At 45.7% G+C, this 61,316-nt stretch overlaps 5 protein-coding genes across 14 annotated transcripts; 3 read left to right on the top strand and 2 right to left on the bottom strand.

Moving 5' to 3' along the window:
• Nucleotides 1–13,643: 13,643 nt before the first annotated feature.
• Nucleotides 13,644–18,533, bottom strand: LOC120707153 (chaperone protein dnaJ 49-like). 2 transcript variants are annotated; one of them, XM_039991962.1, is made up of 3 exons: nt 18,378–18,533; nt 17,005–18,279; nt 13,644–14,025 (listed from the first exon to the last, which is right to left on the bottom strand). In XM_039991962.1, the coding sequence occupies exon 2, from the start codon at nt 18,145–18,147 to the stop codon at nt 17,023–17,025; it is 1,125 nt and encodes a 374-aa protein (XP_039847896.1). In that variant the 5' UTR covers nt 18,148–18,279; nt 18,378–18,533; the 3' UTR covers nt 13,644–14,025; nt 17,005–17,022. The 2 variants fall into 2 exon arrangements, with proteins under 2 accessions (XP_039847896.1, XP_039847897.1); XM_039991963.1 differs by having other exon boundaries at nt 13,644–14,042.
• Nucleotides 18,534–23,340: 4,807 nt separating this feature from the next.
• On the bottom strand, nt 23,341–36,800 carry LOC120707154 (3-oxoacyl-[acyl-carrier-protein] synthase I, chloroplastic-like). 8 transcript variants are annotated; one of them, XR_005688838.1, is made up of 6 exons: nt 36,224–36,793; nt 25,317–25,450; nt 24,906–25,087; nt 24,483–24,592; nt 24,272–24,368; nt 23,341–23,745 (listed from the first exon to the last, which is right to left on the bottom strand). XR_005688838.1 is itself a non-coding variant. In XM_039991966.1 (5 exons), exons 2-5 carry the CDS (start codon nt 36,513–36,515, stop codon nt 24,589–24,591), a joined length of 612 nt encoding a protein of 203 aa, XP_039847900.1. In that variant the 5' UTR covers nt 36,516–36,691; nt 36,753–36,769; the 3' UTR covers nt 23,494–24,588. The 8 variants fall into 8 exon arrangements, 3 of the variants coding, with proteins under 3 accessions (XP_039847900.1, XP_039847898.1, XP_039847901.1); XR_005688839.1 differs by having other exon boundaries at nt 24,292–24,368; nt 36,224–36,792; XR_005688836.1 differs by having other exon boundaries at nt 23,494–23,745; nt 24,292–24,592; nt 36,224–36,800.
• A 9,697-nt stretch (nt 36,801–46,497) lies between these two features.
• On the top strand, nt 46,498–52,446 carry LOC120707155 (peptide deformylase 1A, chloroplastic-like). Of its 2 annotated transcripts, XR_005688840.1 has the most exons (6): nt 46,498–46,953; nt 47,084–47,173; nt 48,485–48,552; nt 48,697–48,973; nt 49,969–51,720; nt 52,061–52,446. XR_005688840.1 is itself a non-coding variant. In XM_039991969.1 (5 exons), the coding sequence occupies exons 1-4, from the start codon at nt 46,504–46,506 to the stop codon at nt 48,935–48,937; spliced, it is 849 nt and encodes a 282-aa protein (XP_039847903.1). In that variant the 5' UTR covers nt 46,498–46,503; the 3' UTR covers nt 48,938–48,973; nt 52,061–52,446. The 2 variants fall into 2 exon arrangements, 1 of the variants encoding a protein (XP_039847903.1); XM_039991969.1 differs by lacking the exon at nt 49,969–51,720.
• On the top strand, nt 51,322–52,219 carry LOC120709861. Its single transcript, XM_039995496.1, has 2 exons — nt 51,322–51,720; nt 52,061–52,219. Exons 1-2 carry the CDS (start codon nt 51,322–51,324, stop codon nt 52,217–52,219), a joined length of 558 nt encoding a protein of 185 aa, XP_039851430.1.
• Nucleotides 52,447–58,170: 5,724 nt separating the features above from the next.
• On the top strand, nt 58,171–58,710 carry LOC120709863 (transcription initiation factor TFIID subunit 4-like). The gene has a single exon (XM_039995498.1). The coding sequence runs from the start codon at nt 58,171–58,173 to the stop codon at nt 58,708–58,710; it is 540 nt and encodes a 179-aa protein (XP_039851432.1).
• The last annotated feature ends 2,606 nt before the right edge of the window (nt 58,711–61,316 follow it).

Raw genomic sequence — 61,316 nt, forward strand, 5'->3', positions numbered from 1 at the left:
AAATGCTAAGTCTAATATGGTTGTGTATATATCTGCAGTTATCATTGGGTTTTGCTCATAATTTGCATGGAGAGTGGCAATCTTACAGTGTTCGACTCCATGAGGCGACCACAGGCTGCAATCCAACACTTCATAGACCCATTGAACAGGTAAGTACAATGTGCACATATCGAATTCTTTTCAATTTTACATCAATTATTCAACATCCAAGTAAATTTCCGGCACAGGGTGTGTAAACAATTTGTAAAGAAGAACAAAGGAGTCGGTGGAGGGAAGTCGCAATTAGATGTTAGAATGGATTCTCCGGTATGTTGGGTCGCGACCAATTCTCTAAGTAATCTCAATTGTTCTGCGTACACAAATATAGAATAAATAATTTATTTCTTTTACAATGTACGAGACAACAAAAAGGATCTGATTGGTGTGGGTACTATGTATGCGACTACATACATAGTCTAGTAGAATGCGGGAAAGGAACTTCGGAGGAAGCCAGAGTATGTCCATACCATTCTCAACTACATTCAATTAATTATACTAACATGGTGAATTAATATATATCCATCTTTTCAAAAATGATAGATATCGCAAATCTACATGGCTTCTTTCGATGTTGATAGGATTAACGCCGTGTGTGAGCAGCTCGCAGGATTCATTGTGAAGGAGATCCTGGATCCTAGAGGCGAGTTCTACCATGACGGACACATCAATAGAGTGTCCTCTTCAAACTCTTGAGGGATTAGTAACTGCAGTATAAACATGACTTGTATATTTGTAAATATTTTTAAACGTGATGTCGTGTTGTTTGTATATTTGTATATATATTGTAATTGCTAGCTAACTTAATTAAATGCTTGACTTTGACTTTTAGTTAATTTCAAATATTCTTTGAACTCTAACACGACCGATGGACGTATACGTATAGTACTGTATAGCTCGATCGGGTGCGCATAGCAATTCTCAAAGAATAAACAAAACAAATAAAAAAGAAATTTGGGATAAACGAGGAAAACTCTTTGGTACCGGTTGGAAATACCAACCGATACCAAAGAGGCTGCACGCTTGCGTCAGCGTGGCAGCCGCACCGGTTGGTTTTTCCAATCGGTACCAATGGCTGCCAAAGGCACCGGCTGAATTACCCGGTATCCTAGACCCGAGCCAATGGTCTCGGTTTGCGGGTACCGGTTGGAAAACCGGTACCTATGGGCTTCTTCAACCGGTGCTGAAGGCCCGTTCTCCGGTAGTGGTTTATTCGTAATGAAATCAACTATCATAAAATATATTTAAAAATAATTATTTCTAAGATATTATTGGTCAAAGATAAAAATGTTTGACTTTTAATAGTCAAAAGTTGTTATATTTTGGAACGGAGATAGTATTCATTAAAATTACTCCCCTCTATAGGTACCACATAAATATCTTAATTTTAAAAGAGGTTTTTAATTTCCAAAGGCCCATGTTTAAGTTGGGGACATCACTATGGATCATTGACATGTAATGAGATTTCACCGAGAACTGACCGCTTGTACTGGACAAAACATCAGTGAAAAATATGTTGTATGCGACTCAAATTCTACTTAAATTAGTACTAAATAAGGGTGTTTTTGGACTTATAACTACTCTATTAGGACTTGTACGCTGATGAATCCTACACACTAGATATAGGACTTACTGCGGCTTTGCATGTATGGGGATCTTGAAGGGAACTATATAAATAAGGTGGTGAAGGCTCTAGGTATCAAGCAATCCAAGAGCAAAGACAACATCATATCCAAAACTTATAAGGACAATAAGAAATGCTCAAGAGTAAGGCTAGACATTTCCTGTAATAGGCTAGACAGTTCTATAGCACTAGATCCCTGTAAATTTGATTTTTAGGGGCGGGTGATGCCATCACCCGCCCCAACAAATAGGGTTCATTTGTAGGGGCGGGTTACTTTTTGGCCCGTCCCTGCAAAAACGGGACGTTGCTACAAATCATTTTTGTTGTAGTGATAATCATGTCTACTTTTTTGGAGTTGTGCTAAAAGAATTTATGCTTCCCAAAATCCTATTTTCTTGTCGTGGTTACTTCAATGCCATCATCTAGAGTTTTCTACAAGATTTCATCTACATCATTTTTTTATACAATGCAAGCTCATGTTGTACTTGCAATATTGTTTCAAGATCTTGGGCTATACTGAATATAACGAGCAGTATCAGATTCAAACAAAATGATCGGCAGCATGGAAGGATTACTTGTATTATTGAATTAGTTGAAGGAAAGTCATTTCATGGGCGACTTACGTACGTGATGTTTGCTGGGTATCTTAATACCCAAGTCATCAGAGAAACACTACTCTTCCATTAAATGAAGTGTATAATGTGATACCTGGTAGAATGTATGTAAGATAACGCCATGCCAACAATGTTCTATTTAAAGAAGTTGACTCTGAGCTCTTCAACTCACCGTCACCTTCTTGCTTCCAACTTCTCTTTGATCTCCTCTAATTCCACTTTTGAACTACGCACGTTGACCTCCTACTAAATATGTATATACTAACTTTGAACTGTAAAAGAATCGGAAATGTAATCTCAAAAGCCAAACTGTGAATCCAAAAGATGAAAAACTAAACTTGAGAAAGTCAACTTTCTGTTTATGGGGACAAAAACTTTCAGGATCTGATCTTTTTAACTATACATATTTATCGTTTTGAAAAAAGAGCTCGGTTGCCAACGTACTCTTTTCTCATAGACCTGATAATATCCGTCCTCCATGCGCAACTTTCAACTTGGAAACATGATGATGTCATAAATCCAGTACCAGCAATGCAATAGAGTGGCATGGAAAGATGGTTATGATCAACTAGGTCAACAGTCAACATCAATAGTGCACACCTGTAAATCAAAGATAGAATGTGTGAGGGTAGACAAGGTTATTTTTTCACACTCCCCATCACAGCCGGGGTGGTAAAGGGTCCTAGATTTTGGCCTAAACAAATCTAAGGGCCGGACCATAAAAGGGCTGGGTTCTAATCTTATATAATTTTGAGTTAAAAAAATTTAAAGGCCATGTTAGGCTGTGAAGAGGCCACTAGGGCTATGGCCCATTACCACCCCTAACCACAGGTGACTTTATTGAGAGAAGATTCTGTGGTTTTCTCGAAAGTTTGTTTGCCCTGCAGACTCACTAGGGTATACTACTCCTTCAATATATTTTTCAGAAACTCTGGACTCTTTTTATATATCAATGCCAGCAATTATTACCAAGCTGCACCTGGCCGTGTTTACTTCTGCTTCTAGGAGACAACTCAAAACTCGGAGTGGCCAGGAAAAGGAGAATGTGGATAGATGGCACCACCAAGTCCTGATCCAGTTGATGGTGGTCTATTGAAAGGTACATAAAAATTCATGTATGTGTATACATTTGCATTGACATGTATGTATACTTGTGTTTGACTCTTTCTTATTAAATATTCCACTGGGCCCAGTATCTTTTCCTCCTCATCTGGAGTGTCTATGTCTATGTGCTTGCTAAATGGTGGGGCCAGGCAAGGGTTATCAGTTATCTGTACCACACTGAACTTGATAAGCGTGTGCTACATCTGACCCAGCTGAGCATTAAGCTGCAGCTGGTAGCTGGAGAAAGGGGAATAATGGGGATAAGGCAAAGATCGCATAATGGTGCTCCCTCCTTTTTCAGCTGGAATAATTGCTCTCTCATCAGATGTACACACCATGTGAGCGAGCCAGCCTTGGTCAGTCACTGGAAGGGATCATGAGGATCCATTCGATGTACCAAACCATGTTTCCCCGTGGCTCCATATGGCCATACAAAGATACATTCCCTGTTGCTATTTTTGTTTGTTGATGTGTCAGTGCGCAGATCCTGCTCGTCTTACGCAGAATATATTCCTCAGCTGATTTTATTTCCATCTTCATTTATTTACAATTCATCTTCACTTGTCCACCAAAATAAGTAGATTTGGATTCAGAAACAATTTTCTGAAAAAATCTAGTTACTCTGGCTTCTGGGAAAGATTTTTGGCTTAAAACCAAACACCTCCAGCATAGGTAGCATGGGAAAAAGTATGGTCAATGGTGAAGAAACTAAGAAGTATATGCTGCAGCATCCGTTGCAAGTTCATCTGCAGAGATGGGCTCAATGCAAGGTTCAATAATTGAGCTGAGCACCAGGAACTGAAACCGTTGCTCTCGCTATCCATCAGCTCCATCTCCTTCATCCTAATGGTCAATGCAGCTCGGACGGTGGCAGAAACTTTCGTTGATTCTGGCTGAGCCACTTGATCCTCACATGCCTGCATCCAAGTCAAACCAGGTGACCAGCAGATAGCTACGAGTAGGTCGCTAATGGGGTTAGCTCCCTCGCTTTTGCTGGTTGCAGTCCAATCCCGTCCGGGCCACCTGGCGATTGGGATTATTGGCCATCCTTTCATTTGTCTACCGATCGACGATCTGCCTTTCTTACACCGTGCACACCCTCCATTATCTCCTGTCTGATCACTTTTTGAGCTTTAAGCACATCACAATTACATTTCTAAGGGGAGACGTACTGTCGATATCGCGGCGATATGTTAATCATTTTCTCAATTATTGGCAAGGAGTTTACAGTTTGATCGTGGCAATAAAAGTGAAAGAATGCAGACTTTTATCTTCTGGACATGTTGCCCTCTTGCCCGGTCCTCATTTTGATCTGGATTGATTGTAAAGTTCACGGGTGAGACTGGTTGACTTTATAGGTCATGGACCAAAGTGCCCCTTTTGTGGAAGCTTAGGGACCAAACTGGTCGTTCATCTATGGAGAAGGACAATTCCTTGTGGTCACATTGCCATCTTGTTTCAAGATTGACAACGGCAAATCAAGGGTTAGGACCAACTGTTTCTATATAAGCTTTTCCACTTCAGCAGAACACTCAGATAAAATCCACGCCCAAGTTACGCCTTTTTCAAAATCTAGACAGACAGAATTAGGAGTTCTAGAATGGAAGTCTCTGAACCTATCTACAGAATTACAGATTAATGGCGATTTCATCGAGTTAGGCACACCGCCGCATACAGGAGCAATGACTCATGAATGGGGAGGACATGTGGCAGCGTCAACCTTTTGCTATCGCCACCGTTCTTTTAACCTTACGATAGCAAAAGATATTTTGGTGATTCTGATAGGACAGACAAAAGTTCAGAGTGTTGGTGATATGCCCAAGAGCCCATCATCACAATACGGTTTAAAGGCCCAAAAGGATATTGATCCAAGAGGAATTAGGGTTACTAATGGGCCTATGAGATAGAAGCCCATTAGTACGCCCTATATATACGAGGGAGGGGCTAGGGGGGCGATACCCATGTGAGCCGCGCCACCTCCTAGCCGCCGCCCCTCCCTCTCTCTCGGCCGCCGCCCTTGCCGTGCGTGCGGTGCTAGCACACCGACGCCCGACGTTTCATCCCCGTACGTGTGGACTCCGTGGAGGCGCTGCTGCGACTGCTGCGCTGATCGGCTGCTGGGATAAAGTACGAGGAGCTCGGTTCGTGGGACGTGATCGACTACTTCCTCTACATCGACGCGCGACTTCTTCCGCTGCGCTGCGCGTCTAGTGGTAACGATCTATGATCTTCTACTCGCAAGTATCTTGGGTATATGCGGTAGTGATGCTAGCGTAGCCTATCCGTTTCCCAACAGTGGTACCAGAGCCATCTTGCGTAGTTTTTGGTCTGGATCTTTTGCATATAGGTGATATATTGTTGTAGTAGATTGGATCTATTACTTTTGCACGGTTTGATTAGATCAATTGGTCATAAGGGGTTAAAACTGGAGCGAGTTGATTGCGCGGCATGTGACAAAAGATTAGTTTGTGTTCTTTCTCTGTTATGCATACGACATGTCCCTACCGGCTGGAATCACCATCGGGACTAACTGTGTGCATAGTCAGCAGATTGAACCAACAGATCGAGGTCATGTGTAGATGCAGTCTTCTCAAGTGCAAAGTTTGCACGGTCAATGTGATTGACCTAGTGAAAATTGAGGCATTATGAATGGCTCAGATTTGAGGTGATGCGATCACTCTGATGAGATTTTCATAGGGATTCCATAGATGCGATCTGTGTAATTCCATTGACCGCCGTTGCTTTCTCGCTGTATCGGCTTCCCAAGCGCTACTTTGGTAGAAACACGTCGTACGCCTAACTTGTTTTTGCAGGGTGTGATGTGAATGGTATGGCCTCAATGTCATGTGATGATGTATGTGATGATTTGTGCGGCCTGCGTGTCGCAAGTTAACACAACCGGGTTGAGGTTGCACCATTATTGTATAACGACCTGCGTGTCGACTTGTGATGTTTGAATCCTCATGTAATTATTTCACAAGCTATTAGATGTAGTAGCTTAGTATTTTTTCATTGAGGCTTCAATCATGATGGCGATGATGATCACCACAAGACAGGACGGATGGCAATGGAGGTCACCTTGGAGCCATGGCGATGGAGCCCATTGTGATGCAAGAGGCCATACTATTCACAATATAATATGATTATATGCTTGTGATGTTTATTTTCCTGTCATTACTATTCTTTCATGCTTTTACATATGGTGGATGCTTTAATCATGATAGAATAGCTTTCCTCAGAAAAGGTTGAGTTTTTGATGCCTTTTACCAATAGCTGCACCTATAAATTTTGATCGTTGTGTGGTAGGTTTACCAAAGTAGAGTACCCTCAGCTATCACTTTTGTATAGGGTGGATGTCGGACATTCACAAGCATAGTATTGGTTTACTCAGCAAAGCTATCAAAACAGTTTTGGGCTTTAAGGCATAGGGTTGGGGCCGGGGCATTGGATGCCACCCAACAAACAAGAGTCACATAGAGATACGATTAGTAATTTGTTGCTTACCTGTATCACTACTTTTCTAGCCGTGATGCTAAAGCTCACTAGGATTTTAGTGATTATGGATCTTGAACCACTATATGTCATTAGAGGGAAGATGACTTTGATATAGTAGGTTGTCTTTTGTTAAATCAGTTAATGAAAGTCTTTTACATAAACTTAGTGCTGAAATCTTGCTTTACTTTAATGTTGTAGATCATGTCTGCCAGTAACAATTCCGCTTTCAATTTGCGTTCTATTCTTGAGAAAGAAAAGTTGAATGGAACAAACTTTATTGATTGGTACCGCAACCTGAGAATTGTTCTCAGGCAAGAGAAAAGGGAGTATGTTCTTGAGCAGCCATATCCTGATGATCTCCCTGACAATGCAACTGCTGCTGATCGTAGAGCTTATGAGAAGCACTGCAATGACTCACTTGATATCAGCTGTCTGATGCTCGCCACCATGTCCCCTGATCTGCAGAAGCAGTATGAGCATGCGGATGCTCATACCATGATCGAGGGGCTGCGTGGGATGTTTCAGAACCAAGCCAGGACTGAGAGGTTCAATATCTCAAAGTCCTTGTTTGCGTGCAAGCTGGCAGAAGGTAGCCCGGTCAGACCTCACGTGATCAAAATGATTGGTTACATTGAGACTTTGGACAGACTTGGTTCTGAACTTCACCAAGACTTGGCTACTGATGTTATTCTCCAGTCGCTCCCGGCGAGCTATGAGCCTTTTATCATGAACTTTCAGATGAATGGCTTGGATAAAACATTGAGTGAGTTGCATGGGATGCTAAAGACAGCAGAGGAGAGCATTAAGAAGAATCCCAATCATGTAATGATGATTCAGAAGGGGAACAAAAAGAGGAAGCGTTGGACGCCACCTAATCCCAAAGGTAAAGGCAAGGAAAAGAGTTACAGTGGTGAGTCCTCGGGCTCTAAGCTAAAGCCAGAACCTAAGGCCAAATCTGGCCCTACTTCTGAGGATGAATGCTTCCACTGTCATGAAAAGAGACATTGGTCTAGGAACTGCAAGAAGTACTTGGAAGAAAAGAAGAAGAAGAAGGGAAGTGAGACTTTCACTTCAGGTATAAATGTTATAGAAATAAATATTGCATTATCTTCTAGTGAATCATGGGTATTTGATACTGGATCGATGATTCACACTTGCAAATCGTTGCAGGGTCTAAGTGAGACTAGAAGATTTGCAAGAGGCGAGTTGGACGTTCGTGTCGGCAATGGCGCAAAGGTTGCGGTGTTGGCGGTCGGCACCTACCACTTGTCTCTACCCTCCGGATTAGTTTTGGAATTAAATAATTGTTATTGCATTCCTGCTTTGAGCAAGAACATTATTTCTTCTTCATGTTTGGAAGAAGTTGGTGATTTTAAAATTGTAATAGAGAACAAACGTTGTTTTATTTTTTGCAATGGTATTTTTTATGCTCATTGTCCATTGGTGAATGGATTATATGTTCTTGATCTTGAGGATAAATCTGTCTGTAACATTAATACTAAGAGGCTTAGACCAAATGATTTGAATCCCACTTTTATTTGACATTATCGCTTAGGTCATATAAATGAGAAGCGCATTGAACAACTCCATAAAGATGGATTGTTAAGCTCATTTGATTTTGAATCATTTGACACATGTGAGTCTTGTTTACTTGGAAAGATGACCAAAGCGCTTTTCACTGGTCAGAGTGAGAGGGCGAGTGACTTGTTGGGACTTGTACATACCGATGTATGTGGACCAATGAGCTCAATAGCCAGAGGTGGTTTTCAGTACTTTATTACTTTCACTGATGACTTTAGTAGATATGGCTATATCTACTTAATGAGGCACAAGTCTGAATCGTTTGAAAAGTTCAAAGAATTTCAAAATGAAGTACAAAATCAATTAGGCAAGACAATTAAATTTCTGCGATCTGATCGTGGAGGAGAATATTTGAGCCTTGAATTTGGTGATCATTTGAAGCAATGTGGAATTATTCCGCAGCTAACTCCGCCCGGAACACCTCAATGGAATGGGGTATCCGAACGGAGGAACCGAACCTTGTTGGACATGGTTAGGTCCATGATGAGCCAAGCTGATCTTCCATTGTCATTTTGGGGTTATGCTCTTGAAACTGTTGCGTTCACACTGAATAGGATTCCAAGTAAGTCTGTTGAGAAAACACCATATGAGATATGGACTGGGAAGCGTCCCGGATTATCTTTTCTCAAAGTTTGGGAGTGTGAGGCTTATGTCAAACATTTGATGTCAGATAAGCTCACTCCAAAGTCAGACAAATGATTCTTTGTGGGGTATCCTAGGAAAACCAAAGAATATTATTTTTACAATAAGGCGGAAGACAAAGTGTTTGTCGCTCGCAATGGTGTTTTCTTAGAAAATGAGTTTCTCTCAAAAGGATTTAGTGGGAGCAAGGTGCAACTTGAAGAAATTCAGGAAACACCCGAAACTGTTTCAGCACCCACTGAAGATCCACGGGATGTGCAAGATGTTGCACAACCCGTAGTTGAGGCACCAGCCCCACGAAGGTCTATAAGGGCACGTCGCGCTACTGACAAGCTCAATCTCCTGATTACGGAGGAGCGCCACGTATTATTGATGGAAAATGATGAGCCCTTGACCTACAAAGAAGCAATGATGGGACCCGACTCCGACAAATGGCTTGAAGCCATGGAATCCGAGTTAAAATCCATGCATGATAATCAAGTTTGGAACTTGGTCGATCAAATTGACAGTGTGAGACCTGTCGACTGTAAGTGGATTTTTAATAAAAAATTAGACATGGATGGAAATGTTCACATCTATAAGGCACGATTGGTGGCGAAAGGTTTCCGACAAATTCAAGGTGTTGACTATGAGGAAACCTTTTCACCCGTCGCAATGCTAAAGCCTATTCGGATTCTCCTAGCAATTGCCGCATATTATGACTATGAGATATGGCAAATGGATGTCAAAACCGCTTTCCTTAATGGACATCTAAGTGAGGATGTGTATATGACACAGCCTGAAGGTTTTGTCGATCCTAAAAATGCTGGGAAAATATGTAAACTTCAGAGGTCCATCTATGGATTGAAGCAAGCATCTCGAAGTTGGAATATTCGTTTTGATGAAGTAGTCAATGGGTTTGGCTTCATCAAGAATGAAGATGAGCCTTGTGTTTACAAAAAGGCTAGTGGGAGCGCACTTGTGTTTCTGGTCCTATATGTGGATGACATATTACTGATCGGAAATAATATTCCAATGCTTGAAGCCGTTAAAACCTCATTAAAAAAGAGTTTTTCGATGAAGGATTTAGGAGAGGCGGCTTATATTCTGGGTATTAGGATCTATAGAGATAGATCAAAAAGGCTAATTGGATTAAGCCAAGACACGTACATTGACAAGATATTGAATCGGTTCAACATGCAAGATTCCAAGAAAGGTTTCTTGCCAATGTCACATGGCATTACTCTAAGTGAGAGTCAGTGTGCTACGACACCTGATGAGCAAAAGAGGATGAGTACGATTCCTTATGCTTCAGCCATAGGGTCGATCATGTATGCTATGCTTTGCACGCGCCCAGATATTTCTTTTGCTCTAAATGTTACGAGCAGGTATCAGTCAGATTTCGGTGAAGCTCACTGGACAATTGTAAAGAGTATCCTTAAGTACTTGAGAAGAACTAAGGATATGTTCCTAATATTTGGAGGCGAAGATGAGCTCCTTTTAAAGGGTTACACCGATGCTAGTTTTCAAACAGATAAAGATGACTCCAAATCGCAATCCGGTTTTGTTTTCTGCCTCAATGGTGGGGCAGTGAGCTGGAAAAGTTCCAAGCAAGATACGGTGGCTGATTCGACGACAGAGGCCGAGTATATTGCAGCTTCCGAAGCTGCAAAAGAAGCTATTTGGATCAGAAAGTTTGTTTCTGACTTGGGTGTTGTTCCTAGTGCGTCCAGTCCAGTGGACCTCTATTGTGATAATAGTGGTGCCGTTGCACTAGCAAAGGATCCTAGAACAACTAAAAAGTTCAGACATATACTGCGGAAGTATCACCTCATCCGTAATTTTGTTGGGAGAGGTGATGTGAAGGTTTGCAAGGTGCACACGGATTCAAACGTTGCTGATCCGTTGACAAAGCCTCTCCCACAACCAAAGCATGAGGCACACATGAGATCTATGGGTATTAGATACTTACATCAGTGATTCTAGTGTGCGTGGGAGATTTTGTGTCATGAGTATGTTTATGTAATGATAAATAATTGTTATTTGTTCCATGGATGATTATTTTTTACATTGATTATCAAGTATGTGACTTGTTCGTGAAACTCTTTGTTGACAATGATATGATTCTAAATTATCCCTAATTTATGTCGTTGTGTGGGACAACAACGACGTTGAGACTAGCACATGCATTAATTGATGATCATGTTTCACGGATCATGGATATGGAGATATCGGATTAATGATGTGGACACATGTTGGTGAACATGGTGTTGGATTGACCCACTCCAAGACAATGTTGGGATTGTTATTTTGTATGTGCCATCAGTTGTTCTTGAGTGCTATACCTACTGGATCCTTAGACCTGAGATCGCCATTGTTTCTCACTGTGTGTAGTGGTGCATCTTGGGGCTACTAAACGCTACTCCGTGACTGGGTAGTTACAAAAGTAGCTTACAGGTGTGTCATGAAACATGGAATGGGATGTGAGCGGATCAAGATGGAATTTGCCCCTCCTAGATAACGGGAGAGATATCTCTGGGCCCCTCGAGATAGTTGGATTTGAAAGTGCATGGCCATGCCAAAGTGATTAAAGAGTTAATCATGATGACTAAAGGTTAGTTATGAATAGAATCCACTATTAGATCGAGAGAATGGTCGAGCTATCACAAAGGTGGCACGCATCTCGCTTTGAGCTTGACTGGTATCGTGTGGCAAAGGGATCGGTGTATGAGTATATCTAAGGTTCGGCCGATATGATCTTTATGTGTATTTGTGAGTCACTATGCCCTGCTAGGTGCCGCTATTGACTTGTGATTCGGAAATGATTTCCGATCACGACCACCTACACATGAACCTAACAGGTCACACACTTAAGGGGTTTGGAATGTTGGAAAGCTTGCATGTATGATTGTCTCTAGTGCAAGTGGGAGATTGTTGGTGATATGCCCAAGAGCCCATCATCACAATACGGTTTAAAGGCCCAAAAGGATATTGATCCAAGAGGAATTAGGGTTACTAATGGGCCTATGAGATAGAAGCCCATTAGTACGCCCTATATATACGAGGGAGGGGCTAGGGGGCGATACCCATGTGAGCCGCGCCACCTCCTAGCCGCCGCCCCTCCCTCTCTCTCGGCCGCCGCCCTTGCCGTGCGTGCGGTGCTAGCATACCGACGCCCGACGTTTCATCCCCGTACGTGTGGACTCCGTGGAGGCGCTGCTGCGACTGCTGCGCTGATCGGCTGCTGGGATCAAGTACGAGGAGCTCGGTTCGTGGGACGTGATCGACTACTTCCTCTACATCGACGCGCGACTTCTTCCGCTGTGCTGCGCGTCTAGTAGTAACGATCTATGATCTTCTACTCGCAAGTATCTTGGGTATATGCGGTAGTGATGCTAGCGTAGCCTATCCGTTTCCCAACACAGAGATCATGGATGTCCATCTCTAGGAAGCCCTAGCGTGGCCTGTTCGGGGATCATGGTCCCGAAAGCAATTCGTTTTTGTCCTTATGAGCTGCCTATGTCGCCAAACTTTGGCCAGTTGTCGTCTGATCATGCAGTTCTTCACCGTTTATTTGGTTCCTTTCTTTCGGTTTTGCAAGGCCACTGATGTAGTTGTGGAAGGTAGGAAAGGAGAGATATGGTGCTCTAGACATGCGCAGAAGCAACTACCTGCACTCACCATTTTGCATTGTCCGGGCTACTTGATGGCAGCAAGAAGCGAGTACGGTGGTATCCTCCAGTACCAACTCAAATCTTGCAAAGATTGCTTTGTGCAGTGATTCTTCTTAGGAAATGAGAACTGATTGATTCAAGTGAAATGCATCGTATTCTCATTTGGGTCTATGAATTCTCAAAGTGATCATACGGGTCCTTCAACTTTTTAAGTGGTTCACCTAGTGTGAGAGTTTATGGACTGAATCACTGAACAACTTGAAAAGCACTTTGAGAGTTTATGGAGCCAGATGAGAATACACAGATAGTTTACTTACCTACAATGCATTTTCACTCTCAATTCAAAATGTTCCAACTTTTGTGGTCGATTTGACTATCACCATGCACCTTATACTGGTTCTTATCCATGTGATGTAACCGGAAACCCATCCACAATGTGAACGAGGCCCAAAAGTTGCAAAACAAGCAGATGGCAAAAGCCCAAATAATTTGCCGCCACAGCACAAAAAGCCCTCAACTATACATTATTTATACTACGACTCGTGTCACAATCTTAATGCTAGAATAATAATATATATTTCAAATCTGGTGCTATTGCGACAGGCTATCACGAAAAGAGGCCAAATTAAGACAAATATCAGGCAGGCCAGCCGTCATATACCCATATGCACACAAACAAAAGTGAAAAGATCACAATGACACCGCATTTTATATGCCTTTATACTAACAAAAAGGAAAAAGATCACGACAACGCCACGGGATTATAAGTGGCTCCATATAGATAAATAACTCAGATCACTTTCCGATGCCACCTGCGTGATGCACGATGATATACACGATCCTCAAAAGGAAAGGAGAAGCATTGTTTTAGGATGCTCAGTGTTCCTTGCATCGTTGTAGACAATTGGACATCTCAGCATTTGAGCAACTTCAAAAATGAAGAAGCTATTTCTGTTATAGTAGCTGTTAAGTCAGGTATTCTCTCAAAACAGTAAGAAAAAAATGAGATCGATATACTTCATATACATACACAGGTCTGCATGTGATCAACCCCTATGAAGCTCAACCATACATATCCTTTCGAAGTAGCTCTGTGATGCACTCAGCACTACTAAGATAGCATCTGGGGAGGTTGGTGTATAGTCATCAAAGGCACTTATTCCACAAAATTTACTACTAGTCCAAACTAGATGTCCCCTCCGATCTGAAGCTGACAGCCAAGGGCACAGGTATTGGAAACTTTTACACACAGCCAGCTTCTCTTCTCCCTGTCAACCTGCAATGAAATTATCTCTGAACTGCCATCACTAACAAAATCATTAACAGTGAACAGTTACTACTAACAAAATCACTTAAACGGGACACTTCAAACAAACAAGGTCATTCATAATGATATGGAGTTATTGAAGACATAGCAGTCTGCAGAATAAAGCACGGGAGCTGAATTTTGCACAAATCCCCAACACTTAAAAAGGATCTGATATTCAAAGTTCAAATTGTGTTAATGTCAATTAATGGTATTGACCAAATGAACACAATTGTAACAACTTCATGAATCTGCCACCAATTATTACTGATTACCAGTAGTATAAACTGTAAATGCACACTGCACGTCAAATTAATGAGAGTCCACATGAAATAGTAATCATGTACTACTATTATGGTATCAGGCAGTCCTATGTTTTACGCACTTGGATCCATGGCTATAAAATATTTTCACAAGGAAAAAATTAAACAAGACAAAAGAAAAGATAAATAAGGTTGGATTATCTGATTTTGCAAATCTAATAACTGATAGGAAGACCATGGGCTAAAGAATATGACAGTACAAGATTCAGCGAGTGTAGTTCCAAAGTGGCATGCGCACACTGAATATTATATTCTAAAACTCTCTAGATTATAACCAAGTACTCGAATAGACAGGTTAATTATCGATAAACATATTAGAAATCAAAAGCTTGAATAGTTACATGGAGAAACAACTGCACTCTTTTCTAAGAACATACTGCATTAGTACGACGTGCTCTGAAATTAAAACACTTGCAAGCCACTAAGCTCCTTAACGCTCATTTAACTAAGAACTCAGTTCTCTATCCTCATCTACACATGCATATAGTTAATGAATTGTGCAATGTTCATTATTTTTGTATGATCATTGCTTACTTATTACCGTGCAGGTTCATGGAAAATACAAGATGTTACAACCCAATCCAGATCTAAGAGTGTGTATAGGACACAGATTTCAAAATGATCAAAGTTGGAAAGCACAGGCACGAATTATCACTTTATCAGTTCCATGAGTCAGCTTAATGGATAAATTACAGGGCTGCTTAGGATTTGCAAACCCTTCTGTTTTGTGATTATAACAACAGTTTATTAGTATATTACAGAATAGAGATATCAAGTTCTACTCATAAAATAAGCATGGATTTGAGTTGAACAGAGCTGGATGTCAATGACCAAATCACATCATACAGAATTCATGTGATACAAAATCTGCACAATTAACACCAAATTTAGCGAACACACTTCAAGTCACAAAGTTAATTCCGACCTAACACAATTATGCACAGTTCAAATCATTTGCCCAACAACCCCATTTTACAAATACATTCCCTAACAATTGTAGCATGAATTATCAATATTTTGGGCAATGTCACTAAACAATCATTGCTAGATGCCTAGATGTGAAGCACATAGGGTCTGTTAAACTTTCAAGAAAATACAGAATTACAGTACCTTGTACCTATTGTTTCCAACATGGCTAATTGAGGTGTTGAACTTTTTGAAAGGAAAAATACAGTTCCTCAGTTCAGACTGATTTGGTTTTCAACATTTGAGCTAAGATGATTTAAAGCCTAGAAGCTTGTAGGAGGCAAATATGTGAGTGATCATACAGATCTTCATCCAGATATAAGCTGGCCCTTCACAAATTTGAAATATGTGACACAACATAACTGGGACATACAGAGCACTGTTACATATTTATTGCAGCAGGCCTATGTGTTTACATGCTATATAATTACATCAGTATCATTGAAGTTTTTATGCAATCTATTTAACTGCTCACAGAAACCACAAATAATTTATAGGTTGAATTTATAAGGTCATCAATGATGTGTGATCCAATAACAGTTGAATGGACTGGTTAGTGTGTTAAACTCCAAAACCGGGTTCGAAGCAAGGCACCTTATTAGAACAAAGCCCGGGAGGGAGTCTCCCCCCATGGTTGAGTTTTTTTTTATAATAGTTGAGTAGTGGGAGATAGCTTGTTTGGAAAATTAGAAAACTGCTGATGCAATAAACTTCTCAACATGCCTTGAACATCCTACAGCGCTTCAATAAATTAGGTGTGGTATGTGAGATTGTTAGTCACATACAAAATCATCCAGCAAAGGTGTGAGAATAAGGTAAAAACAACCAGAATAAGCGGTTGAACCAACCACCAGCACTTTAGCTCTAATTCAGAAGGGTAACAGTGTAACACGGCCCCAACTCTCTATGACCATTCTATTAATTACATGAAACAAGCAAACAACTGATGGAGCATCAGAGTCCACTGAAGTTAGTATCTGCAGAACTGCACCAGCTTGTCAAAATGAGATAAATCAACCCCCAGAGGAGGAATTGGCAATTGTGACATGAAATCACATAAGATCAAAGGATGAGTTTTGGTTCATTGTATACCAACATGGGCTGATAGCTGTAGTGGAAAGTTATTAATTTACTATTGATATCGGTGTAGCTAACTAGTAATTCTAACCCCATCATGTGCTGCATCTCCACATGCCTACTAGAAAGGAAATGCAAAGTAATCCTATTCAGTGTGCCAGACATGCATTTCCATCAACTAGCTCCAAGGAAATGGCATGTCTTGAACTACGGTTAGTTTCAGATGATCTCCAGACTCTAGTCAAATGACAGATGAGAAAGGGAAAAAAACACTGAGCAGATGCACCATTCTCTAGCTACCAGATGCTCTACTGAAACTCAAATATAAAATATGACAGCCTTTCACAATCAAAGTAATATGAAAAGCACGAACAACTTGCAATGATATACAACTAAGCACACCAACGACAGAGTAAGCAATATGTCAAAAAGAAAAACATGTGTTAATCACATATGGTTACATTACAAAAGCAAAGTAATTTATGGTACAAAGCAGATAAGGTTGTAGCACACCACAGAAATCTTCATCACGGCGTAAATATATTATTATTGCAATTTGTGTGCAGAGAAAGTTGAACCGCACCTTGGACCATTGAATGAATTACTGAGCTGCCGCCTCAAATTTTTTAAGCATATCACAGTGTGGTGTCTGGTATGCTAACCCCCATTGGCGGCGCTGCAGTTCAACCCTGCAATTCTGCGTGATTATTGAATAATAATCCCTCTCAACATGCCGCTCCAGTGTTGACCGCTCAGTGCTTTGGTGTGGATACTGCTCCTCAAAATTAGGCATCTTGACATAGTACGCAACTCCACGTGGTGTTTGGAACTTGTGCTCATATGGATAGGAGCGGGAGAGGGAGTAAACAGGCTCAGAGGATGGCAGGAAGTTGAGCAACAGCAGCAGTAGAACTGGCAAAAGCTGAATAAGCATCCTGACAGTTGAGCCACCAGAGTTTTGCTGCCCATGAGCATGCATTCCACCAGTTCTGAAATGGAACGTCCCAAACTGTCCAAACTGCCTGGTGGTGGCAGGTGCCATACCACCAAAGAAGTTTCTGAATATCTCATCTGGGTCAAAGTCATCCTCATAGAAACCATTGTACGCACGGGCAGTGGAGGCCCTCCTGTGGTGTGTTACTGGCTCATCCAAGCCAACAAGGTCATAGCGCTTACGACTCTCGGCATCACTAAGGCACTGGAAAGCTTTGGAAACGGCCTTGAAGGCATCCTCTGCGCCAGGGGCCTTGTTCTTGTCAGGGTGCACCTTGAGCGAGAGCTTGCGGTAGGCCTTGCGCACGTCCTCGACGGTGCAGTCCTTCTCGAGGCCGAGGATCTGGTAGTAGTCCCTGGAGTGCTTCTTGACCTGGCGCACAACCTCGAGCTGCTCCGCCGTGTACTCCCTCGCAGCGCCAGTAACCTCTTCCTCCTCCCTCTTCTTGCCCTTCTGCTTCCTCTCTCTCAGCCCGTCAGCCTCAGCTGCTCCGGCTGGCCCAGCTGCTGAAGGTTGTGGCGGTGGCGGTGGCGGCGGCGGCGGCGACGACGAGGAAGCGGGGGAGTCGTCCTGGGGGTTGAGGAGCGGAGCGAGGAGGTCGTCGATGGGGAGGGACGGGTCGAGGCGCTTGGCCTTGGAGAGGAACTTGACGGCGCGCGCGCGGTCGCCGGCTTCGAGCGCGCCCCTGCCGATGCGCAGGCACTTGGCCGCGTCGTCCTTGTTGCCCTCCATCGCAGATCTGGCCGCCGCCGTCCCCGGCCGATCGAGCCGAGCAGGCGAGCGACCGGGAGGAGGTCACGCAGCGGCGGCGCAGGAACCCGCCCCGATCCGATCGGATCGGCTCGACTCGGCCCCCAACCCAACCTAAGACGACACGATACAATCCGCGAGGCGTGCGTACGGGGTCAGAAAGAGGAATTCGAACTCGCGGCACGGGTGAGTGGGAGAAGTAGGTCGCTTACCGGCGAGGCGACTTGGAGTAGGGTTCAGGCGGGGCGGATCGCCGGAGTCGGGCTCGGAGAGGGAGGTGGGAGGGGGAGGAAAGGGGATATGGCGAGCGACACCGACGCGGTGACGACCCCCAAAACTGATTTTTTTTTATTTTAATCTTTTTGCTGGTAGAGTTTCTCTGGATTTTTGTTGCCCTTTCCACGCGTGAAGAAAAAGTAAGAGTGCACACAGGCGGCCCAACACTGTTCCAGCCTAGCCCAATTCAATTTTTTCCTTCTAGGCCCTCGAGCTAGGCCACCGGCTTACAGCCTGTTCGGCCAGCCAATCAACGGCCCACCACCAGCCGAACAGACGGTTAGCCTATCCACGTCCGTGAAAACATAGGGTTTTTTTTATTCATACCATTACAATTTTCGAAGTTCTGAGATATACCATTACAATTCACCTATTTCGAAACTTGTCATTACAATTCTCCCATTCTTTGAACCGTGTCATTTTATACGTCTTTGATGCTCTTAGACCCACTCGCAGACCCGTGTATTTTCGTATGGTCCAAAATACCCCCTGGTGCTTCTCTCCTACACTCACTGACGTGTGGGGCCCACACGTCAGCTTCTCCTTCAACCTCCGATGCTTCTTCTTCCTTCTGCCTCCAACACCGGGGCTGGTGGCCCGCCCGCCCTCTCCGGTGGCCGCCCGCCCAGGAATCCTTCCCGGCGACCTGCTGCTCATGGTGGAGGTGAAGGCGCCGCACGGGTCCGCGTTTTGCGCAAAGATGGCGTGGCGGCCGGGGTCATGCGGCGGCGGCCCGCGAGGCGGAGCGCCCGCGGCCTGCAGGGCTCGCGGCGACAGCAGTGTAGCGGCCCGCGCCCCCGAGCGCCCGCGGCCTGCAGGGCTCGCGGCGACGGTGGCGGCGGAGCAGAGGATGCCGAGGAGGAGGACGACGAGGTTGTAGGACACGCGGCAGGAGAAGACCCGCGCCGAGGCATGGAGAGGGGAAGGCGGCGGTAGCCGCAGGTCCCGTAGATCAGCCCGCAGGTGCAGGACGTAGTCCCAGCCTCGTGCAGCATCTTGACTGGCTAGTTGGGGACGAGACGAAATCCGGCGAGGGGAAGGGTCGGCCGGCGGCGAGGTCAGGTTGGGGAGCACCAGGGCGGCGAGCGCTACCTTTCGGTGGCTTCGGTGGATGCTGTGGTGTCCGGGAAGGGGGTCGCTGGCAGTGGCCGAGGCTCGGCGGCGGTGTTGTGCGGCGGCGACGGCACTCCGGCGAGGGGAAGCGGCGGTGATTGGGTGGACGAGCTTCAGGAGGTCGTGTGCGAACTAGCTATGGGTTGATGTGGGCATAGGGAAGCCGAAGGGTCGTCGTCGGCATGCACAGGGCTCGGCGGCGGCAATGGTGGCCGGGGGGCGAGCTTGGCGCTCGCGCAGGGGCTTGAGCTAGCCTTTAATAGGCGCATGAGGGGAAGGGAGGAAGGAGTGGCGCGGCCAGGCGCTCGGCATTAGGCGCCGGGGCGCCGGCGAGGCGTGCGGCCGCGGCGGCGTTGTGGAGCGGTTGGCGTGGGAGGAAGGGAGGAAGAAGATGGCGTGGGGCCCAAACGTCAGCCAGTGGAGAGAAGAGAGGCAGCAGGGGTATTGTGGACTATACGAAAATACGGAGGTCTGCGAGTGGGTCCAAGAGCATCAAAGACGTATAAAATGGCACGGTTCAAAGAATGGAAGAATTGTAATGGCAAATTTCGAAATAGATGAATTGTAGTGTATAGCGAAAATGGCCTCTCATGCCATATTTCAATATAATGTTTTGGCGATTGATGACACACACAACACTTGGACTAATATGATTGTTAAGATGAACATTCCCAGGCTTTTAGGTTCAAGTGATGACAAAGAGAAGATAGGCGTAGCTAGGCCCGAAGGGCCGCCCCTACGCGGGTCTCAGGGCAGCGCCCTGAAAGCTCTTCAGTCCAAAGGACAAGAATCGAAAAGACTGTGAAGAAATTCAATACACCGGTTGAACCGATATTAAGGAAAAGACACACGCCGGTGTAATTGTCCAGAAGCTGGAAACTGAAGATACACTCACCGGATTAACCGACGTTGAAGAAAATGCATACGTCGGTGCATTGCCAAACGAAGACCGATGAAAATACATACACCGGTTGAACCGACGATGCATCGGTCAATTGCATCAGTTCAGTTGTCTAGAGAGGTGGTTTTTGGAGGAACATGAAGAAGTTACAATCACCGGTTAAACCGACGCTAATTTTACATACACCGGTTGATTGCATCGGTTAAACCGGCGATACACCGGTTAATTGCTAACGGCTAGTTTTTCAAGTAGCAGTTTACATACACCGGTTGAACCGATGATGGCTTTTGGGGTACGTCGGATTAACCGGCGTTAAGCACATTTCTGGCAGCTTTTCTCCAACGGCTATATTTGCTTGTGCTGCCTATATATACCCCCAAGGCCGGGTCATTTGAGAGTGCTGGAGTTCAAGGAAGTATACAAGAGCTAAAGATCATCTCCAACCACCATAGAGCTTCATTGTACATCATATAGGCTTAAGCACACTTGTGAGAGTGCTTAGTGCTTGTTTAGGCTTAGTTCTTGAGAGAACTAGCTTGAGAGAAAGCCATGCTGCGGCAAGCACCTTGTGTACACGTCGTGTGACCCTCCGACTTGGTGTGGAGTGGCAACGACACTTTGTGCAGGGAAGAAGGCCCCTACTTGGTGTTAAAGCTCCAAGATAGTGAAGACGGTGCCGTGGTGACGCTTCGAGATAGACGGTGGCGGTGACCTCGTCTTTGTGACTTGGCGTCACTTAGCCTTTGCTTGTCGGGAGCCTTGGAGGCGTGGCAAGACGGTGATCAAGCGAAGAGACTCGGCATCATACTTGTTCTTTGTGAGCAAGTGGCCGTGGACGTAGGGAGGGACTTTGGTGTCCTAACCGAACCACGTTAAATCGTGTGTCTTGGTGTCTTCACGGGAGTTTGCATATCCTCTCCCTTACCGCTTTACTTACCGCATTACGTTTCCGCATTTACTCTCTCTTACTTACCTTTACTTTCCTAGTTAGTTTGATTAGGATTGGCTATAGGTTGCAAGTCTTTTGGGGTAAGTAGATGGTAGCATAGATAAACCTTAGTCATAACTAGCATGTGTAGGACGTGTTAGGTTTATCTTATGCAATTAGATTGAGCCCTAGGTTAAAAAGCGATTAGCGACCCTATTCACCCCCTCCCCCTCTAGGGTCGAACACCCCGGTGATCCTTACAATTGGTATCAGAGTCTGGTCTCACACCTCTTACGAGAATTAGCCAATTCTATTGGTAAATTTGTGAGAAAGCTCGTAGGAGAACCGTCGACTTAACCGTCGAGTGAGTATATGTCCGGGGAAGGGATGAGTACCGATAGGGCTCCGTTTTTCGATGGCACGGATTTTCCACATTGGAAAGTGCTTATGCAAGCACATCTTCAAGCCCGGGGGCTTGATGTTTGGCGTGTCACCGAAGAGGTCAAGAAAAATGAGAATAAGGCCGAGAGACAATATGATGCCATTGCAAAATCAATTCTATTGTCTTCTCTATGTGATAGTATGTTTAATCGTGTATTTGCTAATGAAAATGCTCATAAGCTATGGAAGCAAACTGTCGAGAATCATGAGGGCACAAAGGATGTTGCCAATCAAAAATACCATATTCTCGGCGAGGAGCTAAGTAGCTTTAAACAACTTCCAAATGAAAATGCTCATGACATGTACTCACGATTAAATACTCTTGTCAATGAAATTAATGCCTTAGGTCTCAATCAAGTTGATGATGGGGAAATTAACCGCAAGATTCTCCGAAGCCTTCGCAAACCCGACTACAACATCATCAACACGATCTTGCAAAAGGAAGACTTGGTCAAGCTTACACCAAACCAAGTCATCAATCAAATCATCGCCCATGAGTAGCGGGAATCCTCTAAAAAGACTATAGCGGAGCTATAGCCGGCTATTTAAAACCATGCCTAATAGCTATATCAAAATTTTAGCTATTCATAAATATAAGGCTCTTGGAGATGCTCTAATAAACCTAAGAAACGGTTGGGACACTAGCAGAGAGATTCCAGTAGTGAGTGTTATGAGTGGATTTTGCAATGTAATGAACACAATGTGTAGTCGGAATGAGCAGCTTTATTCATTGATCATTGGAGCCTATTTATAGATTACAAGCAGAGTTTGAACTCTTTCTATTTCCCGCTCTAGCACTCCATGATGCACGATCAGTAGGAGTCTAGGAGATCGTGGGCTCATTGCCCACGTTCCAGTGTTTGGACGTGGTGCTTGACCAAGCAAGAGGCGGGAACAGTCATATGTTCTATCGTTTGAATATCGGATGAGATCATCCTCATTTCAAACTTAACAGTGAGGACGCGGCGGCCGTCTCGGTGGGTAGCAAGGAGCCAAGGACGAGGGACGAGAGGCTGCCGAGGTATCCGCTGGTCAAAATTTTTCCTGCCCATCGCAGGTGGTCGACGGCTGTTGTCGCCCTTTCAGCTGTCGGTCAAAAAAATTCCCCGCCCGCCGCACTAAGATTTACCCCTCCTGTCGCACAGAGTTGATGGAGGGGTAATCCTGCCCAAGTTCACCGGTTCGACATTCAGATTTCAGAATCATAACCACGTCACGACAGATGACAAATCCCACCCCAAGTTTAGTTCTGCAGGCTCCCACCGCAAAAGGAATTGCCTTTCACATTTCATGATCGTATTGCCGCTGAGCTACTGCTGCAAGCTTGACAGCCTAATGTCATGGCTACTGTCACATGCGGCAAGTTGAGACCTTGTCCAACAGTACCACCCCTCTTTCTCTCTCCCCATTCAGTTACCCCACCTGCACAACAAAACACGGACGCGATATATGTTTACTCTTTATTTATACATAGTGGGGATGCACGTGCCTGGGCACGTGTTTAAAAAGTAGTATCAATAATAAAATGATTTGTTTATCAACAATTATAAGGATTTCAAACTAATGTCATATATTACTGTACATAGAACCCATTGTAGTCCATGTTACAAGAATTTCATCAAGAATAGCCAATGGACTGATCATCAAGAATATGGACCACATGTGTTCATGAGCATCAATGGACAGATCAACAAAAAATAATATTAATTAATAATATATTAACCAACCCAGATAGCAGATCGAGAAGAACTTGTCATGATTCATTATTTATTGTGATAATGTGATAAAATGAAACCAACATCTAGATTTTTTGTGGTATGATTTATTGTGATAAAATGAAACCACCACCACCGAAGATGAGCATTCATTCATGCGTATATCTCCGTCCTCCCTGAGCTTGTTCTCCACCCACGGCCCAGCCCTATTGGCAAAGCAAAATGCATCAAAATTTTGAGTACAATCATATTAATATTACTGCATTTCCTCTATTATAAAATGTTAACCAAACCCGGGAGTGGAAAACCAACTCACATTCTTAATTACACTTGATATAACCAAGTAGTATATGCACACTTTGTCATTTTTTCCAGTCCCCAAGGAAAAGATGTTATGTATGTCACAAATTTTCTTCTTTTCTTTCTCAGAAAAATAGGAACTTGCTTATGAGAAATCGAGTAAATATTCTGACCTTCATCAATAAAGCCAGAGAAAAACAACGACAATGGGCCGTCTTATCTCACATGCTATTCTTCATGCAAGGTGAATGCTAGTTAGCTAAAAGAAAGCCTATAAATTTTTTATTTGACCAGTAAATCCCTCCAAGCACAAGCTTGATTCTTATTCATCGCAAATCAAATTTTACTCTATGGAACTCGCCGACCCTACCCTAACAAATACCACTGCAAACAAAAACACAAGAATCGGCTAGACCAGGCAATCCACCTCACCTCTTCAGTTCAGTCTGTACCTGAAACTTCACTGTTGTTTTGTGTATGACCTAGCTAGTTCAGTGATGCAATACACCAGCTGCACCTAGACAAAGGCCTATCATTGACGGGCAAGGATGGAGGCAAACACTATTAGTAGGGAATAAAGATAAAACAAAATGTATCCTTCCAAGTAAAAAAATATACAAATTCCAGATGGAGGTGAGTAAACCTTCGTTGAATTAATTTTTCGGATGTATTATAGAAGACTTGCTTAATGGCTCTTACTTCAGCCAAGTCACCAGCAAGCGTTGAAGTTGCATGCGCATTACTGTAGTTCACCTAAAAGGCATATACTCAAATTAAAAAGACATTGTTGATCTGTGTCAATGATAATAATATCAAATTAAAGAAATTTAAACTACAGCTTGGTATTACAACGAAACGTTTAAAAATAATAAAGTGATGTGATAATTGAAATAGCAATATGTTTCCAATTAAGCCCATTTCTGATCGCACATTGTACGGACCTTTCAATCTCCAATCAGTCCCGGATGAAAGAATTGATTTATTTTTAAACCAGACCAATGTTTTGGATTTCTGATGTCTAGGATTAAAAGTTGCTAAGACTTATTTTCTAGACAGATATAGATACCTCCTCAGGTGCAACACCTGCATCTTCAAGGCTCTTTTTGATACAGGATGATACACCCAGACACCCAGTCCATCTGATCTAGGATCAGTCATATGGTAAGCGTCACAGTTCACTGCCCCTCCCAAGTATTCTGCAATTATTGGTGCATCACGCTTCATTGCATGCTCCAGGCTCTCCATAACCTATTGTCGATGAAATTATCATTGATTAAGTACCTATAGCAATTCATGTTACACAATCGAAACTCTTAGTAGTCTGCTCAAAGCAATGATCGCATTCATGGTGAGGAGCAACATGAAAAGAAACACTTAACAAGCAGCAAACATTGATGGAAATGACGAAAATCATGCAAATACTCAAAACATTTAGTGAATATTTAAGGAGTAAAAACTTGGTAGTAACAACACATACCAGTACACAGGCCACAAAACCTCCAAGGCCAATGGGAATAATTGCAGCTGCAGTACCACCAGCTATGATTATATCAGCCTCACCACGTCGTATGTGGTTTGCAGCAGCATAAAAGCAATAGTTGGAGGTAGCACCTGCATTTGAAATTGAGTAATTAGGACCCATAAAACCAACATCCATTGCATAGGGAATGAAGAAGGGTGAAATCTTTCTGTATCCCTTCTCGATGAGATTCTGAACGCAATCAGAAAACACTACCGGAAAACCGATAGTTGCCGAGTGTCTGGGTCTTTGCCGAGTGCCAGACCACAGGCACTCGGCAAAGATGTGGTTTGCCGAGTGCCAGGCCGCGGACACTCGGCAAAAATCTGGCACACGGCATGCCCGGGCGTTGCCGAATGCAGGCCCTCGGCAAATCAAGGCCCTCGGCAATGTGGCTCCTTTGCCGAGTGCTGGTCGGGCGGCACTCGGCAAAGCCCGAGCACGTGCCCAGCACGCGCGCCCGCCGTGCGCCGCCCGTCAGGGGGGCTGACGGCATCAACTTTTTGCCGAGTGCCTCCAGCTGGCACTCGGCAAAGGTGAAATATTGCCGAGTGTCTCCAGCTGGCACTCGGCAAAGTAGAAACATTGCGAGTGCGCTTGTGTGGCTCTCGGCAAAGCTTCTTTTGCCGAGTGCTAGTGCCTAGGCACTCGGCAAACTTGGTTTAACAAAAAAATTTGGGCCTTCAAATTTTTTTGGTCTCCACTTAAATTTGATAATGTAATTCCTAGTAACATAAAATAATTTTATTGATTGGTTTACTATTTTCCTTTAATTTTTTTTGTTTGCGGGGAATAATCCGTCGAAGTAAATTTAAAATTAGAAGTGGGTGCAAATTTCGAAATCAATGAATGGAAATTTGATATTTATGTACCTGAATCAAAACTGATGCCGTATGCGCAAAAGAATTTAAAAGTTGAAGCATCTTTATCAAGAAACTTGATCACAAGCGTGTGCACAGACGTTCGGAAAAAACCAAAAATAGCATGCAATGTCTGAAAAATCATGGGAATTGTGCAAATCTCTTGGTTTCATGCGAGGATAGAGTGGAAAAAAAATTGACAGCATTTCGGATACGTGACAATGTACGCCACTTATAAGCCGGAGAATCTCCGAAGAAGTTTCGGAGAGATGTGTAACATCCGGTTGGATTTGTGGTTGAAATGAAAGTCGCATATGATTTTCAATGTGAAACTTTTTATATAGAGAAATAACTACAAAACATGTGTCTTGTGAAAATTTGGTTAATTTTTGAATTTGTTATCTATATATTAAATTATTTTTGGCACACATTGAAAATCATTATATTTAGTTTTAAGCTGGTCTTTAAACGCATGAAATAATAGGTTTTTTCGCATGAAATCATGAACCATAATTTGTTGCTTTATTTTGGCAAATTATTTACTTGGTAGTCACTAAATTTTTTATACATACCTCGTCAAAACGAATTTGTTGATATAAATTCAATTCGACTTTAGAAACACATGAAATAATATGTTTTCTTGCATAAAATCTTGAAACTTGAAATACAAATTATTTTAGTTTGAGTTTGAAATAATTATGCATGAAATAATGTTTTTTGAATTCATATCTTATTTATTTTGGTTTTGCAAATAGTGGAAAAAAATATATTCGCCGAGTGCCAGGCACTCGGCGAACCCAGACTTTGCCGAGTGCCTGCCGATCTGGCACTCAGCAAAGAGCTGAGTAAAATTTTTTTAATTCTTTGCCGAGTGCTGGATCGTGTGGCACTCGGCAAAGCCGATCCGGCACTCGGCAAAGAACGCATCCGCAGACTTATGCACGCGGCCCCGCAGTCGACTCTCTCTCACTCGCATTTCTTCCCCGCGCGCGCCACCGCCGCCCTCCTCCACGCCGCCGGCGCACGCCGCCGCCTCACGTGCCGCCGCCTCACGTTCCGCCTCCCCGCGCGCCTCCCCACGCGTCCCGTCGCCGCCTCGTCTCGCCGCCTCCCCGCGCCCCCCGTCGCCGCCTCGTCTCGCCGCCTCCCCGCGCCCCCCGTCGCCGCCGGCAGTCCTCCTCGCCGCCTCCCCGCCACCTCCCGCTGCCCGCGCCGAGTGCGGCTGCTCCGCGCCGCCCGGCGGCCGAGGCCCGCGGCCGAGGGGCGCGGCCTCCGCGCCTCCACGTGGCCTCCGCGCCTCCACGCCGCCCGGCACCTCCACGCCGCCCGCGGCCTCCGGGCCTGCCGCTCCTCGGCGCCCGAGGGCGCGCCATTGAGCGCCGGCGGCTCCCTCCCCGCAGCCGTTGAGCCTCTCCGTCGCCGTTAAGGTATTTTTTTTATTTTTTAAGTAAATTATTAAGTTGAATTTGTTCTTGTATATTAGAATAGGATTATATTCTTTAGGTAGATTTTTAGGTAGATACAGTTTTTAGATAGATATAGATATTGTTTCTTTAGTTTATTTAGAATGATTTAGTTTATTTAATTTAGGTAGATATAGATTTTTAGGTAGATATGTATATTGTTTATTTAGTTTATTTAGAATGATTTAGTTTATTTAATATAGGTAGATATAAATTTAGAGATTAATTGTTTATTTAGTTTATTTAGACTTGTTTAGTTTAGGTGCATATTAATTGTAAATTGTTTATTTCATTTATTTTGTAAGACCGGTTTAGTTTTTTTATAACAAAATACAAATCAACGTACACCAGTTAGGCGTCTCCCGTTCGAAAAAGATACGGTTGCAAATATGCAGATATTTGCATATTGATGGCCGTATCTGTTTCGAATTGTCCACGTTTTTGGACAGCCCGAGGATGCGTAGATGGGGTTAGTTTATATGGTCCACTCCGATCCGAGGTAGAGTTTTGGCATCATCTCACTGTTGTTCTTCGGATACACAATCTCCCTTTCGGGACGTGTATCTGGAGAACAGCGGGGAGGTGCTACCGAAATTCTGTCTTGGATAGGAGTGGATCATATAAACTGACCTCATCTACGCATGGTCGGGTGGGATTCGGACATATCTTTAACTACTAGAGTCTAAGCCGAACGTCTACATGTATTTAAATTTGATAATAGTCGCTGACATCTTAGAAGATGGATGACCGTGAGTGGATGTACACCGGCCGGGTAACTCGAGCTAGCATGACCAATGAATGGATTGAGAAGACTAACGAGTTCTTGGAAGGAGCATGGACGCAAGCTGAAGGGTCGAGGTTCATGTGGTGTCCCTGCAAGAGTTGTGAAAACTAGAAACGAAAGACAAAGAAGGTCATGGGCGAACATCTTGTCAATTATGGATTTACGCCAGACTATACCCGGTGGATCATTCATGGTGAAGCCCATCGTACGAGGGACGAGGTCGTGAGGCAACGCATCGATGAATGTGATGCTGCTGGTGGGATTGGAGACATGTTAAACGACTATGAGGAGGCACATTTCGGTGAAGGACCGCAGGAGGAGCCAGAGGCAAGCGCAAAGGCGTTTTACGAGATGTTGGAGGCGGCACAGAAACCTCTTCACGGCCAAACAAAGGTTTCTCAGCTGGACGGCATTGGACGCCTTATGGCCTTAAAGTCCCAGTTTGGCATGAGCCGAGACGCCTTTGATAGTATGTTGACCGTTTTTTGGAGCATGCTTCCGGAAGATCACATTCTGCCCAAGACAATGTATCAGGTGATGAAAATCCTTACTGCACTGAAGATGCCATATGAGCAGATACATTCTTGTCCTAATGGGTGCATCTTATTTAGGAAAGAGCACGAGGCTGAAACTTACTGTCCAAAATGCAAAGCCTCAAGATTCCTGGAGGTGGATGCTGGTGACGGTCAACCTAAGAGGCAGCTCACGATTCCTGTGAAAATCGTACGTTACCTTCCGTTTATTCAGAGGATCCAAAGACTCTATATGACCGAGGAAACCGCGAAACAGATGATATGGCACAAAAAAGGTGTTCGATACAACCCAGATAAGATGGTGCATCCCTCCGACGGTGAGTCATGGACTCATTTTGATGAGATTCATCATGAGAAAGCTAAAGAAGATCGTAATGTACGTGTTGCGCTGGCAACCGATGGGTTCAATCCTTATGGTATGATGGCCACATCGTACTCATGTTGGCCCGTGTTTGTTATTCCCTTGAATCCCCCCCCCCCCCGGCGTTCTCTTTCAACGACAAACCATATTTGTGTCGTTGATTATTCCTGAGCACCCAGGGAATAAAATGAGTGTTTACATGGAGCCTCTAATTGATGAGTTGATCAAAGCATGGGAGGAGGGGGTGTGGACGTACGACCGAGCGACAAAGACAAACTTCAGAATGCATGTGTGGTACCACTACTCTCTGCATGACCTCCCAGCGTATGGTATTTTTTGCGGGTGGTGTACTCATGGAAAGTTCCCATGCCCAACATGCAAGGCAACTCTGCAGTTCATTTGGTTGAGAAAGGGGGGCAAGTATTCGTCGTTTGACAAACATCGACAATTCCTTCCTGCTGACCATCCATTTAGAAGAGACATTAAGAACTTCACGAAAGGTGTCGTAGTTACACAATCTGCACAGCAGATGTTGGCGGGTGCCGTGCTTCATGCTCAGATAGATGCTCTCCAGGTCAATGATGCAGGTGGTTTTGTGGGATATGACGAAGAACATTCCTGGACTCAGGTCTCTGGCTTGTGGAGGCTTCCCTATATTAATGATCTCCTCCTTCCACACAATATTGATGTCATGCACAGTGAAAAGAATTGGGGCGAGGCTCTTTTTGGAACTGTCATGGACATTCCTGATAAGACGAAGGACAACGTCAAGGCTCGAGTGGATCTGGCAACGTTGTGCGATAGACCAAGATACGAAATGAAGACTCCGAGACCATGGAGACAATGGAGGAAGACTCCGGCAGATTTCGTCCTAACGAGGCCCCAAAAAAAGGAGGCACTAGAGTGGATCCAAAAGTTACAATTTCCAGATGGGTATGCAGCGAATCTGAGGAGGGGAGTTAATTTGACTACGATGCGAATCAACGGGCTGAAGAGTCATAACTACCACATATGGATTGAGCGGATTCTTCCTGTGATGGTTCGAGGCTATCTCCCTGATAATATATGGCGAGTGTTGGCAGAGTTGAGCAATTTCTTCCGCCAGTTGTGTGCTAAGGAGTTATCTCGGGTCGTCATTTCGGACATGGAAAAAATGGCCCCTGTGTTGCTATGTAAGCTGGAGAAGATCTTTCCACCCGTCTTCTTCAATCCGATGCAACATTTGCTTCTACATCTTCCGTACGAGGCATGGATGGGGGGCCTGTGCAGTACCGTTGGTGCTATCCAATTGAGAGATGTCAGAAGGTCCTTCGAACAAAATGCAAAAATAAATGTAAAATTGAAACTTCTATTACAGAGTCATATATTCTGGAGGTGTCAAACTTCACAACTAAATACTATGATGACAATCTTCCCAGCGTGCATAATCCACCCCCTCGTTACAATGCTAGCGATAATGAATCGAGTCTCAGCATCTTCCGAGAACAACTTGGAAGTGCAAGTGATGCGAGGTACAAGACCTTGAACCATGAAGAGTGGCGCCGTATCATGCTATACGTGTTGACCAACCTTTCAGAGGTGGAGCCGTATATTGCGTAAGTACTCAACATTGTGCCCAATTCACGAGTTTCCGTTTCACAAGTTTCCACTACTTAGCATCCAACCCCCTTTGTCATTTTTGATACAGGGAATTTCAACAACTATTTTGGCGTCGCTCAAGGGCTCCAACCCCGATGGAAATGGAGAGTCTTCTTAAAAATGGCGCGGGAAATTCACAACCCGATTTCATTTATTGGTTTCAACATAAGGTAGTCTTGAATTCATAGTTCTATTCCATTTCGTTGTCCTCGAACTATATGACAAACTATCCTGCATACGCTTGTAGGGCCAAACTGATTCGTCCATGAGTGCCGAGTTGAGACAGGTTGCCGATGGTTTTAGCTACAGGGTCAAGTCGTTTAATGTTTATGACGTGAACGGATATCGCTTCCACACAATGACATACGAGCAGAGTCGTCCCAATCGAAGAACCACTAATACCGGCGTTTTTACGCCAGATCAAGACGGAGTCGAGTATTACGGAAGAGTTGAAAAAATATACGAACTCAAGTTTCATGGTTCTGTACCGCTCACTCCAGTCATTTTCAAATGCCATTGGTTTGATCCAACATTAACAAGACATACCCCTAGTGTTAGCCTAGTCGAAATTCGACAGGATTCAACGTTACAAGGCGAAGATGTGTACATTGTGGCTCAACAAGCCATACAAATTTATTATCTCTCTTACCAGTGCCAAACCGACCACCGTCTTCGGGGTTGGGATGTTGTGTATAAAGTATCGCCACATGGCAAACTACCTCTCCCAAACAACAAAGATTACAACAATGATAGAGAGTTTTTTCAAGAAGAGGAGCTACAAGGGAGTTTTGAGATAGACTTATCCGACGAGATTGGAATGGAAGTCGACAATGAAAGGGAAGTTGACGAGGAAGGTGGAGATGAGGTTCAAAATATTCAGAACTTACAATTACTAGAGCGACTACGTTTAGGCAGAGACAGTGAAGACGACATTCCTCCTTCGGATTCTGCTGGTTATGTTGACATATCTGATAGTGATGATGAGGATTACGATCCAGCTAATCCCGATTATGATGACTACTTCTAAAACATGTAGGACTCACAATATTTAATATATATTATGTTAATTTGTAGTTATATTTTCTTTATTTTCATTTATTTGCAAGTATTGTTTATCCTGACTAATTCGTTCACTCCTTTTGATTTGAGATAACTAAACAAAGATGCCAGGCGGTCACAAGATGACTTGGCTGAGCTCCTTATACAGAGGCAGTGGTGGAGGAGGCGGTAGTGGGTCCGACGCACCCGAGGGGTCTGGGAGCCGTAGTGTTCGCAAAGGTGGTGGAGGAGGGGGAGGGAAAGGGAGACGGAGAGGGAGGGGTGGAGGAGGAGGTAGTGGGAGTGGTGGAGGAGGTAAGGTGAGGAAGGGGAGGAGGGAGAGGACCCCTTCTCCTGTAGAGGACGAGGAGGAGGAGGAGGAGAGGGTGGAGGACCAGGGGAGCGAGGAGGAGGAGGAGCACGTGGAGGGGGGCGAGGAGGAGGCCGAGGAGGGGGCGGCAGGAGATGAGCGGGTGGTGTTGTTGCGTGGACCGTCGCAACTCCCGCGACGTCCGATACCTCTAGCGAGACGCCTGATGATTCGGCCACTAGAGCCTAAGTAAGTTTGTTAGTACTTATTTATTATGCATTATATATATTTAAAATTGCAATACTAACTAAAATTTTACCTTAAACACTCTTGCAGGGGGTGGTTTTTTGTGCAACCTGGTGAGCACAAACGGAAGCCCAATGGTATCTTGGGTCTTTTGTGCCGGCTGCACTTCCTCGGGCTCGTGATGCATGCCGGGGTGCTGGAGCCGGCATACACGTGGGACCACTACATGGCCAGCCCGGACGCTACTGATCGCGAAGGAAGTAACTTCACCACCAAAGCGAGGCGGGTGGTCGGGGAGTTGTGGGTAAGTCATCCTCGCACTAAAATGGTTGAAATATCGCATTCTGTTTCAATTTTTGGAATAATGATTGCAATTATCTTGTGGGTATATATGCAGGATTTCTACAGGTGCGAGGAAGGCTATGAGGCCCGGGCGAACGAGCTGGCTCAACAGGCTTGCTACAAGCTAGTGAAGGACATGCACGACGAGGCGCGTGTCCAGGCCGTCGTTGTGTACTGCGCCGAGTTCGAGAAGAGGAGTGTCAAGAAATCAGCCGCAATGGACATCTTCCTCACGTGAGACCAGTACTTAAGGGTAAATAAATGCCATCTCTACTCATTTATCTTGTATTTGATATTACAATATGTCATGCACTTCATTACGTTTAAGTGCCTCCGAACTGGTGCGCAAACAAGGCCGAGTGCTGGTCTATGATGGTGGACAAGTGGATCAGCAAGGATTGGGCCCGCCAGCACGCCTTATGCCGGGAGCGCCGCTTGATGATGCCGGGTCCGGCACATCATCAAGGGAGCCTTAGGCTCAGCGAGTACAAGAATACTTGGGTAAGTTCACTAATTTCTTCATTCTTTCTAAAGCTATATTTTTAATTCTTACTAATCATCTTGTTAACTTCTTGGCAGTCGGAGTCTGATCCAGGCCAGTCTTGCAACGACTTCACGGCGTACGCCATGTCTCACATGGGCAGGGCGACGTCGGACGTGGCCTACAACCCGGCGGCTCCACCAGAGGCCTACACAAACCCAAGCATCCACGCGCGCATCAATGCGTACACGGAGGTGGGAAGGGCGCTCCACTGGGAGACTTGGGATCCGACCACCGCGCCACTCTCCGGAGATGCCATCATGAGGGCGGGACAAGGGAAGAAGCACGTGCGGTACTTGATCGCCAACAGCTTGGTCGACACGGCGAGTACGCCCAGTCTCTCGCAATTAGGGCAAGTACCACCGACTCGACCCCGCCCATACGCCCACGGCCTGAGACTTCAGTGGCCAGCGTGCACCAGAGACAGGTTAGTTTAGATTTAGTTGCCGTTCTATGATTAAAATGAAACTTCGCTTCGTATTGTAACATGGAGGTTTAAATCTTGTAGGCCGAGATGGAGGCAAAGTTTGACGAGGAGAGGAGGTGCCGAATGGAGATCGAGGCCAAGCTGGAGCAGGAGCGGAAGCTGAGGGAGGAGCAGTCGGTTATGTTGCACAGCATGGTCACCTGGATGCAAGGACTTGGCGCGTCGATGAACTATGCGACGCCGCCTCCTCCCTTCGCCTTACCAGCTCAGCCTTAATTTCCTGCAGGACCTTCTGACACTCCCGTGGGTATGCTTTGTTTGTAGATATTAATTATTATATCTTTATTATTCTTACTCAATTTATGTGTTTCTATTTGCAGAATCAGTCGTGGAACGCATCGAACGACCCTCCTCCGGACCAGAACTCGCCGGCGGCCCCGTGGCAATCTTGGCCACCCCCCTACTGGACTTGTGATGTGATGGACTTGTAGTGCTCTTGTGGACTTGTGATGTGATGTGATGGACTTGTATTCGGACTCTATCTATGTGATGGACTTTCAGACTCGTTTTATGTGATGTGATGGACATTATCTTGTGTTATTTGTATCGATGCTATTGTCGCAATTGACAATTATATATTTGTCGTTATAACTGTCTGTAATGACCCCTGCATTTATATATATATATTTGTTGTATTTGTATCGAAAAACAGAGAAAAAAGAAGAAAAAAAAGAAAAATAGGCCACTTTGCCGAGTGCTTAAGCCAATACACTCGGCAAAGTGGCCTTCCACAGGATAGCACAACAGTACTTTGCCAAGTGCTAAAACCCTGGCACTCGGTAAAGTTTCAAACGTTTGCTGAGTGCCAAGATCCAGCACTCGGCAAAGCGGCCTATTAGTAGTACCCTACTGGACTTGTGATGTGATGGACTTGCAGTGATCTTGTGGACTTGTATTCGGACTCTATCTATGTGATGGACTTTCAGACTCGTTTTATGTGATGTGGTGGACATTATCTTGTGTTATTTGTATCGATGCTATTGTCGCAATTGACAATTATATATTTGTCGTTATAACTGCCTATAATGACCCCTGCATTTATATATATATTTGTTGTATTTGTATCGAAAAACAGAGAAAAAAGAAGAAGAAAAAGAAAAATAGGCCACTTTGCCGAGTGCTTAATCCAATACACTCGGCAAAGTGGCCTTCCACAGGACAGCACGATAGTACTTTGCCGAGTGCTAAAACCCTGGCACTCGGCAAAGTTTCAAACGTTTGCCGAGTGGCAGGATCCAGCACTCTGCAAAGCGGCCACGTGGCGCCACCCTGGGCCGGCACTTTGCCGAGTGCTAGACGCCGACACTCGGCAAAGTGCCGGCCTAGGGTGGCGCCACGTGGCTGCTTTGCCGAGTGCCAAGTCTCTCGGCAAAGTCTTTGCCGAGTGCCCGAAATCCGCCACTCGGCAAAGATCCCTTTGCCATGGGAGGCTTTGCCGAGTGGCGTTTGCCGAGTGTAACACTTGGCAAAGAGTTTGCCGAGTGCAAACTGGCCTTTGCCGAGTGTAACCGGCACTCGGCAAAGCCAGTGAATCCGGTAGTGAAACACTGTAAGGCCACCCATACAAGTCCCCACGAGAACTCCAGCACGCACTTTGTCAAGCTGTTAACCATAACGTAATCAGGAAAAAAAATCAAAAAGGAAAACAATTATAAAAATATGAAACACATGACAGGTATGAATATGTTGTTACGTGCTCATTAGCAGGCAATAGAATAGAAAAATTGCTTAACACATCTTGCTTTGTCAACGATGTCAAACAACTTATATGCTATATATGAAGCATTGAAGCCCACAATACTACCAAAATCCAGAGGAGATAATTGGGTTTTGATTTAAGCATACAAATGTTTTCAAGACTCCTGTGGTTGTTTATCCGGAACAATCTAGCAACTTCTATGCAAATTATGTTGACATTGGACTTTCAACCATCCCTACACAAGTTACATTCTGAACAAATTGTACCTGAAGCAAATCAAAGTTTTGGCGCATTGTGCAGGAATGCTTCAATTGAAATCATAATGTTTTATGACATCAAATATTTGCTCCTCGGAACAAAGCTCCACTAATTAAATACAATTAAAATCTCTAAAATCATAGAAAAATTGTTCGTTAGCATGAGTTAAACTCAGTGTATGCAGTGAATTGTTCTCGAGCAGGAGTTACAAAAGCACAACTCTAGTCCACAAACAACCTATCGTTTTTCGTTTCCTGCATAAGCGTGTTGCGAAAAAAGGGTCTAGTTCATCGGCGCCCACTCACCTTGGCGTGCGCGTCGAATAGAGCCTTGGCTAGCCCGGCGTTCTCCCGTGCCTTCTTGCCGCTGACGATGCAGTATCGGAGGCAGCCGTCGAGCCTGCAGCTGTTTTTGCCGTCGATGTATCCCTCCGACGAGAACCTCCTGATCTGGGCCGCGAACCGGGTGGGGAAGCTGCCGGCGTCGAAGCGGTCGATGGGTAGGCGGAGCCCGAGGGTGTGCGCGGGCGCTTGCATGGCGGAGACGGAGCTCTCCACCCCTCTGCCGGTGCACGGCTCCCTGCGCCGGCCCTAGCATCCGCCCCTCCACACCGGCCGCACGAGCGCGGCCCCGCCCTTCGCCCCTCACTGGCGTCCCTGCTCCGCCCCATCATCCCACCCCTCCTCCCCTCGTCCTCGCAGCGCAGATGGGGAGGTGTAGGCGCGGGATGGCGTCGCGGATCCGGAGGAGAATGGGAGCGGTGGATTGCTCACCTACAAATTGATTGACTGATTTCACGGAGGGATGGGAGACGGATTAGTCGCGACGGATTACAGCGGGGGAGGCGGCGTCGCCGAGCCAATCCAGACCCGGGTACAGGCGGGCGGGTAGGAGGCGCCGTGGTGAAAAAAAATACAGGTGATTATGGCAGAAACAATCTCACATGTTGTTTTTGCCTCCCACCAAAATCATGTCAAGCACCTGGCCCTTCCACATGGGCCTTCAAGAGGGGACATGTGAGAGGGATGGTTAGGTTAATGTAGGTGAGAAAGATTTTCAATTCTTTCATCCTTTATAGTATAGACTAATAAATATATGAAAAAGAAGCATCTTGATTATATTGTATATATGGACCTTATTTACCTAAATCCATTTCGCTTAAATCTCGACATCAATGTATTTATAGGTCACTTGAAATATTTTTTTCATACAGAAATAGAAAAATTAGCAATATGTACATCCATATCACTCGAAGAAAAGGAGACCATCCGACACTCGGTGCGTCCTTGCTGGCCACGTGGCTTCCACGCCTCGCTAGCGCCCATCGGTAGGTGAGCATCCATATTTTTAGAGCTTCTTCAGAACCAAATGGTGATCAAAGGAATACCCCTTATGCCCTTACACATGTAACTTACACAACTTTTTCTCCTTTTGCTATGGCTTATTCGGATATCTGGAATTCAAGGTAGACCATATTTTATTGTGGACTGATAGACGCAACTTACAGAAATATATAGAAGACAGAGATTGATGTTTAGTATTCAATAAAGTTATGTTCAGTATTGAATATAGCACCCGCACCACATTATATTCATTGTTTCCGACAAGCATTCAACCAATCGTTACAAATTAAGATCGTGGAATAAATGACTTACGAGCCCACATTGTTGCCCATTGAATAAATGACTTACAAGCCCACATTGTTTCCCATTGAGCCGATTACGGGGAGCTTTACGACTCCAGTGGTACCATGTCCTCAACTGACAGCCTTCTTCCGACATGTTGTGCCATGTCCAATTGCATCAAGAACTAGGGACGGATTTAGCAGTGAGTCTAGGGGGGCTCCAGCCCCCCTAGACCCCCACAAACAATGGAGCCCCCCTTGAGCCCATCCTCCATTTTTTAGGAGAAAGGAGGAAGAGGAAAGGAAGAGGAAAGAAAGGGAGAGGAAGAAGAAAACCAGTTCCCCCTTAATCTATTCCTAGATCCGCCAAGGAGCGACGTTGCGTCTCCACCGGTGAAGAGTGCAATCTGTGGCACAAACATTAGAAGTAGCAGCATCCATCTCATCACATGCATACCCATACCTGCAATGCGTATACTCACTCACTCACACACACACCAGTTATTGCTATAGAACATTGGAATTTAGATTTGTATGAAACATTGGAATTTTGTAAACAGAATAAGCATATACAAATCATAAAGCTACTCATCAGTTAAAGACAAAAAAAGTGAAACTATTTTCTATGTTTTCAGCAAGGCAGAGACATCATTTTTTTGGGTCTTCCATTGTGCTATCTTTCTCTAATCAATTTAAAACATGGCAACAAACAGTAATAAAACCTCAGTTGTATTACCGGTACCTCTATCGATCTAGAATATTACAAACATACACCATTTAGTTTAGAAGCATAAATGATAAAGAAAGAAAAGGTAATTATATAAAAATGGAAATACCTATAACTGAAATAATCTGACTAAAAGTCATCACTAACATCACGGCTTCATGCCCCCAATTGGTGTAATCCAGTTTGTTTTGATTGACTCCATACTACTCCTAGCTGGCTATAGCAAGGATTGCCATTTTGGTAAAGTTAGCTTAGTTGAAAATGGAGGCGACCGACATGTAAATTGGTTTCTTTCTCATGTGTGGCCAGTGACCTACCAAAACGTGAAACATGCATGCTAATCAAAGCCATCAGTATTCACATATACTCTGGAAGTCCTTAGCCCCTACTGCATCTACTGGGTTAAGCATACATCATTGGCAGTTAAGCCTTGAATAGTTCGGAAAACATGAATAATTAAAATATGGTGTAACAACTTGGTGTTCAATACTACTATTTCATTAGGTGGGAATGGATCTCTAGCTGATTTGGTTAGATGGTCTTAGTAGCGCTCTCCAACTTCTGAGTTTGACTATCTGTGTGAACGAATTTCAGCTTGAGATTAAAAAAACCCTTTCCTATAGCCCTTTTCTTCTTCCCATGTAGTTTCTGGTGGTAGGGGGGCTTGAGCCCCCTGCCCCCACGCTGGATCCGCTCCTAAACAAAACCTTGCTCAGAAGCCCCCTCGCTTTCGTGCTTTGTCAGGTGATTATGAAGGATCGAACAACATGGCTAGGTGTCAGTGGCCGGAAGTTGGTGGACAGAGATCTCTCTCCTGACCCGTCCTCCTGCATTTTCTGTTGGCCTTCTTCTTCGTACGCAGAGCAGCGATCAACTGGCCTACTCTTCCGACCTCCTTCCTCCTCCCAATCCGAAGACTACGGCTCGAGTAGCTTACAAAGACACGTAGTACTAGTGGTGGTAGTGGTGGCTCCAATCGCCTAGCCTTCCGAGAATGACCAATGCGAGTTTCGAGCCAGCAAACCGTGTAAAGAAAAGATAAAACTTCCAATGCGAGTTACTTATACCTTTTCATCCATAACTGATCAGACAGGGAAGGAGGATATGTAAAGAGACAATGCCACTACTTTTACTTATTGGTGACGATCATTCCATTGCACCAACCGCTTCCATAGTCCCAGATTTAAGTGCTTCTGCACTTGGCTAAGACCGTGTCTTGCGCACAACCAAGCAAGTCGGGTACTCGGATGGCTGACCTAGCATAACCTAATTTAAGTGGTGCATGTGACGCATTCTCGGTCTGTCCTATCAGTAGTGGACAACAAGATCCTCATGTAGCCAACGCAGAAGCAACAAAGGCCATGGTGTGGTTGCCCATTTGCCCATCATCTAGCGAAAGAACCTCTTTCTGCTAAGCATGCTGTGTTTGGTGAATCTATCTAGCAAGCTTGCTTTACTAATAGTTCTAGCAAACTCTTTTATTTGCTATTATCACATTGTTCGGCTACTCCATTAATTGGCGGCTGGGCTGTAGCTGTCTGAACGGCAGCCGCAACCGAACAGTGTGAATGACTCTCAATGGTTATGGTAACCAAACCGAAAAGTAGCAAATACCATTATGTTTACTTTTGAAAAGATATATGCAACAATACATTACTCCAGCGCCCTCTATCACTGCCGGTTCAAATGAGCCATCACCGCTTGTTTTAGGGGGCGTTGGATTTAACTCGATGGGGATGGGGAGGGCCATCACCGCCGGTTCTAGACCCAGCGGTGTTGCTCCATCACAAAAAAAAATGAATTAGGTGGTCGCTGCTCCGTGCGTTGCCTTGCCGCTGCTCGGGCGCCACTCCACCACTCCACCACGCTTGCCCGCCGAGCGCCCGCCGCATGAATTGGAGAAGAGGTCGCGACGCAGCGAGCTGAATTAGGAAGTGGGCAAGGTTGATCCAGCTGCCCGTGCGGTGGCTACTAAAGCCCAGTGCACTGGCTACCCGCGCGCCGCCACCCCTCGCTACAGGAGAGGGTGAGGGGAGCAGCGGCCACTTCCACCGCCGCCGCGCCGCCAAGTATCCGCACCACCGCTCCCGTGCAGCCCGCGCTGCTGCTGCTGCAGAGCACCCCACGTCGTCGCTACTGCGCTGTCCGCACCTCGCTGTAGAGCCGCTCGCGCCGCCACTGCAGCGCCTCAGGAGAGGAGCTCGGAGGGGAGAGGGTGTAAGGATCGATGGACCAAGAGGGGGTGAATTGGGCTTTTTTCAAATTTCTAAATCAAAATAAAGCAACATTAATCTATGCAATACTAGTAAGGCTCAATTCACCAACCGGCTAACTAAGCAACATACACAAGTTATAAAGGATACAACAAGATATAAAGCTAAGTAAGGTAGAGCTAAGTTATGATCTCTAGGGTCAAGCACATAAATAAATTGCATGAAAGTAAGTGCTTGAATGTAAAAAGTTGGCAAGAGACGACCGGATTTTTTCCCGTGGTGTCGATGTGTTGGCACACACCCCTAATCCACGTTGTGACACTCACTAAGAGTCTTGTCATCTCCCAAGTCACCAAGACGAGGGTGCTCACTAAGAGTCTTCGTTCACCATCCCGGCGTGGTGGACCTCAAACCACGTACAATCTTCTTCGGGATCCCACAATCAATTTGGCAAGCTCCGCAAGAAGCATCTCAATCACCAAGATCGCCTAGCTGATGCCAATCACCAAGAGTAACAAGCTAGGGCCTTCACTTGAGCAAGAACTGATCACCAAGAATGGATGCACACAAGCTTCTCCCTATATGCTTTCAGAGGGGAAGGGAGGGAGGGAGGTTGGGGAGGAGCTACGGAGAAGGGGATCGAAGGGAGGTAGGAGAGAGAGAGGATACGATCGAGGAAGAGGATGAGGGAGTTCAAAATATCTGTGATGGACATCACCACCGGGTCATAATACCCATAAATCTGTTATGACTCGGCAGTGATGCCCGTAAATCTATCACCACCAATTCGTAACTCAAACCGGCGGTGATGAGTGAGCATCATCACCGCCGGTTTGGTAGGTCATTTGCGATGACCATATATGTAGTAGTGTACGTGAAGCTACCTTAGCTATGATGGATGTGGCCTTCCCCAAGTTAGCTAACAAATTTCTATTATCCAAAGTCACAGATAGTTTCTTCATAATTTCATAAAACAGAGATGATTTATTTCCTTTTAGAAATATACTTGCAAGTATTATATATATTTGTGGGCACTCTTAAGTGTAACACTTTTTATTTTATATCTATTTGTAATTCGCCCAAGTCACCGGTCAAAATAGAGAAACAAATACTTTACTTGTACCATATTGGCAGTAATTATATGTATTACTAGCGTCAGTCTACTAGATTTTGTGTCCTTTTTATACAGTTAGTAATTAGTAAGATAAGATAGAGTTTCTTTCAGGTACCAGACGGAGAGAACCACAGTTATCTACATCTAGATGTAGGGGCAGATCTATGTTGGCGCCTACCAATGTCACCACCGGAAAAGCAGCAATGACGCCCGCAGACGCCAATTTTGGGGTGGCAGTATTTCATGAACCACGAATAAATCCGCAAGCGCACGGAATACCGCTGTAGCATTTTACCCGGGAGTATACCGGGGTGTCATTTATATTTCCGCAGGGAAGGCGGTGAGTGAAGGGATATAGACTAGTTGATGAACTTTATCTAGATGGGATATTCTCATGCATAAACAGGGGGTAAGATATAGAATATAGTAGGAGGTAGTGTGACACACACACAAACTATCCTCTTGATAAATAAATGAAAGAAAAGATAAAAGATGCTCTAGGCCGGGAGCAAGGAAGAAGTTAGAGCTCGAGTCAACTATGCTAGGCTAGCTATATCTATGCCATCTTATGGTTATATCATCAGAGATTAAAATACACAATAGGGATACCGCTATCGAAGCAACGGGAGGAGCCCGTACACCCCTGCGGCTTTATGTACCTCCTACCCTCCATACCGAACGTGGAGGATTACTAGGGCTCGAACAGGGCTGTAACCACCTGCCGGCTACCTCTACAAACCGTGGGTATAGTTGACATCCAGCAACTCTTAGCTAATCTAGACACCATGTCTACACTAGTAAGGGATACTCTAGTGTCCCGCGGGGAGCCCCCACCCTCCGGATGGACAGACATCACACTAGAGCAAACATACGAATACTGGAGCAGTTGATAGAGTTCTAAGGCCGATATGTTAACCATCACAAGCACAAGACGATCATGCAATGCAAGTATTGAACAATAATGCAACCATGTCAAGGAGCATATATCCAATAACTCAGAACATACTTCAAGTAGATATCGCTAACCATAGTCTAATTCTATTACAAACAACCGAATATTACAAGAGAGAGCTAGAGATGAACCCATACCAGAACTCTCGAACAGATCCGGCGACTCAAAGACTCCTAGACTTCTCCTAAACTCCACTAAGCCTAAAGACTAAGCAATATGTGAGTGAGGTGTGGTGTGTGTGTCCTATTCTCTACCCCCCTTATATTTATAGCAGGGAGCCACGGGGTGAAACCTGCAGAATCGACCTAGAGGACCTATGAGGAGGCGACACCTGGCTTGGTTGAGGCGGTGGGGCCCACGGGCTAGGTCGGCCGACCAGGTAGGTCAGTCAGCTTGCCCGAGGCGCCAACCGCCCCCAGCTTCGTCCAGCAGGCTGTCCTGGATCTCCTTGTCCTAACCCTGTTAGTCTTGGACTATCTTGAGTGGTCTGAACTGGGTTCTTGGGCTACACTTGATCCATTTGAGTCTGAATCGGTGCTCTGATAATTTCTGTGATTTTATGTCGGGCCAAAGTGTGCTTGCAACCTGCATATTAGCTCAAAAGCACAACTTGCATTTTCTAGAAGGTAAAAGTGTGGTTTAGAGACTTTATTGGATAAAGATGCGTGTAAGAAATGCAAACTCTCATGATTTTCTGATCAAGTTGACGTCTGAAAATGGTCGTTAGTGAGCATCAACAAGATCCCCCAAGCTATCCTTTGCTCGTCCCGAGCAAAGTAGGACAAATCAGGTTGTTGATCAAAAAATCACTTTGACTCGTACCTTACCTATCATGTCATAGTCTGGAGCAAAGAGATTTATCTATAAGCTTAAATAAGTTGGCTATCATACGTTTGCACAATTACCTTACTCCTTCATGGGGCTTCTTAGCTGTCTCCTTGTCTTGGGCTGTTGAGAGTCAGAACGGTGCATAGAGTAGTACTTCCTTTGTCGGTACCCTATAGCAAGGATACCCACTTCTACTGCAGCAAGACAGGACCCGCGTAGTCATCTGTACTACGCGGTAAAGGGCGGAGCAACCGGGGGCCACAGGTCAGGCTCTTACCTCACCGGGCCAACGGCCCCGGATCCGCTCCCCGCTCTGGGACGTGTCCGGAGACGCCACGTGTCCCCGAGGAAGGGAAGCTCCGAGCCAGCCACCGAGATCCCGGACCTCTCATAGGGGTCCGGAACCTCCTCACGCCCGTCCGGACCTCCCACGCGCGTAGAGCTAACATACCACCGGGGGGGTCCGGAGCCACCACGTGTTACGTGGGCGCAGGCGCGAGTCTTCCGCTGGAAGGCTCGCCCACCCACCGCATTCAATACGGGGGGTTGAGGCGTGCTCTGCCGACGCGGCTCGCGGGGCAGACCTTGTCAGACCTTGTCAGACCTCACTGTAGATTGCGTATTACTGAGGTACACAGTGCAGCCGCCTGCGCTGCACCCGCGCAGAGCCGTCTGCCGCATTAATTGGATACGACGGCACGGCTCTATTTCATCATGCCTCCTATGCCGCATGCTACGCAGCCCGTTCAGCTACGTGGCAGGCGACGCCGCTTGCTACGCCTGGCGCCGTCCCGACAAGACAGCACCTGGACGCGCTGAACAAGGGATTCCAGGAGCAGGCAAGGAAATCCAGGGGAGAGATCTCCTTCGCCTGCGACGCCATAATGTATGAGCAGTACGTTATTTTGTACTACATCGATGGGCCCATCTGTCGGGGACCCAACGGCCATGTATGCGCCTCCCTTGAGATATAAAAGAGAGGCGCTCGCTGTACATGACAAGCACGCTAGAGCACACTCAGACACACGCTGGACTCAGCTCCAGTCTGACCCAGACTCAAGCAATACAACATAGTGGACGTAGGGTATTATGCTCCGGCGGCCCGAACCACTCTAACTGGCTGTGTTCATCGTGTTCTTGAGCGAGATCGAACTAGTCGCTAGCTAACCCCCGAGTACTCACCCTCTGGGCTTAGGCGGGTGCATTCCGCCACCCGGCTGTGGTTTGCCACACCACGACATACTTGCTCATAGATCTGCAATCCATCTGGAGATATTTTTTGAAAGATTTTTGAAAACATGGCAATGTCCCCAGGATGACTCTTTCGAGGCACTCAACTTTTATTATCCTCACCAGGGCAGTAACTGCCTTCGGTCTTTTCTACTACTACAAAACCTTTGTGGAGCTCGAGGTAGGATAAGAACAGGGCGTACTTGAATTCCATATATTGTAAAGTCAAAGAGAGGATCCATGGAGAAACAAGTCATGCAATCTCGATCAAAAAGTGCAAGTGTATGAGTGGATGGATGGATGGATGTGGCTTACTCCTTAAGGTATTGGTTTTCTTTCTCGAATCATCCCTGTCTTTTTTTAGACATGGCTACTCCTTTCTTTCTCTTTCTTTTTTTTGGGTCATGCTTTTTTTGACATGCCATCTTTTCTCTTTTTGGGTGCAACTCAGATGGCCCAATTTGCAGGCCAGCAATAATATGAGAGAATCAGAGTGAAGCTGAGAAGCAATCATAACCATCTCAATAATTTGAAGCGTGTTTGTATCGAAGAAGACCTGATGTATAACATATCCCAATGGGAACTATATATATGTATATACATATATATATGTATATACATACATATATACATATATATATGTATATACATACATATATACATATACATAGATATATATGTATATACATATATATATGTATATACATACATATATACATATACATAGATATATATGTATACATATATATGTATATACATATATATGTATATAGATATGTATATGTATATATATATGTATATGTATATATATATGTATATGTATATATATATATGTATATATATGTATATGTATATATATATATGTATATATATATATATGTATATATATATATGTATATATATATATGTATATATATATATGTATATATATATATGTATATATATATATATGTATATATATATATGTATATATATATATATATATTATATATATATATATATATGAAAGGGACTGGAAGAATGAAAAAAATACCCAAGGTAACAGAAGTAAGGAGAAGCTGTTGGACAGTTAATCAATAACCATATTACTCCCTGCACCTTTTTATTACTCATCTGTGCAGGCCATGTGGTCACTTTGGAAGATAAGGAGCCTCACTTTTATAGAAAGCGTAACGAGCATATTACAATGGCAATGCCTGACTCAGAAAGCCAGCAATGTTTCAAGGGATCTCCCAAAGATCCAGCTCAAAACCTAGAAAGCAAAGGACTACATGTACTCCTAGCTCTTGGATGAGAATCATGTGGCCTTGATTAGAGTTTCCATAGTTTGCGCAAGAGGGTTGATTTCCATAGAATACGGTGCCGAACAACTATCCAACGGCGGCCAAAGGTAATTGAGAGAGAACTAATATCTCAATCGATTGACGTGGAGACACTGTCAGACTCAGGGCAGCGGGACTGCTCACAGGCGTGGAATATTCTAGAGTAAGGAGTAACACATGAAGATACCCTATTTTTACTGTAACTACTCGTATGGCAGTTTTAGAAGAAACTCTAGATAAAGAAGAATTTTTTTTGCAGTTGTGCTGGGCTGTGCGTTGTGAGAAATGAATACTGTCAACAAGGAGATAGATATAAATAGACTCAGGACCGTAGCCCTGCGCTGGGGGTGGGGGGGGGGGGAGCTGCCCCCTATGATCTAAAATTTTACACTAAAGGCTTTGAATTTGATCAAAATATTAGCTAAATTAGCACTGTTGGCCCCCATAGCAATGGAAAAAATGAATTCCTAGCTACGCCCTGAACTGAATGCAGTTTTGATGAGCAAAAGAATGCATGTGTGGATTATTTGGGCCTCATCCAAGTAAATTCTCCAGCCCAGCCCATTTGCCACGTCATGCTGCCGAGAAGATGGTTCCCCTCCTCAGTCCATCCAGCCGCAGACGGCCCTGCCATCTACACCGAGAAGATGGTTGCGCTTCTCCGCCCACTCTCCGCCGCCGCTGCCGCCACCCTCTTCCTCGCCCCCGCCGGGCCGCTCACTGGTTCCGCAGTCACCGCTAGTGCGGCCAGCGGCAGGCGGTGGCGAAGCGTGAGGACGAACGCCGGCGGGGGCTGGCTGTCCGGGCTGTTGGGCGGCAAGGGCGGCGGCGCGGCCACGGCGATGATGGTGACTCCGGGAACCGTGAAGGCCGGTGACCCCGTGCTGCATGAGCCGGCACAGGAGGTGCCGCCTGGTGAATTGCCGTCCGAGAAGGTTCAGGGCGTCATCGACCGGATGATCGACATCATGCGCAAGGCCCCCGGCGTCGGCCTTGCAGCTCCGCAGATTGGCGTCCCTTTCAGGGTGTGTCTAATTCTTTGCCTTGGAAGCATGTTTGTTTGTTTTCAATCATCAAGAGGACCCCATTAGTCACCAAATTGCTTTGCTGTTTCAAACAAAGTTACATTTGTCATGGTTAATCATCGAATTACAGATTATTGTTCTGGAGGATACCCAAGAGTACATCAGTTATGCACCCAAGAAGGACATTGAAGCGCAAGATCGCCGTCCTTTTGATCTTCTTGTCAGTACATTTTGCCACATTATGTTGCATTCATTGCCCATTAAACATCAGCCAATTCCCTATGCCATTGGAATTTGATCCGTTTCCTTGCGTGCCACTAAAATTCTACGCTTCCCTTGTGTGCCATTGTTTGAAATTTACACTCCCCTCAATGCCATTGATGCCAGTAAACTGTTAGATTGCAGGTAACTTGCCATGGAAATGACTCTTTTACCCCTCCCATGGCAGTGAAGTAAAATTTGGCTTGTTCCCTTCCTGCCATTGCTACCTCATATGCACTTAAAATTCTGACATTCACACTGACACAAATGACAAATGACTCACTGAGTTAAAAATGATTAACAGAAATAATGATTTACAAACGGCTGACTGGCTTACAAATGATTGACATAAATGATTATTCGCATTTAGACAAATGACATAAATATCTCACATACAATGGCTCATTATCAATTTGTCACACATTAAGAGTTTCATCACACAGGTCATATGAGTCTTAGTTTCTCATCGCATAAGTCATGCAAAGCTCATTTCACAACCACATCATACAGACCTTACAAACTGAGCAAAATAATGCCAAAAGCCAAAGCTAGATATTTAGATCAGAATTTTTCTCTTGCTTCTAGTGCTCATTGCTGGGCTGCCAGGGGCCTTGCTTCTGGTGCACATTGCAGGACAATTAGGCGGTGCCATGTTTTGCTGCTTCTTTGCCTTCCTTTCCTTTGTCTTCCCAGCCTTTGCCTTTCCTTGTGCATTTTGTTTCTCTGTTGAATGCTTGGACCCGGTGGTGCAGTTTGACAAGAAGGCAAAGGGTACTCAATGGAGAGTACCTCAGGTTGGCTGGAGTCACAATGCTGATATGCAAATTAAGAGTTTTATTAACTTAGTACCCAAAAATGTGAAAATGTACCAGTGACCAGAACAATGTGTAATCAACTTGAGTTACCTATCAGTTTGGATGGGAGAAGGCCAAAGAGAGCCAAAAGGGGGATCCATTTGGATGACTGGTTAACTCGATGGGGAATTGGAGCGTCTGTGTGTGGGCCAGTCTCGTCAGTGTAAGGAGGGGCAACAATGACATTTCAAGCTTATTTTGATGGCAATTACAGATGGAACGGTGATATTTGGGTACGAGATTGATAGTAATGGCATTGAGGGGAGTGTAAATTTCAAACAATGGCACTCGAGGGAAGTGTAGAATTTTAGTGGCACACAAGGTAACGGGTCAAATTCCAATGGCATACAGGGAGTTGGCTCCTTAAACATTTGGAACTTTCTCATGCCCTGTGCTTTTCCTTTTCATGAACACAGGTTATTATCAATCCCAAGCTTAAGAACACTAGTAAAAGAACTGCACTTTTCTTCGAGGGTTGTCTGAGGTATATATTCGAATGCTTCTTTCTGCAATATTGTCAGTTGTAACTGGCAGTTCATATCTGAAGATACTGTGTATATAAAAGCTGGATTGCATTTTACTGCATTGTATTGTGTATGCTCTAATACTTGTTTTATGGGGATGCTAGTGTTGATGGATATAGGGCGGTTGTTGAGCGACATCTAGATGTTGAAGTTTCAGGTTTGGACCGAAATGGCAGCCCCATTAAGGTACAGGCCTCAGGATGGCAAGCACGCATCCTTCAGCACGAATGTGACCATCTAGAAGGCACTCTGTATGTTGACAAGATGGTCCCAAGGACTTTCAGAATTGTTGATAACTTGGATCTGCCGCTTCCCATTGGATGCCCTCCACTAGGTGCAAGATAATGTGGATCGCTTGCAATCTTTCCTCATCAAATAGAGGTAATTGCCATTCGTATTTTTTCTTAAATATTTTTTCCTGTACAATATTGCATTTTTGCTTCTCATCTAACTGTTGCCTTTGCTCAACACTTCAACCATCCAACCAACAGTAGCATTCGTATTGAAATATGAGAATCATTACTACGTACCTTCTGATCCAAACTATAAGTGGGCATCTGCATAGTATTTTCATGACGAATCTATAGCATCAGCGTAATCTACATAATTATGTTTTTTAATCTAAGTATAAAAGTTCGACTGACCAGAATCCTAAAGGTTTTTTTGGTGTTTTTGCCCCTGCTTTGAAGTGCAATTGTGGTTTTGCCCTCATTTTTTTAGTTTTCACATTGACTTGTGAATAGTAAAGGGCAAAATCACAACTAAGTAGGGGCAATAACACAAATGCCCCAGTCCTAAAACGAATTATATTTTGGTCTGAAGTAGTTTATATGGTGGCATTCTAGAACTAAACTTAGACGTTTTGTTTAGCGCTTTGTTTTCATCATCTTTGTGACATTCTTGAACTTCTAATTCTTGTCATTTCAATGGATTACTGTAAACTATGTTATTACTTGGATTGGCTTTATATGATTGGTCCCCTTTGGTGGCTTGGAATTTTAATGTACTCGAAGAAATAAACTATCAGAAGGAACCATATGATAGATTCAGCATCATTGTGTCGTGTAGTTTATGGTTTCAGAACCAAAATGAGTATGCAACCTTTTGTGATATAATACTTTCTATATTAAATTCCATATATCTGTATCAAAGATAGATTGGTGGGTGGTCAAAGGTGAGTCAGTTGGACTATAGACTTTTGGAAAGATTTGGTATGGTGAAGGTGGTCTTAAGAGAGAATATAGAAAACGATTGATACTTAGTAGTAGCACTAACCAAAAATACACTTTACAAATGACAAGAATTTTCTAGACAAATACGATCTCATGAGACTTTGTTGCCCCTCAAAAATAAATAATTTCCGATGTCTCTTGCAGGCATTTAGACGGCTCCATACAATCAGGGCAACAGAATGATTACTTTCCTTCAATCATTCTTACTAGGAAGGCTACAGAACTTGGAGAACTTTTTCAGAGGCATTAATTTGCAGGTCGTATTTAAAAATATAGAAGAGCTTTCAGATGATAAATGTAATCTTCCACTATAATCATAGCCATCAACTTAACATGCAAAATTACACTTGTTCTGATGTGTGCTCCTGTTCTTGAGATGTTATGCTTTACTGGATGCAAAGCAGATAGCATCTATTTAGTGTAATTCTACAGGATTTAAAATCGCAGAAAGGGACAGCTGATAGCCCTGTGAAAGGAAATAAGATAAATAATACAGGGAACACAACTAATGAAATTAGGCTATTGTATCCTTGACATAATAGATGCATGGAATGATGGAGCAGAAAGAACACTGAATCTGGTTGCAGTGAGCAGTTGAGGTTTGTTTTATCATGATTCTTAAATGCAATGAGTATAAAGTTAAAAGAGAAAAATGTGACTTTGACTTTTAACTTGTTAAGTGTCCATCCGTAGGAGCTGCTATGGTTTCATTTTGCATATCATTTTGAACAGACTACAAGAGAGAAACTTGTTCATTGTTTAGCATTTTCTCCTTTTATTTATGTTTTCCTGTGATATACCGGCTAATTGTGCAATAATTTGTTCTGATTTGTTTCTGTTCCGTAGTCCCATCATTGAAGTCTGATTGTAAAATAGGCTGCACTGCATGAAATTGATGGGCTATATATGGCTAGTGATAGAGAAAGGGTGAGATAACCACTCATCACTTTTAAGCATTTGCAAAATGTAGACAAGTTTTTAACTCATTTCCTGGGGATAAGAAGCTTGCCATGGACTGGCAGAAATATCACAAAATTAGGTTCTAACTCTACTAGACACCTGTAAATCTGTAATATACTAATTGAGCTACGTAGTGAGGTGGTTGAAGACTTGAGGTTCCTTTTCTGTCAGAATGATTAAGGATTAGGATCCTTCAAATCTGGCCTTGATGCAGCAGCTAACCACCTATGCACTAGCTTTTCTCCATCGTACAGGGCACCATCACCGTAGCGCAGAACAAGGCAACCTGCACATGGTCTGCGGCTTTCTTTATGTTTCTTCTCCTCTTCAAAGAAAAGAAAATTTTGTCCCTTGCCCCCACCCACTCATTGCAGAGTATCCAAACCCATAATCCATCGATTAATTAGTGCCTGGACTATAGGATTCCGCTTGCGTGTGCCATTCTCCATGCTGCTATATAGATGGTGTTAGGAAGACACATACACAGATCCAGAGCCAATAACCAGTTGAGTAGCAGAGATATTAGCAGGCTTGGCAATGGCAGCTCGTCAAGGCAGCAGGAGGACGAGGGCGGACCAGTGGCTGTTTGGTGGGAAGTGGAGGGGAACCTCGAAGGAGTCAAGGCATCCTGTTGTTCCGGAGGCTAAGCCTCCAAATCCTCCTGTCGTACAGAAGGATGAAGGCATCTGCCTTGAGAAGTCTAGAGTGCATGTGTCCGCTCTGGAGCAGAGAAAGAGCATTGATATCGTGCCTGGGAGGAGATCAATGCCGGAGATGGAGATCAACATGAAAGAAGTTGTTGCTGTGCTCGGGGTGAAGGTCATGGCTGCAGACATGCCACCGTTCATGCAGTTGCATGCCTTCCGGTGCGCTAAGCGATCCCATGATAGCTTGGACAAGTTCAGTTCAAGGCAGCTGGCCCATGATGTGAAGAAGGTAAGCGTATTGCCTATAGTGATCTGTCTTGGTTTGTCTTCTGAAGAGCATCCATTGTTCTCTTTCTTTTCCTTTGTCTTTCGGGTGAGTTCTTTGTGAAATCAAACTTCGCAAATTGCCCAATTAAGCTGTCTGTAACAAGCTGCTAGCATTGAAATCAAAACAGTCCTAATGTTTTCTGGCTTGGGCAGTATGAACCTAATCTGCTTATAGCCTTCAATCTTAAATTGTTGCTATTCCATTTACTTTGTGTTTCAGAGGACCGCTTATTATAAATTAGCTTTTATTTAATAAAAAATATGAATTGGCATCTGATGCAGTTTTTGTTTGTATCCAACAGGAGTTTGATAAAGTGTATGGGCCCACGTGGCACTGCATCGTCGGCACGAGCTACGGCTCCTTTGTGACGCATTCCCGAGGCTGTTTCCTCTACTTCTCCATGGACAAAATCATCGTGATGCTGTTCAAGACCAAGATAAGGAAAGTGTTGGCATCCTGAGCCCCTGTAATGAGATGACTTTTTGCGCCCATGATGAAGGGTTCGGTCGGTCCAGCTCTATGATATCAACACCTGTAAAATATTGGTGCCTGGAGCTGAAGAGCTAACTTGAATCATTGTTTGTGAGTGGCAACTTGCTGCTGAAGGGTGAACGTGGGGCCGTACTGCGGCGCCCTTGTTGTAGACTAAATTAACAGTTGGAAACAATGATAAAGAGTGCTTGCTTCGGTGGTGTGTACTTTTGCTGAGGGGCAGTTCTGGCCTGCCAAGCTGCAGCGATCCCGGTCAAGTTCACGTTGTAAGATTCCTGATCGGCAGATCTGTTGTCTGCATTAGCCCATAGGGAGGGCCACTGTAAAGCATGACTTGGTCACGCTGAAGCACTGTAGTCTAGCATGCTGTTCTACTTTTTTCCATACGAAATTCCAGTTGGATTTCCCTTTTTCTTTTTTGCACTAAGGGCGGCCATGTGTTCGTCACTTAATCAGAAAAATCTACAGTAGCCCTTCATGCCATCATTCGGTCAAAAGGTTGTTGAGATGCAATGTGATCCCAGATGGGTGATTGACCGCAATGGGAAGGGTGTGGTGATCATGAAGTCGATGCTGTCACGCTGAGCAACATGGGATGATGGGTAAGAGAACGATGCCGCTAATGGTATCCTATGATCCTATTCCTATCCCGGATAAGACAACGAAATTGGGCGTGTAATTTGATGCCCGTGAATCGTGATAGCAAACCATGTGACTTCATTCCATCGATCACTAAGTCTATAAATTTTGGCACTTATATTTAGCTAAAGGTGAAAAATAGCATACCTAATCAAGTGCTATTCTAAACTTGTCAAGGTAAAAAAAATTAGCATACCATATTTTAACATGCTAATATTTTAGTATCCAACCAAGAAGATAGGTGGTAAAAGTTCTTAAAATTCAGCCTAGATGGCTGGGCTGCTCTAATTTTATACAATTTTATACACTAGTTAGCATCATGATCCGTTACCAGTTACCACCCATTCTTACCAAACGAGAATGTCTCCGTGATCTTAAGAGGTGTGTGGGGTGTATTTGGGTCTATGTATGACTCTTTTCTTCTTCTATCAATATAATGATACACAGCTCTCCTGCGTGTTTGAGAAAAAAAGAGAATGTCTTCGTGAGAGTTAGTGCGATCGGTCGGCGAGACAACAAACAACGTGTAAGCAGAGAATAACTAAGATGCTAGATCCTTCATCCGTGTGGAAGTTTAGCTATAGCTAGGAAGGAGACACGTGGTTCCTCCGCAACTATATTTCCATACCGCCTCATGTTGGGATAAAAGCAGTAGCGGAGAACGAATTGAGCACATATTGTCTCCTAGAGTATAAGAGTATAAAAATAAATAGATAGATAAATGTGTAGTATATTTATCAAGAAATAAGGCATGGCAATGACCATACTTTACCATGCCAGTCATCGGCCACTGGATAAAAGCAGTAGCAACGCACTAATTAGTCTATCACCTTATGACAAACATTAACGATAACATCTGCCAACAAGGATGCAGCGGAATAATAACAATCACATGCACAAAAAACACAACAATTTACATGGAAAAACCTTCTTAATGTGAGGAGTAAAAACTCACGAGCCTATCCACTCTAAGCTTCCACTATAATTAACAAATGATTACAAGTATTCTCAAGGACATCTAGAAGATTACACAAGCAGCAACACATTCACCATGATGCAAACTTATCAATAACAATTACCACAATTTGTCTAGCAAGTGGTATGCCAACTGTTAATCAAAGAAGTCACAGATTCTGCTCTCTTCGTTAATAAGTTCATTCATATCTCACAAACCACATGTCTATTGTGCACAAAATTCTAGTAGACAAGTATATTCATGAGTCCCCTAACCATTGATAAAGTTTCAGCTCAATCGGATATTGTTTCACCACCCGAACTAGTCATATACCAAACAAAACTACTATGTGCAGAAACTGCAGTCAGTCGAAGTGATAAAACCCCTCAAATATGATGTTATGCTCAACCAATACTCAAATCAAGTGACCAGATCGAAGTACTAAGTATAGAATAGGCTAACCAAGTTTGGCGCAAACCCAAACACTTTTGACCCTCCAAAAATCAGTTCAAAGACACCAAATCTGGGAGACCTCCTCCTCCTTCCTCCTTTCTCTCTAGTTGTGTTGTGTATTCTGCTCTTCCTATCTCTCTCAAGTGACGTCTTGAGCAGGGATGAGAGGAGAATTTTTCTTGTGCTAATACTTTCCTTTAAAGTGATCTCAGGCGTTGGATCAAACACCAAATCAACGATGCACAAGTATTGAACTTATGGGCGGTCTTGATGAATGTGATGAGCTCCAAATCATCCTTCCTATAGAGAGATAGCCAACATTATTATATTACAAAATTGTATTGTATCAAAAAATGATATCTATTTTTTTCCCCGCCGGCCTTTTTGTCCGGTCCAAAACCTGGGGCCTAATCAGTAACCACTAACCACCCCCCTCAAACAAGCCCAACAAGTCATCAAACCTGCTGACGCGACAGCTTAATTAATTAATTATAATTATTAATCTATCCGATCCGTTGGACCCGTTGTTTAAGCTTGGCTTGGCTCGTCACGACCATGATCTGATAACGAGAGCAGCAGGTAGGAAGCCGGCGGTGCAGGCGAGCCATGGCGCCACCGACGAGGAGAGAGAGGGCGGCGGCGGCGGCGATGTCGAGCTCGTCGGTGCCGCCGGCGGCCGGGCCGGGGGCGATCGAGGTGCAGCGCCGGCGGGTGGGCGGCGGGTGGACGAGCCGCCGGATCTCTTTCTACGCCTCCCGCGCCTACTTCCTACTCATCATCCTCCAGATCCCGCTCTTCCGGTCGGTAACGAATCGCTCGCTCGCTCGCTCGCTCCCTCCCATCTACTACCCCGAGCAATAATCACCCAGATGCTTTGCTTTTTCCATGACTGTCCAGCTCTCTTAGATTTCGGCGGCCCTGATCACCGTGTGTGCTTATGTTTTGGGGCTAGATCCATTATTTACTCACTCATGTTCTCACGCTTTTGCTGTATGTGGGCATCGAGAGGGTTGAACGCAATTTTTGTGATTCCCTGCCTTGATGTCGCACGCTTTTACACACTGATTGTGGTAGTGTTTTGCTTCCATGCCTTGTTGTGATAAACCTTAATGATCAATTCTGTCGGTGCTGGACTGCTGGTGCTTGGCGTGATTGCCATTTCAAAAACGGCAATGCCTGCGCATTGATTATATCTAAGAATTAAGAAAGTACACTTCTGGAACTGGAAACCTTAGGATGCACTAGTTCCTGGATTTTACAGTCTTTTCCAAAGTTTCTGTGTGCTGTTAGTTTAAGAGGATGTCAGGCCGGGAGCTGATTATGAAAATTATCAGGAAAAAGGCAACCAGAGGTTATTAACTCTTCCTAATGTCATTCTACTAGAATATGTATATATTCTACCAGAGGAATTTATTGTGACTTGATGAGAACCAATCTGGTCACCTTCTTCCTAGACTTCAAACCCGCTGCTAGGGGTCTTGTACATGTTACTTTCTAATGATGGATTAGATATCATTTCTCGATTAATAAACATCTGGCTCCAATTCATAAATCTTGAACTGTCAGCACCTCCGTGTTTGGCCTTATATGCATATACAACTAACTGCCACAAGGGTTCAATTTTATACATGTTAAGTGCATGATTGCAACAGAAAAGGAAGAAAAAGCATGGAGAGAAAGGTTATTGATTTGCACTGCACGTGGAGAAAAATGCCAAGTCAGCAACATAGAACTTGTGACTAGAAAAGCGTGTGTATAACTAGAATTTATTTGTGCAAGAGCAGTGGTGATAAATGTGCCGTGAGAGATTGCCTTTGTTGCGTACCTTATTGCCCAGCACATTGGTGATAAATAATCTAAAATTCATATATTATTGTTAGCTGACAATAGTACAATTTTTTTTCTTGAACACGCAAGAGAGCTGTGTATCATTGTATTAATAGTAGAGAAAGGAGTCATACAGAGACCTAAACACCCACGCGCCACACCCACTAAACATACCCACAATATGAAAAAAGAAGATAAATGCAGTAAAACATAACAAAGAAATTTAAGATAATGGTTTTAAAGATATTTGAGTTTGAGCTAAACATGGTATGCATTCTACTCCAAGGTGCCATAGATGTAAATAGCAGTGGCCCAAATTGAAGAGCAAAAAAAATGAAAACTGTTTTCTCCAGGCTTTGTCAGGCAGTAGTCAATTATGAGTACCCTTGCCTTGTCCAAATGATAACCATAGATAAACATGCTGGATTGTTCTGCTTCTTCTCCAAGCGTATTTGCATCAAACTTGGCTACCATTCTTAACTAACTGAATTGGACCAGTTTAGTTTTGAATAGAACACTAATGGCATTATTCAACCTTCTAACATCTTTCTTTAAATTTTTGTACGGACAGTGTATTGCATGCACCGGGGTGGTAATGGATCATGACCCTAGTAGTCCCTTCACAATCCAACTTGGCCCTTATTAATTTTTAGCTCAAATTTGTATAAGATTAGAGCCTGGCCCTTAGATTACCTAGGCAAAATTTTAAGGCCCTTTACCACCCACGAGTGGAGTTGCCTCCCAAGTACTACAAATCCTGATGAAATGTTGAATTCTGCATAATACATTTTCATTGTCCCTTGCAAGTACTAGCTGACATGCATGCTTTTACATTTTTATTATTAGTAAACATGATAGTTTGTTTTAGCATTTTATTTCCTATTCTTCCTGCTAGTATTCAGCCATTTGCCACTGATTCCTAGCAGGTTTTTTGATGAAAGAACAGTACTGTGGTTTGCCATCTAATGTTGAGTTATACTCCATTGAGGGTCTATCTGAACTGCACACTGAGCGCATGCTTCCTTTCATTTTAGCTTCTTGGAGATCACTACCAATATCTTGACATGAATGAAGGCTGGAATGCCTAAGGTCTTTTGTAATTTATAATTTTAGGTGGATCGGGTTGGAAGAATAGGTTTACTAGCTGTGGTTGTTTGCTTGCTGCCACATTCAGATATCACCCATAAGTCTCAAACTTGCCACTGTAGATAAAGAGACCTTTCCACAAGCATGTATCCCTTGTTCCTAAACCAGTGGATCTGAATTTTCCCAGCCCCTTTCCATGAGTAGCACTACTACCACTCCCATCACCATGATGGTTGCAGTTGCAAACTTGCAATCGTTATGACTGTTGGAGTATATTGAGCCCATGTGTATAGAGGCTCATCTAGAGGCCCATGTGTAGGTACTATATATACCCACCCTTCTAGGGTTGGAGGAATACAAGTATTATTCTCTCCAATATGGTATCAGACGCCTAGCTCTCTTCTCCTCCCACCAGCCGGCGGCGCCGCCGCCGCCGGCACCATGGCCGGATGGCCGCCGCCGCCGCCCCCTCCCTTCCCTCTCTTCCTTCCCTCTCCTCTCTTCCTTTCCCTCCCCTATTCTGGGCGCCGTTTCCCCTGCACCTGTGCCTTGCGCGGCGTCGGGCGTCGCCTGGATGGCCGCGCCGCCCCTGCCGCCGGCCCTTGGCGCCGCCCCTGCCGCCGCCCCTTGCGCGCACTGCAGCCGGCCGCGGCGCCCCTGCCTGGCCGCGCGTGGCCGCCCCTTCTTCCTCCTGCCGGGCCGGCCGCCAGCTCCCCTGCTCGCGTGGCCGTCGCTCCGCCGCTCCCCTCTCCGCCTGGCGCACTACTTGCGCCACCGCCGCTGCCTAGGGGCCCTGCCCCCTGGGCGCTGTCGCCACCCAGGGGCGGGACCCCTTCTCCTGCGCCGCCGCCACCCAGGGGCGCCGCCCAGGCCCCTGGGCTGCTGCTCCCCTGGGCGGCGCCCCCTCCCCTGCCCTGCGCCCTCCACTGGGCCGCCCCACCCGACCTAGATGTAGGCCCATGGGCCTCGGGCTGGGGGTAGGCCCGGGCCAGGGCCTGGGCAGCCCGGCTCTGGCTTCCGCCGCCGCGGCCCCCGCCTTGCATGTGCCGCCGCCGGTTCCCTGCATGGGCCAGGGCCAGGGCTGGGGGGTGCCGCAGGCGCGCGGGGCGTCCAGCTACATTCGTTGCAGCTGCAGCCCGAGCTGCAGCGGCCCATGGCCGCCGCCGCCGCGGCCTCCTTCCTCTCCTCTGTTGCTGGCGCCAGATCCGCCCCTGGCGCCGCGGCTCCTGGCGCGACCCGACCGCCGCAGGCCCTGTGGAGGCGCAGCTGCCGTGCTCCTTGCAGACCGCAAGTGCTGCAGCTCCGGGGCCTCTGCAGTTGCCCCTGCAGCCTCCCCTGCAGGACGGGTGGCCGGCCTCGTGTGGCGCAGGGGACGCACCACCGCCGCTAGGGCCGCCTTCCCCGTGGGCCTCCGCCCCCTGGGCTGCCGCCGCCCCTGCTCACGGCGTGGCGTGGCCCCAGGGCGCGTGTGCCTCCGCTGGCCACGCGCTGCCCCCTAGCGCTCCTCTGCTCCAGGGCGCGCCCACCGCGCAGGCCGCGCGGGCGCCCGCCGCGCACGCTTAGGCCGTCGCGCCCACAGACCTGGCCGCCGCCGCCGCCTTTGTTGCCGCTGTCGCGCCCGCCGCGCACGCCGCGCGGGCCGCTGCCTCCCTCGCCGCCACGTGCGCCGCACAGGCCGTTGCGCCCAGGGACTCCGCGCGGGCCACTGCCTCCCTCGCCGCCGCGTGGCCTGCATTCGGGTTGTCCCCCGCGGTCGCGCCGTTCGCAGCCAACGCCTTCAGCGGGCAGCCGCTCGCCGCCGGTGCTGCTACTGCCGGAGCTGCTCCCCTGTTCGCGCAGTCCTTCAGCGCCATGGGCGGGACGCCGCCGGTCAGCACTGAGTGGATTGCCGACTCGGGTGCATCCTTCCCACACCACCCCACATGCCGGTATCCTCCTTATGTTCGACCCCCAAACCCCTCTTGTCCTTCCACTCATGGTTGGTGAGGATCTATGCCTTCCTGTCACCGCCGTGGGTTCTGCTCCTGGCTCTTTTCGTCTTCCCAATGTCCTTGTTGCTCCTCAGATGGTTCATAAACTTCTTTCCATTCGTCAGTTTACAGCTGACAATTTTGTTCCATCGAGTTTGATTTTCTGGCCTCACTGTAAAGGATTCGGCCTCCCGGCGTCCGCTACTCCAGTGTGACAGCACGGGGCCCCTTTACACCCTTCGCCTTCCTTCTTCCGCTGCACCACTCTCGTATTCTTCTTCGCCCTGGGCGTCTTGGTCTGCTGCTTTTGCCGCGACGCCGTCTTCCACCACCTGGCACCGCCGTCTTGGTCACCCTGGCCGCAATGTTCTGGCTCAGCTCGGTCGTAGTACCGATGTTTCTGGTACTAGGGCTCCCGCTCAGTCCCTCTGCCATGCGTGCCAGCTCGGTCGTCATGTTCGGCTCTCTTTTTCCTCTTCTTCTTCGCATGCGACGCATGCATTCGACCTTGTTCACTGTGACCTGTGGACCTCCCCTGTACTCATCCTCTCTGGCTACAAGTACTATCTGGTGGTGGTCGACGACTTTCGCACTACTCTTGGACGTTTCCTTTGCGTGCCAAGTCTGAGACCTTCCCCACCCTCCTCCACTTCTTTGCCTGGGTGTCCACTCAGTGCGGCCTCACCGTTAAGGCCGTCCAGTGTGACAACGGGCGGGAGTTTGACAACTCCACCTCCCGTTCCTTCTTCCTGTCTGGGGTGTTCAGCTGCGTATGTCTTGTCCGTCTACCTCTCTCAGAATGGCAAGGCTGAGCGGATGATTCGCACGACGAACGACGTCGTGCGCACCTTTGATCCAGGCTTCTCTGCCTCCGCGCTTCTGGGCTGAGAGCCTCCACACCGCCACCTACCTGCTCAACCGCCTTCCGTCCACTGCTTCTCCTGCTCCCACTCCACACCACGCTCTCTTCGGTACCCCTCCTCGCTACGACCACCTTCGGTCGGGTTCGTGTTACCCTAAACCTCCGCCACCGCTTCTCACAAGCTGGCGCCCCGCTCGACTCGTTGTGTGTTCCTCGGGTACTCCCCTGACCACAAGGGGTACCGATGCTTGACCTCACCTCTCGCCGCATTCTGATCTCCCGACACGTCGTCTTTGACGAGTCAGATTTCCCCTACTCTACCTCCTCTACACCTCCTGACCCCGAGCTGGAGTCTGTTTTCGACTGACCCGGTGGTTCAGACACAGTTCCCTGTCTGTCCTTTTCCTGCAAGTTTTTCCGGCACGCCGGCACCGTTTCCGGCGATCCCTGCTGCGCCAAGCGCGGCCCCGGTGCCCGCGGTCGAGCCACGTGCGGCCCCTGGACCTCCGGTCGTGCCGCGCACGGACCCGGTGTCTCCCGCGGCCCACGCGAGGCTCCGGTGCCTTCCCCTGCACCTGCGCGGTACTCAGCCGGTGCAGGTGGTGTACCGGCGTCGCTCGGCGCCGAACCCGGCGCCCGTAGCGGTACGCTGAGCCGGTGCAGGTGTACCGGCGTCGTTCGGCGTCGACACCGGCGCCGCCTCCTGCTCGGAGGCTCCTGCGACGCCGACACCGGAGCCGTCGCCGCCTCCTCAGGCTCCCCCTCGAGCCGAGCCGGAGGTGTACCACCCGCCGGTCATCCATCGGGATCCTCGGCAATCCATCCCATGGTGACTCGGCGGATGGCGTCCTAGGCCGCGATCTCTCCGCCACCGAGGGAGAGCCGCGGTCTCTCCAGTACCCTCCTCTGTCGCGACGCCTTGGCGGATCCTCACTGGCGTCGCGCGATGGAAGAGGAGTACGCGGACTCTTCTTGCCAACCAGACGTGGGACCTCGTGCCGCGTCCGTTTGGTTGCATGTGGTGACTGGCAAGTGGATCTGGACGCATAAGCGTCGGGCTGATGGCACAATGGAGCGCTACAAGGCTCGCTGGGTTCTCCGGGGGTTCACTCAGCGGCCTGGTGTGGACTATGATGAGACCTTCAGCCTGGTCGTGAAGCCCGCTACGGTGCGCACGGTCCTCTCGCTGCGCTCTCGCGCTCCTGGCCTGTGCACCAGCTGGACGTGAAGAATGCGTTTTCACGGCACCTTGTCAGAGACTGTCTTCTGCTCA

The sequence above is a fragment of the Panicum virgatum genome, chromosome 5K (assembly GCF_016808335.1).
Source record: "Panicum virgatum strain AP13 chromosome 5K, P.virgatum_v5, whole genome shotgun sequence".
Lineage (NCBI taxonomy): Eukaryota > Viridiplantae > Streptophyta > Magnoliopsida > Poales > Poaceae > Panicum > Panicum virgatum.

What these genes read in the sequence shown, in the direction of transcription:
- LOC120707154 (XM_039991964.1), bottom strand. Translation starts at nt 36,515, where the DNA reads ATGCTAGGGCCGGCGCAGGGAGCCGTGCACCGGCAGAGGGGTGGAGAG. An exon ending in TATTCGACGCGCACGCCAAG is followed by an intron (nt 25,451 to 36,223) that starts GTGAGTGGGCGC and finishes TTTCAAATGCAG; the next exon opens with GTGCTACCTCCAACTATTGC. An exon ending in GTTTTGTGGCCTGTGTACTG is followed by an intron (nt 25,088 to 25,316) that starts GTATGTGTTGTT and finishes CATCGACAATAG; the next exon opens with GTTATGGAGAGCCTGGAGCA.
- LOC120709863 (XM_039995498.1), top strand. Translation starts at nt 58,171, where the DNA reads ATGGGCCTCGGGCTGGGGGTAGGCCCGGGCCAGGGCCTGGGCAGCCCG.
- LOC120709861 (XM_039995496.1), top strand. Translation starts at nt 51,322, where the DNA reads ATGGCAGCTCGTCAAGGCAGCAGGAGGACGAGGGCGGACCAGTGGCTG. An exon ending in TGGCCCATGATGTGAAGAAG is followed by an intron (nt 51,721 to 52,060) that starts GTAAGCGTATTG and finishes TGTATCCAACAG; the next exon opens with GAGTTTGATAAAGTGTATGG.
- LOC120707155 (XM_039991969.1), top strand. Translation starts at nt 46,504, where the DNA reads ATGCTGCCGAGAAGATGGTTCCCCTCCTCAGTCCATCCAGCCGCAGAC. An exon ending in AGATTGGCGTCCCTTTCAGG is followed by an intron (nt 46,954 to 47,083) that starts GTGTGTCTAATT and finishes ATCGAATTACAG; the next exon opens with ATTATTGTTCTGGAGGATAC. An exon ending in GCCGTCCTTTTGATCTTCTT is followed by an intron (nt 47,174 to 48,484) that starts GTCAGTACATTT and finishes TCATGAACACAG; the next exon opens with GTTATTATCAATCCCAAGCT.
- LOC120707153 (XM_039991962.1), bottom strand. Translation starts at nt 18,147, where the DNA reads ATGGAGGGCAACAAGGACGACGCGGCCAAGTGCCTGCGCATCGGCAGG.